Consider the following 72005-nt stretch of genomic DNA (forward strand, 5'->3'; position numbering starts at 1 on the left):
GTTCTAGGGGACTGATGACCACAGCAGTTAAGTCCCATAGTGCTCAGAGCCAATTTGAGAACGTCGTCATCATCGCAAGGGGTAGAAGCAGCGAGCCCAACAGAATTCAGCGGTCAGCCAGCGACTGAACGGGTGTGTCAAGCAGTGCAGATACACCAATAAAGATCTTCTTGCGTTTGCAGTTACCTTCCTCTGGAGCCACCTGAGCTCCCACCTTGCCCCCGGTTGCACCTTCCTGTCTCACAGCCGCTCCAACCTGTAACAGGGAGTGCTATAGTTTGGTGTTAGAATTTATGGCATCGCATTCACACATCACGACATCTGGAGACGACCTGTACTGTCAACATGATGCGATGAGTGATGAATCATTTGCTTTGTTTAGGAGAGTGTAACAGAAGTGAAGTGTGACTGTAATCTAAACTTAGAGGCTACCTAGTTTAGGTCGGTGAAGTGGACTGACTTACAATAGAATTAAGGGTAACTGGCGCCTGTATGCTGTACACAATGTCTCTTACTTGGGCATACTGCGCCATGCACGGAGTCAGTACTCCTAAACTGTTCTACGTATCAGCATGATCGTATTGCAAAGCATGGTACGGCGTAAAGACTAATTTGTAGTGACCTTCTCGAGTTGTAACACAAATATATATTGCTGTGTGTAATAGAGAGTAAAAGTGTCGCAATGGCAGTCAGAGACGCGTGATCTACCGAAGCCAGAAGCAATGTGGTTATTGTAGGGAAAGCCAGCAAACCTGATGGCAGATAATATGGAGCTGGGTAGTTCAGTTGGTAGAGCACCTGCCCGCGAAAGGCAAAGGTCCCGAGCTCGAGTCTCGGTCCGGCACACAGTTTTAATCTGCCAGGAAGTTTCACATCAGCGCACACTCCACTGCAGAGTGAAAATCTCATTCTGGAAACATCCCCCAGGCTGTGGCTAAGCTATGTCTCCGCAATATCCTTTTTTTCTGGAGTGCTAGTTCTGCAAGGTTCGCAGGAGAGCTTCTGTAAAGTTTGGAAGGTAGGAGACGAGGTACTGTCAGAAGTAAAGCTGTGAGGACGGGGCGTCAGTCGTGCTTGGGTAGTTCAGTTCGTAGAGCACTTGCCCCGAAAGGCAAAGGTCCCGAGTTCGAGTCTCGGTCCAGCACACAGTTTAAATCTGCTAGGAAGTTTTATATCAGTTCACACTCCGCTGCAGAGCAAAAATCTCATTCTGGAAATATGGAACTACATAGGTACGAACAGTTACCGTATCTTCAAGTACCACAGCAGGATGTGCATCCATCTGCCGCAGAATTAATCGTTTCATTTTCTGGAACTTCAACTGAGGATGTGCGGTAGTCCTTAGAGGACCCTAAAACGTTGGCGGAGCTAGGAGGTCGGACTGATGTTTAGCTGTTGTGAGTAACGAAACTGTGACTTGTGGAACGACCAAAAGCGTACCTGAGGGGTACACAGGCATTAAAGTACACAGTAAGCTTTGAACAACTGGAGAATGGGCTTTGTAAAGATACAAGAAACAGAACAGTGAGAGATATTTTAAGTAGCATGGGGAAATAGTGGGAAATTTTGCGCAGAGGACAAAAAAATGCAATGAGCATAAACTCAGCTAAATACTTAGGGATTACAATTGCAAATAACCTAAATTGCAACGATCACATAGATAATATTGTGGGTAGAGCAAACCAAAGACTGCGATTCATTAGCAGAACTCTTAGAAGGTGCAACAGGTCTACTAAAGAGACTGCTTACACCACGCTTGTCCGTCCCATTCTGGAGTATCGCTGTGCGGTGTGGGATCCGCATTAGGCGGGACTGACGGATGACATCGAAAAAGTACGAAGGAGGGCAGCTCGTTTTGTATTATCGCGAAATAGGGAAGATAGTGTCACAGGCACGATACGTGAATTGGAGTGGCAATCATTAAAACAAAGGCGTTTTTCGTAGCGACGGGATCTTCTCATTAAATTTCAATCACCAGTTTTCTCCTCCGATTGCGAAAACATACATAGGGAGGAATGATCATCACGATAAAATAAGAGAAATCAGGGATCGCACTTAAAAATTTAGGTGCTCATTTTTCCCGCGTGCCGTTCGAGAGTGGAACGGTAGAGAGACAGCTTTATGGTGGTTCATTGAGCCCTCTCCCAGGCACTTTACTGTGAATAGCACAGTAATCACGTAGATGTAGATGTAACCTTTTAGGGGTAAAGCAGGAGAGCTGTTAATTTACGGTTAAGAGAAAAGGAACCAACGAGACTAGCTGAGGAGGTTTAAATTTCCAGGACTGCGAAATAAGTGTGATAAATAGTCTCATAAGCAAGTTGCAATAAGCAGCATAGTGAGTAACACTGGATGCAATATCCGACTCTAACACATGTGATGAAGTCGCCAATCAGTCTAGTAATAAATTCTCTCCATATTTTGTGCGAATATGTAGTATAAATAGTTATAAGGTTGGAAGAGCGGCAGTTCTGACTGCAGGTGAATGCAGGACTTAGTCACTGCGATAATGCAACAAGACCAACACAATGTTATAACGTTGGTGAACTTGTTGAAACAGAAAACTCAGAGGTACTGCACAAGTGAGCACTGCAAGGAACATGACCCCACACTGTCAGAGGCTGTAGTGTTTGCACATATACGACTGATGGTAGCATGTATGCACAACAAGTGCGCCATTGAGAACTGTGCGTACTGATCATTTGTGAAATACTATTATTCTGAATATTGCACCCCAACATTGCCAGACAAGAACGCCACATGGACCTGAAAGTAGAAGGCAACAGTTCGAGGCCACAGCATGGCAACTGATGTGGCTGTTAAGTACCTCCCTGACTTCCTGCCACGGTGCAACAGGTATGTCCAAAGGAGCAGCCACCAATATTTTATGTAATTAATTCGCCCTGACAGGCAATTAATCCACAACTTTCAGTGTGGATGCACATTTACGTTCGACCTCCAGCGGGAATCTAAAATTATGGAATGTGTAGGACATGGGCAGAGACTGCAGATAGGTGGCTCTAAGTGAGAGTGTAAGTTGGTTGGGGAGCATACCGAGATAGTTCGGGTGTTTCTGATGAAACTTGCATTTAGGTGGCGCAGTGGTTAACCTAACTGCCTAGTAAGCAGAAGATCTCAGGTTCATGTCTTGGTTCACCAAATATTTCCACTCATCTCCACTGATTCTGCAAAAAGTCTCGATGCCGCTGATATTTCCCTTCCCTTTCCTTCCTTTATTCGCCTCCACCTTTAATTACATAATATGTATTACAACTGCAGATTCCATATGGTGTGTGCTCTTTCATACATGCCTGAAAGGACAGACACCATATATTCATATGATTATGGACAAATTTAGCCCAAATGATGAAACCTTAGAATGATAAAACTTGCTGTCAAAGAGGAAAGCTGTATACTTTCTAAGTTTAGCAACAAGCACAATATGATAACAGCCAACTCTTGTATTCATAGTCAATAAATTTTTTGTGCCTTGCAATCCCACTAAAATGCCGTATACTGATAATGGCCGACTCCTCTCTGCTATTACGATTTATTAACATACTGGTACCAAACGTCAGATGTATACTTTCACTTGCTTTCCTTACCACCGCTGTTGGATTATTACGACGACCGTTAACAATTCCATGATTCTCCTTGTCACATTGTCCTAATTCCTTCTTTTTTTCCAAGGTTCCATTCACAATGCTTAATGAAAAATGGTTCATTGTCCTTAACGAACAATTCACACTCAAAATTCTTTACAAATACTGGTTTCTCTGAGAACATAATTTGGTGCCTCAGAAACCTCTATAAATCTTTTTGCTCTTCTTCCTCAACCTGTTCTGATTGCCTTAACTTTCAAGATACATTCTCTGCTACCTTCGTTTAATTATCAGCCATCTAATTAATCTAATAGTCGTCTATTCCCTTATACCCACATTGGTTTCACCTTAGATTTTTCCCATGAAGTAAGCACTGCATCCCCTACCAATTACCTCACCTATGAAAATTCATTCAGTAAACTCCATCACTACTCAGATAGCGATAGCTAGTCCACTCCAAATGTTAGGCGTACAGCCGAGTTCCTCATAATTAGGATATCAAGAATTGTTTCTTATCTGTGTAATCTCATGTCATCTTACATCAGTCCACTAGTCAGTACTACCTCTCCTGTGGCTGCACGTTGAATAGGAATATGAGCCTCCAAGAAAACAGTCAATCACCCTTAGCCTTTAGACACTCAGCGAGAATACCTGATTCCAGTGCTGCATATTCTTCCACTCCATTTATATTCACAAGCTAATAGGTTGCTGTATCCTTTCAGAAAACAGGCTCCTCCAACAATAGATCACTGGCATCACTTAAGTATTTCATCATTTTACAGCCCCTTATAATGGCCTCAAATTGTTTACCATCAAGGTTAGCTGCTTTTCCCTACCACTTTTACTTCTCCCTTTCATAGTGCACTATCTCAGCCTTGTTGTACTAATATCCATTTTTACCAGGAGGATCCCGAATCATCCAACATAGGTTTTTAGTATTAGGTGTCACTACACTACTGTAATGTTCTCCTGCCGTTTGGTTATAAAAATCAGTCTCTATTATGAGTTGAATTTCTTCCACTGGGTTCCAAATAATACCCATTCTGAATCGCCCCTCCTTAATGGTTTCGACCGGCCGTGGTGGCCGAGCGGTTCTAGGCGCTTCAATCCGGAACCGCGCGACTGCTACGGTCGCAGGTTCGAATCCTGCCTCGGACATGGATGTGTGTGATGTCCTTAGGTTAGTTAGGTTTAGGTAGTTCTAAAGTCTAGGGGACTGATGACCTCAGATGTTAAGTCCCATAGTACTCAGAGCCTTAATGGTTTCCATTCATACATGTGCTCTATTTTAACTTATTGAGCTGATCAAGACAATCAAATAAGCCTTGTTTGTACTAAAGACCTGGAGAACGACTTTTTATTTCGTTGAATATGGAAGACTATTCAGCAGAATACATGCAAAGTGCCTGGAACTTACGAGATCATGCAAATGTGAAGCCAAGTTTATCTACCTCTCGAAATACGACTCAAGTACTCCATATTTATTTGTACTCTCCTGCAGGCATTTTCTTCACTCTTAATTAGCCTTGTGCACCTTCTGATCAAAAACGGATCTTGAATATAGTTTTGCAATCATCAAATATTCCATTGTCCTTGGACATAAATCCCTCTAAGTTCCGTGACCTCTCAAGATGCTCACCACTAATCTAATCCTAGGATCATCCATCCATCACTTTCATAATATCGTTTGGAAGGACTTCCAAATATTATGTTATGTAAATTCCCAGCAGGATCATAAGGTGTAAGACTATAAATTTCACTTCTCCACTTCTGGTGCTCTTCACTTGACAATAGTAATTTCAATTAGCCCTTGTCTTGGGATTATTCTTATTGCTGGCCTATCCCCAGTTTAGTTTGACCTACATTTTTCTCTAACAGTCCAGATTTCCATTATGAATTTCCAAGAACATCTGACTACACTTCCTGTGTTTTACTATATTTCAGTGCCTGTGTTATGCCAAACCACAATGCAAAGTTCCATCGGACATGCATGCATGACCAAAGGAACTTTGCATCGTAATGCAGAATAACATAGGCGCTGTAACATGTACCTATCTGCCGACACCAGGCAAGCGACTTTCAAGTAAAATGTCTTCCCTGTACAGGAATATATATAATGAAGGGTGAGCTCTAAGACGAATAGCAGATCCACACTGATATGAGCAGAGCAGCACTGCCAATGTCTCACATAGTTGATTGAAGTCGCCACATAGCCAATGTTTCACTCTTCTATCACAACACAAATTCTTCCAAATGTAGGTGATTGCCTGAACTATCTGAGCAGAAGGATCATCAATGTGGTGCTCTGACTTTTGGAGGAGGGGGAGGGTTAATATTAAATGTTCTTATACTACCTGCATTCATACTCCCAATCCTGAACACTTCTGAAATGATTAAAGTTCTTGGCTCATGTGAGAAATCCCTCAATAGTGTCTAATTCTTAAATCGCCTTTAAAAGTGCTAATTTTCTTTACAGTAATGCCCCTTTTAAATAATCTGACTGCATAGCAGTCAGATAATTTAAAAGGGACTTTGTGCACTTTATACATAGGCATGTCTACTCTAGGGTTAGCAGCTAAATTTTCTCAATTCACAAATAACATTGGTTTGAACAATTTCATTGTTGTTTTACAACTGCACAATGCCACAATGAGGTATTTTTCCACGAGGTAACAAGTACTCAAAATGGTTCTAGTGGGCTAAATAACAGTTGTGTGTGGCAACAAAGTGATATCTGAAAATTATTTTATTGTTTCAATAAACAGAGATTTAGTTCATATAATGTTAGGTAATTTTATGATTATTAAACTAAACTAATATCAAACTATAGGTTCCTTCATACAGGCTTACCATGGTATTGTAAAGAGAGCTGTTTTTTATATGCATACAAAGTGTATCATAAATAAGAGCCAAAGAGTAAATGTTTTGCACTGTTATAATAAGTTTTTCTCATAGATATAAGCTTGTTAAGCAGATTAAACATCAAAGACAGCTGAAAGAGTTCAGATATGCTTCTTCAGCATCTACATCTACCTATCAGTCACAACCAAAAGCTTTGTTGTAAGATATTTTGCACATATTCTGTGAATCAGTTTATACATGTATTAAATGTCATATGTGACATTTAATGCACTGTCTACATCTAATTGAGATTAACGTCAACATAAAATGGCAAACAAGTCTTAGGCTGGTATAATATCAGTAAGTCACATCAATCAATGTGGTGTAGGACTGACTGTACATAATTAGATATTTCCTTTCTTGTTCAACACCAACTGTGCCCCAACACTTGATAACTGTTGGAGTATTGTGACCCTGTCCATACAGTCCTGGCGAGATGCTTTCACCTCCCCTAGTATCTCAGGATACTGCAAGGGGTCGTTATAAGATTTTCTACTACAGCAATTTTCCACACAAATTAGCACAACACAAGTCTGATACCTGTGTTTCTGCCTGGCTGCTCTGAAATATTGTTTAATTCGTTATTGTATTTAAATCTGTATGAGGATTAGAATTCGTGGTCATCATATAAGATCCATTACAAATTTTTGTTGAAACATGAAGTGTTTGTTACAATTTCTAAGTGGCAAGGGGTAATTTGTCACAATTGCAGTGTAACAGTGGCATTGTGTTACAGTTACACTGTGAGAAGGGGTAATTTATTATAGTTTCATTGTAACATAAAATATTTTTCTCAATAGGTATTGCTACATTAAAGATAATTTGTAACAATTTTACTGTAACTGTGGTTCATTTTGTTCTAATTTATCCTCCAAAATTTGGTAGTTTGTTACTGCAAACCTTGTCAGTTTGTTGCAGTTTTACTGCCACACTGATAATATGTGGATCAATATCATTCAATTTCTTTTCGTGTTTATCTATAATCGAATATCAAATTGATGGTTTATGAGAAATTTGCCTAATTTTTTGCAAGCTATCACTGTGTGACAACCTACCAGTGTCACATGCAATTTCTTAATACATATTTTCAATGTGAAGGAAATACATAAACTCAAGACACAAAGAGACATAGTAGTGAATTAAATAAGTGGTGGAGCAGTGAAAGATACAATAGCAGATTCTTCATCTAGAAATGCCACTAATAAATATTGAATAAGTATAATAACAACAATTCTGTAAAAAAAATTATTCTACTGGTAACAGTACTTCAGCTGTGGCTAATGTTTACATAGAATCTCATCAGATTTTGTTGCAATCTATATGAAATATCTGCAAGGAAGAGTCGTTACTGCAGAAAATGCAAGCCGAGAAGGATTACAGGGATGGGTCTAGACCTACAGGTATGGAATGTTTTTAACACTTTCAAAGACAAATGGCGTCTTGTAACCATTCATAAAATGTTCCACTTCCAACCCAGTTGAACATCCTATCAATACCCACTACTTAAATGATTTTCTTATACAAAAAACCTGTACATAAACAGTAAGGTTGAGATAAAGAATTTGAAAGAACTTGAGGTTTGTACCCCATACTGTTAATAGCTTCAAAATATGACAGATATTTACCAAAATATATAAGAAATTGTGGTGAAGTATTATCTATAACTCTTGTATAAAAGGAAGTTAATGAAGAAATAAATAGTCCAAACAATACGAAATACAAGAAGAAATGTATGTCACAATATTCCAAACAAGTAGTTTAATGATTACAACTTTTCACACCATCCCACTGCAAGAAATACAGCCCACTTGAATGAAATGATTTAATTGATTTCACAGCTTCAAGAAAGATATAGTATCGAATAATTATGGCGACAGTAGTTGAAAAGTTTCACAAACCAGCAAGAAAAACATTCATGCATAGATATTTAGTAATATGAGAATCAGATGATTTGAGAATTACATACATTTTAAATACGAAACAGTATTCATGTGATAATACAGGTTCCAATGGACATGGTGACAATACACTTGGTCATAGATTATCACCACCAGTAGAATGCCTCTAAATGGCGTGTAATGGTGTTCGCACATTTAAGTTCTTCTTGCTAACATGCATGATATTTTCAAAGTGAGCCATGCTATCAGTGTCAGCAAAAAAATTGTCCAATTCCTCCAACAATAATCAAAGAACGAAATGTTCATCAGGTGGACTTGTCTTATTCCCAAGAAGTCCACGGACCTTGAGAACTTTAGAACAGATCACGGTAGCACTTTGAATTACCATGATGTTGATGTTTTTCTGTGAGATACATAATCAGAAACTGGTCACATTAGCTGCAAGATGGGACAGCACAAAAAAACTGAAGTATGTGTAGGTGAGCTATACATATTTTTTCAACTATACAATTTTTCTGTGGGAAAAAGTTGGCGATGCTCTTGTAAGTGCCACTCCTATTTACAATATAATAATGCAGTTCAGCATGTGGACTTCATAGTGCAGTGTGGCGGTATCTGTACTGGATAGTACAGTGCAACTGTACCCAGACAGCATAGTACCACACAATGTTATTGAGACAATGTAGTTTGATGCAACAGTACTCGCTGGACATGGTATCCAGAATATGTGGTGCAGTGTGGAATTGGTGGCATTCGTATCGTGGTCAACTCCTTCATCCCACATGCAATTTGTACAGAATGGGGTTTTCCACTAAAGTTATTTAAATAAAAATGCTATTTTCCCCATACTGTCTTACGTTCAGTGTTTAAACGGGACATAGTTATACAGTTAGAATATGTCATATCTTGGGACTGTAAGCTTTGGGCATCAATTATTTTAACAGTTCAAGTGGTTTGCCACCTAGTTTGGGGGGAAATATTTAAATAAGCCATCTGTGCGATGATACATTGATTTAGCTTAGGGTATGGCAGTTTCCGAATTTCATACCACATTAAACTGAGCTGTAAGTACCATCCATCTTGGACTGCCATCACAGATTCTATAGTTAGGATAAGTAATCTGGCAACCAAGCACGCAGTACCAGTATCCTCAGGTCTGCAGCTTGAAATCTGATGTCACAGGGCTGCAGAAAACTCTGTAGGTAAATTGGCCTATGTTCACCATGATGGATGTGATACTTAGGATAACTAGGCCAGGTAAGATATCTTGAATTTTTGAACTTCTTGGTATTGATCAATTACTGCAATTAGTCTATTTCTGTACTTCCCATCATACTTCTTAGGCCTAACTCAATTTCATTGAAAAAACGTATATTTTATAATAAAAATGAATATTTTTTCTTATATCCACTTATTATAAAGGAATTATTTTTTCATACAAAAGATGAATGAAAGAAAATAAATTTAACATTTTTTATAGACACTGCACATAAAAAATAAATTCCAGAAAGAAATGCATTCACAAAAAGCCCAAAATCTTCAGTGTCATCTGAAAGAAATCTGGAGGGCTATTCTTCATGTTACTCTCTTTATTTCATTTCACCATCCAGTTTTTTCGAAGTCCAAATAGAAATCCAGTTAGCTGTCCTTCTTGCATCTGGTCCTGTGTTCTTTAATTGAGGGGGGCAGAGCTCGAACAGCAGCAACCTAATGATTGATGATGGCCATTGCTTGTGTGGCGAGCCCAGTCCTGGCCTGGTGCACTCTGGGCGCAAATGTATTCGATAGCAGTTTGTGCATACAATTGGAATGTGAAAAGGAAGTGCAGTCTTTAAATGCTATTTTCATCAGTTTATTCTGGATGTAAATCAGTTATTTTATTCACATTTTCGTATTTTACTCGAAGAGATGAAATGTAAATAATACATAATGTTCCTCTGCAACACTCAAAATGAGATTTAAAAAGAATGTTATATGATAGAAACAAGGTATATTCCCATACTGTTGTAAATGGGGATTGTTTCAACGTTTTTCTGAATGAAGTTATGAAATGCTTAATGAACGGTGTAGACAGAATGTGTAAGTGAGATGGAGCAGAGTACAGTTAGAAGACAGTGTTATCTCTTCTTTCCTCTGATGCTAGCGCTGAATAAACTGTTCCAGCAGGTCAGTACTATTGTATCTAGAAGCTAGAGGCCACATGCTGCTGACTAAATACAAGCTGCAATTATATGAGAGGGCTTACGCAGACAAGGCCTATGGTGTTTGCATGGATGAGTAGAAAAACACCTTTCTCAAATAAAATATTAACCGATTTTGAACTTTCAGAATGCTAACATATCTATATAATGAGGGCTATCTGAAATATCTTCTTCTAATTGACACATAATTTTTTCAGTTTTTATTTTCTACATAACATTTTTCTAATTTTTTATTCATTTATATAATCAAAAATTTTCAGTAAATATTCTGTGTGTGCATCGTAAGATAAGTTTTTATTACCATACATTGTTACAAACGCTAAAGTATAAGAAGCAATTTTTTCATTAAAAGCTGCCAATGTTACATAGTCATTTTGTTTGAAGTTACAATATTTTCTACAAGTCATGTTAATGATGTAGATAAGATAATTTGAAATGAAATTTTATGGAGTTAAGTCAGTGTCTGATTTGAGTTGTGCAACTTCTTCCAAATCGAGAAATGCACTACATGCGTTGAGAAAACTGTTTGGAGGATTAATATTCCACATCTCCCATGGGAAAATGTCGTTTTTTCCATGAAGAGTCAAGCAACTGATTTTTTTATACGATTTGTCTGAAATGTAACAAATACCAAATATGTCATATCAATTAATCCAGGGTTGTAATTATTTGTGATACCCAGTTTAAAGTTTTGTTACCACCCAATCCTGGAACTTCTACAGTTTTAAATTCATAAAAAGGTATTGAAATATTTGGATTTTTCAGAATATTTTTTCACTGTCTAACTCGTAATTTGGTTCATATTTAACAATTGTTACACGAATTCCCATCGATTCTACTACCATTTTTCCTTCGTTAGGAAGTGTATCATTAATTTCACCTCCAGCTTCTTTATACCCACACCATCTAAGAGTTGCATCTCCAGAACTAGAAGATCTTGAAAAAATTACTGTTAAATCTCCTTCCTACATATATCCACCAAGTACTCCTAGTGGATGGAATACCTCGTATCTCTTAACTCCTTATTTTTCCATTATTAAGAATGTGTTGTACAAAGCTTATTCTATCAGTAACAGATGAAGTCATATATAATATAACTGTTGATGAAATAAAAGGATGTTTGATTCTAGATGAACTGTTGTTTCCTTTCTTTATGGTTACAAACAGTTTTTCCACATGTTTACTGATTTTTTATTGGATTTTCCAAAATATATTGGGCAATATAACTCTGATCCTTCAGGATTAGGATTAGAATTCTAAAGTTCATATTTAATTGTGCCTGATTTTCATCAAGACATCCATCACCAATATTTATTTCAGTCTCTGTATCTTTGTTTGGTGCATGTAAATTATTTTATGTGTTCTCATACACAAGCAATGAGTAAAATCGATAACTCTCAGTTTTATTCATGATTTATTAGGGATAAAATTTATTAAGATCTTTTTAAAACCACTGACACAGAAGTACCATTAAAGTCATTCAGATTGTCATGTTCATTGGTTATAGTAATTTCTAAATCTTGAATAGGATCAAAAAGAGGAGTATCTACACAGTAAATTGGTCATGAATTATTGGTCCACCAAATTCTACATTATATTTGAATGGAGCCATAACATCAGTTTCTCCATAAAAATGAACAGTATGCCTTAGAAACATTCCATCAGCTATATTAAAATTTATATTAATTAATTCGAATGATATAATTTAAGAACATTGTTACCAACAATCTTTCTACTGGCTTCAACATTTCCTCTACTAAATCCCACAATAGTTCCAATACTACTGTTTGTATCTGTATACAGCTTTACATTACTTTCAAAAGTAATTGTGTTCAAAATTTCATCAGTTCTGACGTGAATATTTGGCGTATCCAGATCAATAAATCTTTCTAATAATCTAAAAACGTATTGACCTAGGGGAATTTCTATCATTTCTCCACTACAGTACATTTTATTATTTATTGATATAATATTTGGAGTTAAGAAAATCATATAAAAACAAACTAATGTAACATTTAATAAGTTTCTCTTATTGGAATAGTTAATTTTTTAACAACAGATGACTTTTCACTCAACTCAAATAGACAAACCTTTTATACCAATAAAGATTTATTTAATTAAATGAAAGATTGGGAATCAAAAATTATATTCCAGGAAAGAAAAAAAATTATGTGGTAAAATTTTACCAAATTGTATTCATGCAATAATAGAACTACGCTATTGTGGAAAAACTACATTTATGATTCACAGTTATATTTTTGCTCCAGGATGGTTGAATTGGAATAAACTTACTCAGTTGTATGTTTATTCCATAAGCTTATAGGAATCAAAATTCCCAGAATTTAAAAGAGGATGTAAGAATCTGAAGATAAGTATAAAGAAAAAATTGCTACTTCTAATGAAAATAATGATTAAATTACACCATTAGATCAATGTCTAGATAATTCAGTAGTGGTATTTCATAACTTCATTCTTGTAAATCAAGATATATTTAGAGAATATTTTACTAGACGAAGACATCAAGGAATAGATTGTATTTATTTACCTCAAACCTATTCAAAAATACTAAAAGAATTAGTTACAAATAGTTATATCTTTTTAAATATTTTCAAACAAGATGAGGCAAATTTAAATGATATTTGAGGTAATAAACATAATTATTTGATAAAGAAAACTGCTGATGATCATTTTTTGTAAACTTAAGATCAACTATAGATTCGACAGATTATTCAGATATAAGTTCACCTGAGTAACAAGATAAATGTTTAATAGAGAAATATACAGAAAACCCAGTTGTGTATGTTTGGATGAATTATGTAAGAGATTTAATCGATACAGTAGCAGTAAGTCATGGTAAAGAATCAGCTCGAATTAAAAATTATGAAAATGAAAAAGTTTGAGTAAGACAAATGTTAACAAATAAATTTATTGAATTCATTCCTAATAATTAAAAAGTTATATTGTATTTAATGAGATTTATAAATAATTTACCACAAACATTTCCGAAAAGGGAAAATTATGGGATAGTTTAGTAAATTGGGCATTAAATAATTAGCCATTGCCAAACATTCATCTACCAGGGTATATGTGTTGCAGGACTTTTACTAAGCTAGAAGAAAGACTATGACATAGTGATTCTGGAATAAATCAATGAGACAAAGCATTCTAACAACTTGACATCACCTATTGTGGTCATAACGATATAGAATCGAGATGTCAATCAGACAAAGAACTTCAGTTAGCTTAAGAAGAAAGGACGTATACTTGTCAAACTTCATAGGAGAAAAAACACCTGCAACTGTAGTTAGAACAATAATGCATGGAAAAAGAAAATTAGGTATGGGCCTAGAATTAGATGATACTGGATGTGGACTATAAGTAGTAAAAATATTAATTACTACAAATATTGAATCTAGAAAAATCAATAACTCTAGTATTGATCTAGGAGAACAAAACAGACTAATTTTGCAATGGAAATGAAAGAAACTAAAGTAAAAGACTTCAAAAATAATACATATATATCCTAATCCATTAAGTAATTTTGAACTATATACCTTGCTAAACAATTAAAACTAAATATTTTACACATGTTTTTATGATTGATGAATTAAATAATGAACGTAGAAAAACTGAATCAGGAAAAGTGACTTGAGATATATCTGGTCATCCTGGTACTCATTGAATTTGTTATTATAAGAATAAAGGTACAGAATCTGTTTTTGACTCATCTGGAGATAGTCTACCAAAACAATTAATGAACTATATGGGAAAAAATAAGATACACTATAACATGAAGGAATAATAAACTTCAATGCAGTTATTTGTGGGCCTTTGCATCTGCTTGTTTTAAAACAGTGTAAAATAATTACAAGTTTAATCATATTTTGAGTAAAAAAATGGACGTTTTTGGAAATAAGCTCCAGTCTTAAGGTCACATGATTAGTACTCTAATACATCAAGAAAAAATGCAAAATGAATTCAAAGTAAAAATTCATCTAAAAGTAGAAAGTTTAAGTAAATGATTACACAACGTTTTTAAAGCAACAAAAGGATATGTTAATTTTAAAGGTAGAAGAATAGTAGATACAGAAGATCCAGTAAATGGTTATGATATCATTACAAAACAGCAAAACAGAGCGTAATTTGATATTCAAATAAAGGTTAATAAAATAAATTCATATCAGAATCACTTGAGAATTTTAAATTTGAGTTCATGAAATCTGATGGTTTTTATTCATTTTATATCATTATGAAACCTATATAAAATTGAATTATGAAAAAATAAATTGGAAATTTACTTCAACTGAGAAATGGTTAATACATAATTGTAATTATAATCTAATTACATTACTATTCCCACTGATTTTGTTCATTAAAACAAATCTGTACATTTGTATTACTAACACGATCAGTTACTACTCTATCTAATAATAGCTTCCTAGTTAAACTTAAAGTATTTCCAGTTATACAATCATGCAAAACTTTATTTATTTTCTCTTGTAATTTGTTTGTAACATTACCATCATGTAGTTTTTTGGGTTTAATTGGATCCATTGTATATATTTCTGTTAAGTGATTTCTAGTCAGATTGCTGGTACAAATGAGTGGTTCATTTATATTTTTAATCGTTAATTTAACAATTTCAAGTAATGGCATGTAATGTAAAACAAAAACTGCTTTGTCTTTCTTAACTCTAAAGTCATGAAGTAAATCATAAATTAAATTCTCTGCCTTATTTAATTTGTATACTTTATCATTGTAACATATATAAAATTTATCATGTTCATTGTGTGAATATTTAAAATAAGAATATCTAATTGACAAATTATGTTTCCTTACTTTAAAATTATTGATTGAGGGATATCTTTTTAGGTAGCTAAGTAAATATGACCAATTTTTTGTTTTTTTGATTAAACTTGGGTATGAATAGTTTCCTATTCATGTTGCTAGAGCTTTTATTTCTATTTTCTAATTTTTCTTTTTCTTCTTTTGATTTTTAACTGATTTTGAAAATCTATCATAAGTTGTTGAGATCGAATGACTTTATATATCTTTACGTACTCAGCATAGGAGACAACGATTTTTTTATGCTTAAGAAAATATTTTTAATGTTTCAATAACGCAACTGCTGATATAAAATCTATAGCATTAAGTAACCATAATTATAAATCATTAGGAGACGTGTTTTGGTATCATTTTGTATATGTGGATAGAAACCAGCTTTTTCATTTTGATATTGTATTTGTTCTTAATCTATGTCATTTTCCTTTAAAAATTTCATACTATGATTTTTTTCTGTTTAAAATATCAATGATCAATTTCTCCAATTTTCCAAAAAAAACAAATCCCATAATATTGAGTATATTAGGTGTAATGAGTATATTTGTTCTTTACATTTTAAAGACAGCCATAATTCTAAAAATATTCAATCCTCACATAATGCTAAATTATTTACCTCATATACTAACTTATAAATATTATGGGTGTTTCTGAACTAGCAACTACTGTATTAGTTGTACTTGAAATAGATGTCAATTACTGAAAATAATTTTATTACATTTTTATATTGTTTTAATGTTTCAGGGGTTGAATTATTAACTTGTGGAAAAGTCTTGTACGTTCTATTGTATTTTCATATATTTCCCGGTATGAAATATTTAGCACATGAAACCCATACATAATAGAGAATCTAATATTAGTGTTTAAATCATTTCATTCTACAGTGAATAGATTATTTCTTTGCAAAGGATTAATAATGTCTTGGATTTTTTACAAATGTAATGAAAGTAATTTCTTAATGCATGGCAGATAAAATTATAGTGTAAGAGCCACGAATTAAAACGTATAGCCAAAGAATTAGAATTTAAAAGAAATTATAAACTCAGTAAAACGTCAAGATTTCATTAATAATCTTAATATTAATGACGTAATAAATAAAAACAATGTAGTGATAGCTATACTGTACAAGAATTAAAACTCAAAGCAAAGAGTTAGGAATGAAAGAATGTTATAAACTGGAAAAGGAAAAACTTGTACAATGAAAAAATTATAATTTTTAAAATATATAAATTGTACTCAGCAAGAATGGAAATAAATTAAAATTACTGAGTATATTCCAAATAATGACCTATATATATATATATATATATATATATATACAGGCTATCATAGAGCAAACTTTAACCAACACAACCTCCAAAGTAAAGTTCTGTGGGGAACTATCAGAGCCCTTTGAAATTCGCACAGGTGTCCGACAAGGCGATGGCCTCTCACCTCTCCTTTTCAATCTGGTGTTAGATAAGGTCATAAGAGAATGGGAAACATCACAACAGGGGATAACCTTAGGAAACCTACAGATTAAATGCCTGGCTTTTGCAGACGATTTGGCGATTGTCACGAAAGGTATAAAGGAAACAAAAGACGCTATTGAAAAACTGCACGAAATCGCTTCCAAAACTGGACTACAGATCTCTTACGAAAAGACACAGTTTATGAGCACAAAGAAACTCTCATCTCTGAACACAAAGTATGGCACGATTTACAAAACAGCAAACTTCAAATACCTCGGTGAAACACTACAAATGAGTGGACATAACAGAGACTCAAATGAAGAAAGAAAGACTAAACTGGACAAGGCATACAAAGTAGTGTGGAATCATTACAACAAGAAGTCTATCTCACAAAAAGCCAAATTACGCCATTACGACACGGTGGTGCTCCCCGAGGCACTATATGCAGCAGAGACCACACTAATCCGAGGGCATACACGTATCAGACAATTAGAAAAAGTAGAACGGAAAATACTTAGGAAAATATTTGGCGCAACTAACATCAATGGAATATGGATCAAGAAACCTACAGAGGAACTGTACAAACATACGGAGACAATCACAGAAAAGATTAGAAAACGCAGACTACAATTCTATGGACACCTATACAGAATGCCATCACACAGGCTGACCAAACAGATCTTTGACTGGGTAACCACTAGAAACAACAAATGGGTGGCAGAGGTAGAAAACGACCTGAACCAGCTCAACATAACAGCAGACACAATAAACGACAGAATAAAGTTCAGAAACATCATTAAGAAAAGTAAACTACATGAGATACAATGCGACAAACGAACAGGCATAAAATGGACCGAAGAACGCAAGCAAAATCACAGCCAGAAGATGAAAGAAATATGGGCAACCAAAAAGGCAATCAAGATGAAGCCGAAGACACGAAGCCGACAAGAAGTATGGACAGAGGACCGGAAACAGAAACACAGCGAGCGAATGAGGGAAGTTTGGGCAGCAAGGAAGGCAGCAAAAGGAACTGGCCATGTAGTTTAGTCCAAATGCGCTCTTTAAGGGCAAAACACCAATAATAATAATATATATATATATGGAGATTAGGAATTATTTGTGGATTACATGAGAGAATTTTAGGGCAAACGAGTATGGAAAACTATATAATATGAGAATGAAATTTTCTGGTCGATTTTATTAGAGGTCAGTTTAAATTAGATTGGAATCTCCTGTCAAGGTATAAAAGATTATCTAAGAATTTCAAACAGAATTTGATGATAGTTTAAATGGGATTGTAATATCATATCGTAAGTTATATATATTAATTTCATGATACAATTTCAAGACAAATTATATTGGACTGTTATACCAGGACATAAACATACCAAAATATTTCATCAGAAAATTTGAAGACAAATTAAATTGAAGTATAATATCAAGTTAACACAATTTAATTGAATATTCTATAATAGTTTATCAGAATAATGTAAATTAGGATAAAATATCCTGCTTATTAAACTTTTTATAAAACAAGTCAAATTTCTTTGAAAATTTTATGTGATAACTTGGAGATAAATTGATATTGAATCGGGATTAAATATTAGAAATATCTATCAGCATGAAAAAAATTATCTGAAAATTTTATGATCAATATCAAGACAGATTACATACGGAACATATATCACACAGTAAAAAATTGGCTGAAAATTTTAGTACAGAATCTTAAGATAAATTAAATTGGGATGAAATAACAAGTGAACAAATATAATCTGAATATTTTATAATAGGATTTCAAAGTAATGAATGTGGGAATATCAAAATCTGCCTGAGCCATTTAAACAATAAATATTTAAAGCATTAGAATAATAGAACAATCTGAATATAATGATTATTCTCTGTCTTAAAGTAATAAAAACAAAGTTTGTAACCATATTTTTATTATAGGGTGTCTGAGTGAATACTTAAAAGAAAAAGTAATTTGTCAATTGTGAAGAAATCTTATAAAAAATATATAATCTCAATTTGCAACCCCTAGATTTATTATACCATTAATCCATTATTCATGTATGTAATCATTTTAAATAATTCCAAGAAATGGTTCTTAAAGTTTCTTTCATTGATCTGTATAAATTTACTTGTCAGCTTGGGCGAAATGAGAGATAAACATGTAAATCTCCTTTATTCAAAGATGGAATTAATTCACATTATTGTTATATTAAAAATTTATCAAGAGTGGTTTTGAGTCAAATTAGCATAAAAAAGTAAAATTAATTTATTATTTATGTTTACTCTATTTCACTAGTAAAGAAAGATTAGTTCTCATTTCATAATTTTTAGTGGATACATTTGGTATTTGTCATCAAATGAATAGAAATTAATAAATATATCAATTCTACTCTCGATTTTTGGAATATCATTAACCTCTACCAGAAATTCAAAATTTTCAAGATTCTGATCAAGATCAGGACGACCATTTTTATATTTTGTAGCTGTTTCCCATTTATTATCTACAGGTCTTTAGTTTTTACATTCAAACATGCTTTTTGTTTCTTCTTCATCAGCATTATTAATCGATAATAATATTTTCGAATGTACTTCATTTGGAATCACACTGTTTAGTTAACAAACCACTAAACATTGAAATGCCGAAGAAGGATCCATACGTTCGTTTTAAAAATTACCAACATACACTGAAAGTTCCGTTTGTCATTTATGCTGATTTTGAAATGCTCTTTGTTGTTTAAGATGAACAATTATCAGGACAATTTAGGAAAGTCATACACAATGAAATATCAAAAATTTGAAACTAACTGCAGATTATTATATAAAATATATAAATGGAAATTGTAAGAATCCTATAATTTATATATGACACAAGTAATTGAATGAATATATAAAACAAGAAGTAGAAGAAATTTGAAGAATTTATTCTGAAACTGATGAAATGAGACCATTCACTCCTGAAGAACAATCAAGATATGGAAGATTCAGAAAACGTGTATTGTGTGACCGTCATTACTCAAGGAAAAATAAAAGGGTTTGTTATGATGATCATGTAACTGGAAAATTTATAAGTCTATTATGTAATAATTGTAATTTAAAGGTAAAAGAACCTAGTTTTGTCCCAGTTTATTTCCATAATTTGTCTGGATATCGTTCACATCTGTTTATAAAAGTACTTGCTTATGATAAAAAAAAGATTTAATACTTCATAATGAAGACAGGTATTTTAGATTTGGTAATAGGACAGGAAATTTGAAAATAAGGTTTCTTGATACATTTAAATTAATGGCCTTATCACTTCTGTTTCACAAACTGTAATCTAATTTCAAACAGGATCGAAAGAAAAATATGAAAAAGTTTTTCTCAGAAGAGTTATTCAATCTAGTGGTCAGAAAAGCTGCATACCCATATGATTACATGGATTCTCCGAAAAATTTGAAAGGACAGCAAGGTAGAATTTTGCAATATGGCTATGAAATAAGTGATGACGATAGTAAACATGCAGAAAGAATTGGAAAAAGCTTAATATCAAAATTTTTGATGAGTATCATGATCTGTATTTTGAAACTGATGTTTCATTATGAGCTAACGTGTTTCAAAATTTTAGAAAAACACATATAAAATCATTTGGTCTTGATTGACTAAACAGTCACTTGATTTATTATATGGTTATAATATAATTTTAATGGTTAGGAAGGGAATAAGGGAAGAATTATCACAATGTTGTGAAAGGTATGTTAAAGCCAATAATAAAAATATGAAAGATTACAACATTAAAAATGTATCAAATTTTTTAGCATATTTAGATGGAGATAATTTATATGTTTGTGCAATGTGTCAATATTTAGCATATGGTGGATTTGAAAGGGATCAACCAAATAACTTTGACTGTACAAAAATAAGTGAAATATAACATACAGATAAAACCGGATTTTTTAAAATTAGATTTAAAATATCCAAAAGAAATGCATGATTTACACAAAGATTTACCATTACCTCATGAAAATAAAAATGTACCAGGATCTAAATAAAGCAAGTTGTTGAGTACCTTGATTCACAAACATAGTTTTAGTTCACTAAATCATAAACAGTATCTGTGTCATGGAATGAAATAACAAAAATACATAGTGTTAAAATTCCATCAGTCAGTTTGGTTGAACAAATATATAGATTTAAATATGGATATTAGAACTAAAACTATAAATGATTTTGGGAATGATTTCCAGAAATGAAGAATGTAAAATCTGTGTGTGGAAAAATGAAGGAAAGCATAAGAAACATAGTGACAGATGTAGATAAATGTAGTAACCTTATAGCTAAACCAAACTTTCAAGGAAGAACTACATTTAATGAAAATCTTGTGGCTATTTGTATGAATAAAACCAAAATTGTGTTTAATAAACTCATCTATTTTGGTACCAGTATACTTGATGTATCTAAAGAATTGATGTATGATTTTCACTATAGGGTAATGGAACTGAAAAATGGAGAAAATACTGAGTTGTAATTTCAAGATATGGACAGCTACATTTACAATACAAAAACTGAAGACTTTTATGAAATGATGATTGATAAATTAGATACTATTAATTATGCTGCAAATAATATTTATGGCATTCCAGAAGTAAACAAGAAAGTTTCAGGGAAACTGAAAGATAAATGCAATGGAAAAATAACAGAAAAATTTTGTGGTTTGACAGCAAAAATTTATGTTTATGAGGGTGGTGATAAATAAAGAGAAAATCTAAAGGAGTGAAGCAACGTATTGTTAAAAGTAGAATTAGCTTAGAAGATTATGAAGTCTGTTTGTTTAACAACAGAGAACAGTAAAGGAAAACACATACAATTCAAAGTGGAAAACATGACATCTATGAAGTTGGGATAAATAAGAAAGCATTGAGTCCATATGATGATAAATGATATGTTTAGGAAAATAAAATAGATACATTACCATATGGACATTACAAATTATACAAAAAGTTAATGTATTCTGTAAATATGGAAAGCCTAATCAAGAATTTTCTGCAATGCAAGTCTCTCAAAAAAGATTAAAAAGGTAAGTGAGTTAGTCATAAATATTTTGTGTAGTATTACTGGATGTGTATAAATAAATACCAGGTATGGGAAAAATTGTATGTAGTTTAATAATGAGTTTAAGATTTTGTTACCAGATAGATATTCTAAGTTAATTACTAATTGGGATTTTCGAATATTTGGTACAGAAATGAAGAAACATAAAAATAGAAATACTGATTTTCATGATCTGAAATCCACTTTGTGATTTTTTAAATTTATTTTTTTCCTATTAAGTTTTATAATCTTTAAATGGACAACCCCAAACAGCTAGAGCAGTGAGGTAACTGTCTGAATAAAAAGAATATTAACGACTTTGATAAATGTAAGTATGAAGCAGGTGGGTATCGTTGGATTTGTGAAGAAAGTAAAAAATATTGCCAAAATAATAAAGTTACTTGTGAATGTTGTAAAACTTTTTGGTAAGGAAAAGATATCTTACATTCACATAATTAATTTTTTTCTTATATGCACCTTTTATAAAAAAAAATATTAAATTTACTTCCTGATGTTTTATAATAATTGAACATGTTAAGAAGAAATATTCATAATTACTCATTTTCTAAATAATTTACTACAAAATATTTATTTCTTTAATGAAATTAAATGAGTTAGACCTAAAAAGAGGGACTGCAATTAGAACCATTCTGTAGGTTCTACGTAACTTGGGTCAGTCCTGGTGTGAGGCAGGACTGAGGTAAATGGGACAGAACTTATGGAATGGATCTACTGTTGGGCAAGATTCAGTATCAAGGGTCAGCATAAACTTATACTGAGATCCATCTGTCACCTACTGGACTCATCTCTGAATGTAACAGAAATCTTTCTCATCACTGTTCACTAATTCATAAGTTACCCGATTATTCTGTCATTGCTGGAGGAGACATTGCGTCCTCTATAAGGTCATAGACTTGATGACGTCCATGGGGTGATGGAACTTGATAGGTGCATGCCTGGTTGTTATGCCAAATAACTCTAGCATACAAAGCCACCCTCATTCTGCCAATGGCCTTGTCAAAGAGAACAGAGGAGCAGACAAAGCTTCCCTTATGGTGGGAAGGAATTATCAACAGCATGAGAACGTAGAAGCCAGTGGAATCCACTGCATTAAAGGCTCATGACATGTGTCCATAGGACATGTGGCTTGTAAATGAAAAAGTCTCATCACAATCTCGCCATTGGCAAAAGATTCCGGAATAGACCCCTATTCGGATCTCTGGGAGGGGATTACCAAAAGGGAGGAAACTGCAAGAAATAGACTGAATAATCAATGACTCTAGGAGTCGAGGCATGGAATGCCATAAGCTGTAATGGGGTAGGGAAGCAAGAAAATCTGAAAAGGGAAGTGCAAGGGCTCAACCTACATAGAATCGGTCTCAGAGAAGTAAAATGGAAAGAAGACAAGGATTTTTGGTCAGATGAGTAACTGCTAATATCAACAGTAGCAGAAAATGGTATAATGGGAGTAGGATTCGTTATGAATAGGAAAGTAGGACATGGAGTGTGTCACTGTGAACAGTGCAGTGATATGGTTGTTCTCATCTCATCAGAATCGACAGCAAACCAGCACTGTGAAATATAGTTCAAGTGTATGTACCGCTGCTGTGAACTGAAGAGGAAGGCAGAGAGAAAGCGTGTGAGGATACTGAAAGGCTAATGCAGCATGTAATGGGAGATGAAACTACAGTAGTCGTTGGGGACTGGAATGCAGTTGTAGGGAAAGTAGTAAAAGAAAGAGTTACAGGAAACTATGGGCTTTGATTTCTCCAGCACTATAGATACAGCTACAAGAAATAGCTCGATTGATAGTACAGTTCAAGAGGAATGGAAATCTCTAAAAAGAATAATAATGGAAGTTGGGAAAAACATGAAGATACAAAGAAAGTAACTGCGAAGAAATCATGTGTAATGGAGGAAGTACTTCAGTTGGTCGGTGAAAGAGGGAAGTATTAAAATGATCAGAGAAATTCAAGAAAAAAGAAATACAAGTCACAGAGAAATGAAATAAACAGGAAATGTAGGGAAGCTAAGACGATATGATTGAACAAAAAATGTAAAGAAATCGAAAAAGAAATGATTGTCAGAAGGAAAACCAAAACAACCTTTGGTGAAATTAAAAGGGACGGTGGTGATATTAAGAGTACAATGGGCAGAGAAGAAAGCAGAGACGTGGAAAGAGTACATTGAAGATCTCTGTGAGAGGGAAGATTTGTTTGAAGTGACACAAGAAGGAATAGGAGTCAATTTGGAAAGAAAGGGGATTTTGTATTTCCGTCAGAATTTAAAAGAGCTTTGTAAGACTTACTATCAAATAAGGCAGAAGGGATTTATAACATTCTATCAGAATTTCTAAAATCATTGGGGGAAGTGAGAACAAAACGACTATTTACGTTGGTGTGTAGATTGTATCAATCTGGCAACATATCATCTCACTTTCGGAAAAATAAGATCAACTCAATTCTAAAGACTGCGAGAGCCGACAAGTGCAAGAATTATGGCACGTTCAGCTTAACACCTCATGCATCCAAGTCGTCGACAAGTATAATATGCAGAAGAATAGAAAAGAAATTTAGGATGTGTTGGATGGCGATAAGTTTGGTTTTAGGAAAGGTAAAGACACCAGAGAGGCAATTCGGACATTGAGGTTGATAATGAAAACAGGACAAAAAAATATCAAGACACGTTTATAGGATTAGTTGACCTGGAGAGCGTGTCCGACAATAACAAATGGTGCAAGAAATTCGAAATTCTGAGGAAAATGAGGGCAAAAAGTAGGGAGAGATGCATAATGTGCAACATGTACAAGAGGCAAGAGGGAGTAGTACGAATGGAAGACCATGAACAAAGTGTTCAGATTAAAATGGGTGTAAGACAGGAATGTAGTCTTCCACCCCTACTGTTCAGTCTACACATTGAAGGAGCAATCATGAAAATAAAAGGAAGTTTCAGCTATTTAATTCAAATTCAAGTTGAAAAGATACTAATGACATTGCTTTCATCAGTGATAAATCAGGAAAATTTACACGATATACTGAACAGATTGAGTAGTTTCATGAGTACACGTTACAGAGTGCGAGTAAATAGGAGAAATGAAAAGCAGCGAGATACTTAAAATTAGGACTGGTGATCACGAAATAGGTGAAATTATGAATTCCGCAATCTAGGCAGCAAAGTAACCCGTGACAGATGGAGCATAGACATTAATAAGTCTACCATTGACAAGAAGGAGGTTCTCGTCAGGAGCAGTCTATCTAACATATGTCTTAATGGAGGAAGAAATTCCTGAGAATTTACGTCTGGAGCACAGCCAAAATCCACCATCTTGAATGATGTCTTAGCCCCCATCTTGGATGACGTCATCGCCACCATCTTGGATACGTCTGTCAACAATTCAGAATGGCTCAGAACTGCCTTGCCCCAATACTCTCTGCATTGAGGTACAAGGTCGAGGATATATTGGTAGGGAGGACACAGCATGTTATCTTGGTTTCTGAGTAAACAACGGATAAAGAGGTAGCTTTAAGTGTGTCCCAGGGACATGTGTTGGGATCCTTGCTGTTCATGTTCCATCTGCGCTTCCTTTTGAACAATTTCAACAATAAAAAGAAACTTCCACAGACAATGCTGCTATATAGGCTGAAGTACTGCAGAGATATTCAGTGGGATCTCTATAAGATTTGAAAGTCGCGCAAAGATGGCAACTTGCTTGAAAATTCTGAAATGTAAAATTGTGCACATCAATGACTACAACATTAGCGATTCACTCTTTTGATCAGTCAAATGAAGCAAATACCTTGGGGTAATGTTTTTGTAAAGACAGGAAACGGAAAGACCACATGGACTCAGTTGTAGGTAAAGGAGTTTGGCAGGCTTCGGTTTATTGGAAGAATACTAGGGAAATGCATTCAGTCTACAAAGAAATTGTTTACAAAACACTCGAGCAATCCCTCCTTGAATATTTCTCATCTGAATAGGAGATGTACCAAGAGGAGTAACAGGGCATATAGTGACACTGAAGGTCCTAAATCCAATCTTAGGCAAGTTTTTGAAGATAGTTGGCGGTTGGAGTGGTCGGTTTTTGTAAGGGGAGAGAGGAAGAGGTAGTACAGTAATCTGGAGGAAGAAGGCAGATTGTGTGTCTGGGAATCTCACCAATTTGTCGCACGTTTTCGAGAAGCTTTTAAAGTGATTAAGCAGAAAGCGTTTTTCAATCGGTAATCGGACCTGAGCTTTTCTTATTGCATAATGGCTGCATGAATTTGAGCACTTTTCCAATGTGCCAGTCGCCAACAGTTTACAACACAAAGCACAATGCGGAATAAACTATTGTTTTAATCCTGAAACGTGTGCTCCCTAGAACTGTTTTTTTTCCTATTTATCTGTACAATATCGTTGACAGTAAAAGATTACCGATTAGGTTGTCTAACTTTATGTGAGAAGCTTTGGTAACATCTAGATTACAGGCTCCTAGCACCAACCAGCGAATTCCTTGTCCACCCACACGTTGAGCCCCTTTAACATCTCTGTCCAGATTTACTGTAGCTGTACTCCTTTCTTCATTAATAAAGTGTGGCCAAAGCGCTTGAGTCTAGATATCCTGAAAAGTGTGGCCAAAGCACTCGAGTCTACGTATTCTTACTTGCTCAAGTGCTTTCTCTCATCTCCTCAGATCACAATTTGTCAAGTTTCGTTTTCTGTATAGTGGACCTTAAGACCATCATTGATGCTTGTAGATGCTATGAGACTCCTTGTGATGGGAACACGGTTCAACAGTATATGTTAGGGAAGGTTGGAAGCAGCTTCTTTGAACCGCTGATTTTGATTTTCGTGGCATGTCTGGACACCATGCAAACGGTATCGTCTCTTGGTAGAAGCTAAGGCTATTCTCAGTACCTATTTGCAACCTCTTTTGTGACAATATTAAATCGAAAAACTGTGTTTCCCACTCTACCATATTCCAGTTGTTTACAGCCTTGACCTTCGCTGGCCACCTGTCGTTACTAACTCACGTTCACATTCCTTGCAAAGCATTTGTTTTGATATTGTATTTGTGGTATTCCTCCATCCATTTGCTAAGTCTCATTTAAATCTCTACAATGCGTTTCTCAGACGTACAGGGTGATTACATGTTGATGTTATAAACTGTCATCGATGATGAAGAAGAGTGAATGTATCAATATGAGGGCCCATGGTCTGGAAAAGACATTTTCTGGAGGAGATATGGATTAAAACTATAAAAAATGTCTAATAAACATGCATATATTAAGTGATATGAGCTTTTATTCCTCTTTGCTACTGTGAAACACATCTTTTCTACCGAAGTGTTCGCAAAGTTCATGATTACAAGACCAGTCTAAGTCCACCACCTCCTTGTCCACAGTACCCCACTAAGAGATAACCATGGTATACCACTCCTACACATAAATACGACAAACTCGATAACCTTATGCGGAATGCAGTGTAGAAGTATCTATGGTAGCAGAATAGATATGCGAAAAACACAAGACGAAACAATTTATTGGGCTCACCAAAATGAACCAATAATACAATATCGAAAAGAACAACCGACTCGATCCCAACTGCGGATCGAAACAAAATACAAAAGAACAAATTATTTAAAAAAATAAAAAAGACCAAATTCTTCACCGGTAGCGAACACAAACAGTTCTACCAAGCCAGAGGTTCGTCAACTATACCAAGAGATCGGCCAGCCAGAAGAAGCGTCCTGTGGCTACCAGGACGACAGCTCTGTATCCCCAAGTGGTGCATAGAACTGCCTTTCCCAGGCAGTGCGCTGCCTTATAAAGCCCTTTGGTGGTTGTATCTACCGGAACTATTTGCAACACGTGCCAGGCGTAGCAAAGTGATTCCTAGGCTACCTGCGACCTCTGGTGAAGCTGCTTTGCAGACTCCGCAAACGGGTAGCAGTTCCTGTCGGCCGTTTGTGGAGACCTGTTGCTGTGTTGTGTTGTGGCTGCCAGTACGTCTTCGTTTTGACAACACAAATGACGTAGATTATCCTGGTGAATATGCACCCTGTGATGCAGGCACCCCATGATGGTTGGTCGTAAAGTGGGATGCCGATGCAGTAGGCGCTACGATGTCCGAAGTGTGCGGCCACAGAAGTAGTTCCAATTTACAATGTTGGTCTAGTATGGTGTTGTGTTGGCACTGCAGCCACAGCTTACATGACCTGAGATAAAATGGCTGGAAACCCGAAAAATGCATGGACCAAACTTGTACCGTAACTTTAACGACAGGGAGTCAAAATATACACACACCAAAAATAATCTGCATGGAAACTCAGTAATGTATGAGTGCTCATTCCTACTCCTGGCGGTGGAGGATCCTGCAGTGGTTCAGAAACAAGAAAAAATGTTATTATACTACGAAATTCTCCAAAGACATTTGTGTATGGAATTACCAATAGCTCTTTTATCTACAGTTACATAATCAACCATCACAGAGTAATTTTTATATTTATTGTTATACCATCCCCAACGCCCCATTTTGGGGGCTATGTCGCATAGTTAACAAACATGCAAAGTTATATGTACCAGGCATGTAGCAGCCACATTTCGGAATGGAACACCTAGCCATCAAAAACGAGATTAATACATATGATGGGATAGTATGGTTTCTCTGTGATGATAATCTTCAATATCATGCTTAAACAGCACATTCCAAGACGAAAAACTGAACTGCCACAATCAGCACAGTCCATCGCCATCTGTCGGACGTAATATGCAGCCTACAGTTCCCCTCCCGTAAATAAATTACACTCAAACATGGGTCAAGCGGCTGACGGCTGCTGATGATGCTACACTTTACACAAGCCTGTCATCTAGGCAGCCACAGTCGGTCGAATTTTCCGTCATGTAGCGGAAATATCTAACCAAATTGGTCCCACCTCACCCTGCGTTTTATTTTGCAGCCACCTGCAGGTGTAACCTTGCGTTTTTAACATCCATACGGTTGGAATCCCTCCTTCCACACGAAAGAATTTGTCGTCTGGGCTACATTCAGTACCAATTCGCCAGTTGGAAGCTCTCAGAGGCCCTTCTCTGCACCGTCTTGCTGCCCTCCGTCTCCGAAACCGCCGCCGTCGTTCGCCGCTTTGGGGTCTACTGCCAGCTGGCCGCCACTGCTCGCCGCTTCAGAGTCTGTTGTCATGTCGCCATCGCAGTCACAGTCGCCATGCTATTGCGTGGTCTTCGTGTTTGTCTTCGTCTGATGTCTCGTCTCCCAACTCAGAGTTTTCGTTCCCTACCTAGGCAACACCTGTCGGCAGTAAATTCTTCTGTATTTAAACTTAGACACCCAGTCATCACCATTATCCACATTTCCCCTTCCCCTACCCCCACCATCACTTCATGAAGTTCCTCCTCTGGCCCCCTCCTTATACCCAGCCTCCCCTCATTACCGTTTTCTACCCTCCCATCTTCCCCAAATTGTACCTCAGATATATCAGTCCACTCCCACTTCTGCCCATGCCACCTGCCCTCAAAAATTTCCCCTCGTCCCCAGTCACCCTGCAATATCAGTACCTCCTTCACCCAACCAGGTCCTAGCCCACCAGGCCACAGAAGCCACCCCTGATGATTCACTGACACCACCTCATTTTGGCACCTCCACATCTCAAGAAGGGGTGGCCTTCTGTCACCTCCCACTCCAACTTATCCCTCACCCTTCTTCCCAGGTCAGTCTCACCAAAAAAACTCTAAACGATCTAGTGTCGACCCCACTCCTGCCCCCCCCCACCAAAAAACCACCATCTACCAACAACCCTTCTGACCTCCCATGGGATATCACTATGATCCCACATCCCAACCCCCTCACATGCCTACCTCTGTCCTCTCCTGCACCAGCCCCAAGTAACACCTGATCCACCACCTTAGAAGTCCACAAATACTTCCCCAATGCCCCCATTTACTAACTCATTCCCTGTAAGTTCTCATCAAATCCCCCAATCCCTCCCTTCGCGCCAACCTCCTCAAAAAGATCTTGCATGTCACCTTTGGCCGCCATGCAACTCTTACACCATTCCTTACCTCCTCCTGTCCCTACCAGACCCAACCCCTCACCACTGTTGCCGCCTCCAACCCTCAGTGTTCACAAGGCTCAGCCTTGTGGTCATGGAGATGGAGGTGTTGGCAGAACTGAATCCACCCTGCCTCCAGAATCTGGTCTTCCCACCACATGCACAGTGTCCCTGGACCCACCTTCCTCATACATGTCTTCATAGAATTTCCCTCCTCCATCAACCACCTCCTCAGCATGGGAGGGTCCCGTATTTATAACTGCCATCCTCCTTCCACTTCCATTCCCAGTCCTACCAATGCCAAAAGTGCCTGGTCTACAATGATCACCTTACATCTATCTGCCTGTAAAAATCCTCCCACCTGCCCCCACTTATTTCCTCAAACAGTGTCTGAACCTCACCTCCCTCCTTCAGGTAATACATGTCATGAAGCCCATCCCAACTATTCCTCTAAATGTAAGGCAAAACCCACTCCCATCAAATCATAGCTTACCATTACCACCATTCATCCCACTGATCAAACCCTCCACACCCCCAATTCCCTCTGCCTACCCCCGCAGCCAAAGACATCGTCCACTTCCTTACAATCATCCTTCAATTCATGCATCCCTTACAACACTGACACATTCTCCAGCATATCTCCCTCACTGCCCATTCAGTTTTTCACCTCAGCATAGCTGTCCTGAATGTAACACCACCCCTGATATCGTCCTCCCTTCACCCAACCTCCTTGAGCATAACACCACAGAAGTCTTAGATCCCATTCGCAGTGACCACCTTTCAGTCCTGTTCTCCATCTACTTTGTCCCTCACCCTGTCACAGCTCCCCACCCTGTCGCCCCTCTCCCCTCCCATGGTCGTTCACAACGACCATCATGCTGACCAGAATGCCTACTGGGAATCTATCAACATGTAAGTCAGAAGCCAGCCCATTCCCTTCAACTATCCTGATGACGTCGGTCACACCTCATCCTTCCTCCAGCATACCATTTCTGGCAGTGTGGCAACCCACGTTCCCACCAAACGTATCCACTCCCACCATCCTACCATTCCTCCAAAAGGAATTCTTCTTCTGCATGAATACCTTCGGGTCTACGATCCCTTCCTCCACATTATTGACTGGAACACACTCCTCCACCACTGGCAATTACAAAGGCGCGTTTGAAACAGTCTGACAGCACAGAAAACCCGGATTGCGCCATACATGAACCAAACACAGTGCCAGACTTCCTGTCCTCTACGTACAGGTCTGCCTTCCATCACCTTACTGGTAGACATCCCACTCCGCATTACCCACTCCTCCATGACAACTGTCCTTTTCCTGACACCCCCAGTAACACGCCTCCATACTTGATGATCCTCACTTTGATTACTCCCTCTCCCCCAATCGCCTTGACCACACCGGTACCACTGTCCCATTGCTTGCTCCTCCCCATTTCCAGTACTTGGACCAGTTACCGTCCTCAAAAATGAACACCCCTATTACAGCACACAACATTAAAATAATCCTCTGATCCAAACGCCACACTGCCCCTAGTCATAAATGCATCACCTACTTCTGCCTCAAGCAATCCCCTCTCTCGTTTCTTGGTGCCCTTGCCACCCTGAACAACACCATGCTCTCCATTGGTTTTTACCCTGACCTGTGGAAACCTCCCACATCCTGTTGCTCCTTAAACCAAAGAAGCCACCTTTTGACACTTCCTCCTATTGTCCCATATGCCTCACCTCCATGATCAGTAAGATATTGAAGTCCCTCCTCTCTTGCCGGCATCATCACCAACCAACTCACCACTATTTCCTCTCTCTTACCCAGTGTCGTTTCTGGCCTTCCTTCTCCACCGGCAACCAGCATCGCAAACTTATCCATCTCCTCTCTCTCTCTTTACAGGCTCCTAGCTTCGCTCTTGCCCCTCTGCTACTTTTGTTTCCCTCGATGTGCAGAATGCCTATGACTATTTATGCCATTCCAAGTTCCATCTTCATATAGTTAAGGTAACCAGCCATTGACCTTCTTCTTCTATGTGGATGCACACGCATTGCCCAACCTGTTACGGTACTCAGTAAAATTGTCTGCCACAAGTAATGAGTGTAATGGGCAGGGGCACTGTGAATGTAGTGTGTGGACGTTAAGCTGGGACTGTGGGTCTCACAGGGAGTGTGCAAAGGATAAGTCCCTGCAGTTGCTATATGATTTGTGCCCTCAGTGGCTCAGATGGATAGAGCATCTGCGTTGTAAGCAGGTGATCCTGGGTTCAAGGCCCAGTCATGGCATACATTTTCAACTTTCCCCCTTGATGTATATCAAAGCGTGTTGACAGCTCAAGGTCTTGATTTAATTATAATTTCATTCTAGAGAGATGCACAGTCACCAATGGTATCTGTTCTTTTGGACATGGACGAAAGAACAGATACCATCTTCATATTGAAATACCTTGTTCTCACCCCTCACTGTCACCTCATCTGGACTCCCCATCACCTTAGCATCCAATTCCAATTCCACACAGGCTTCTGCCTCCTGAAACCCCTATCTGGCCAGACTTGGGGATTGCATCCTTCCACCATCCTCATAGCTATAAATTCTTGATCCATCTGGTCCTTTGTTATGGTAGTGTCGCCTGGATCTCCATATTTCATAAATTTTACAAAGGCTTCCAAATTCTTGAATGGCGGATCTAGCCATAAAAAGCTCGAGAATTTTGTTAGAATTGACACAGCTTGAAAACCGAGATTTTATCCACATGCCGATATGCCTGAATTTCGTCTCGATTCCTATTCAGCTGTTCTTATATTCCATCTTGAGCTCACTTTGACTTTGTTTCGTTTTATGGCATCCGACTGTATCGAAAATCTGAATATCTGATACTACTGAAGCTGCTGAAGATAAATAAAAAATAATTCTATCTGAAGGCCCAGTAACAGAATGCCAAAAATAAGTACAAGGAGGTTGTTTGTGTTGTTAACCCCGGAGGATAATAGGATAATTACACTTATTATTTGTGAGGATTCGTAAGCAGTGAGTCCCTGAGGTATGGGATACATGAACACTGAGATGTAGGTTTAAACAGTTTATTAATAAAAGGCTGATTATAAAACATGCACGCTATGCACACCCATCATCACTGTGACATCCTAACACCAGATAATTACGGTCGTATCGAAAGGCTCCATGGTGAGCTAAGAAAAGTGACATATTTGTCTCCTAGTCCACGCTAGTTCTATGGCTCACTGCAGACGGCGGCCAGTGGCTTACTCTCTTGTGGCACATTGTGGCCTGGCACATGACTACTGATCAAGCAAATTGTCAGCATTCCAAGATAGGTCGGCTGGCGAGCACGTGTTACATACTGTAAGGCTACTTGCAAACCCATAAATCCTTACATCACTCCCCTCAGAGAAAAAGAGCAACTATAGGTGGCTCAAAACTACTTCCTAGGCGTTATGAATTTACTTCACCACTCGTGGCATCAGAAAGCATTGCAATGTCTATTTCATTTGCAGACACAGTAACGTTCGGTACAGAGAGGCGAGCTTTCAGGATGACAATTTCACACATGACAAATGTTGTTGACAAAAGACAAATCAATAAAAGCAATAAAAACACAATATTGACCATCAAATATACGTTAACATTACTGGATGAATCGAAGGACATAATTCTATTTGCTGCTTCAATGAAGTTTAACTGATCATTGGAAGAAATTACATTTTCATAGATATCCTTAATTAAATCACTGTCTTCAGAAAATCTTGATAAGGAATGCTTTTCATATGATAATATGTATGAATCAATGTAATAAACACATAATGTTCTCATTAGTAGCAAATATCCAGTTGAATGAAATGTAGTTGGCAATCCACTAGGCTTGTCAAATAGTTAATGTGGCAAATCACAATGTGTGGCATTCACAATGAATCCACTGTTATTAAATTTGAGTGTGAGGGGTAGCTCAGGTGTATTGTAATTTTTACATGTAAATGTGACATCAAGGGGGAGAAAATGATACCTTCAGAACATAGTTTAAGAAATGGATGATAAAGATATGTTAAAATTCTAGGGCAATCATCTCTTGGGGGATGATTCATACACAATTCTTTCTCACAGCTGTACACTCTACTACCTAAGAATACTGCCAATTCAGGGCAAATTAACTTATGACTACATTTACACATATGCAAATCGTTTTCATTTAGGGACAGAAAATATCTTCGATCCTTGTTGATCAGTAGATAATCATTTAGTACAGTACTTTAAATGAAAACCTGCCTGTCTTCATTTCACAAGGTAAGTATAAATCTTATATATTTCAAAATTATGCTTTGATCTAGAAATGAGTATAGAAACAATAACAGTTAATTCATCTTCAATTAATAAAGAGTGTGTGGTGGTTAACTTGTAGTAAGCATACAAATTGTAAGAGTTAACAGGGTAGATCATAGTATATGTTACATCTAGCTTTCGTTCAGCTGAAAATAGGATATGTAAAAATTGTTCTGGATTTAGTAGTACACTGCTCAAAAAATCATTTTAACTACTTTCTAACGCTGTTCTTAAGTTAAGGCATCAAATCTAGCATTTGATAAACTATCAGTAATCCTTAACAAAAGAGTGTTTAAGTGTTCACTCACAGCATTTAATCGTTGGAATAATTTTTGGATATTTGCGTTCATTTCATTACGAATTACATGGAAATGCGAGAAAAATTGCTTTACAATCTGTTCAATGAAAACTGTGTGGTTAGTAATGGTTCTTTGCATATTGTTTAATACGATAATTTCATTAGAGAGGTTTGTTGAATTTGTACCGGACTGTTGTTCAAGAGCTAATATTTTACCTTTCACTTCCTGTAGATATCGACTAGTTAAAGTACCAAATACAGTATGAAGGATACTCCCTCCAAAATCAAACCAGGCATGTTTACACCTAATTAAAGTTTTGGATGGCAAATGCTTTAAAAAATAGCAAATCTCATATCATAATTAGCAAATGTAGACTCTACCTGCATTTTGGTTGTGATCCAGTTATTATACCAAGATGTAGCCATTTCCAAAATTGTATCATTACCCCTAACAGAACGAATTGGATCAATTTGCTTCTTTACAGAATTGAACTGTTGCTGGATTTCATTCGGATTGTATTTGAGTACAAGTTTTTCATTACTTGTTGAAATTACCATGTCTGATGGTGGTTCAAACAAAACACCTGTACTCTATGGTACTATTACTACAGCATTAGTAGAATATGGTATCATAGCAAACATTAGAATAAAAATGGGCATGGTTAATTAGTTCTAAATACTAGAGTTAACAATGAACATAAAATAAATGAATTTCTTGTGGTAACTTGTGGAATAAAAGGTTTAGCTGCATTTGTGCACTTGTGCAATAGTTTCAATACTAAATTTTCACATCACATTCACATAAGCACATGGTTAAAATAAACACACGCATTGCACTCTCACACACTACACACGTTTGCGCAGATTTTAGGGGTGTCTTGAACAGGATCGCTCGGAACGTGGCGATGCCTCAGCCTCAAAGTCTAGACTGCGACCTCGCGATTCTCGCTTCCTGGGTTTGAGAACAGCAGGTCTACCTTTCGGTCGGTCCTTGTCGTCTTGCGATGCTACAGGAAATCTACTCAGAAATGGCTTTACATGACTGACATGAACGACAAAGGAACGAAAGGACAGTTGGAACTTAAGAGTGACTGGCGACAACACCTCCAAGATTGGATGTGGACCTTTCCGAAACTTCTTAAACTTTTTTACTTGACTCTTAACACCACGTTGCTCAGACACACATCTCCACCTCAGTACTGTGGCACTGCTGCTTGGCGGTCGTGTTGTCTTGCATGCTGAAGAAAGGATAGATGATTTCGCTGTTTCACTCCCCTCCATGCTTCCTTTAGTTTGCATGCTAGATCCCTTACGTGTTCACTGCTGATTCCAGTAGTTGATCGTACAAAGTCCGAAGGTGAATGCAATCTTCTTCCATAGACGATCTCATATGTACCTAGGCCAGTTGATCTGTGCATTTTGGCGTTGTGACAACTTACTAAGTACGGTAAACATACATCCCAATTGTTGTGTTCCTTGCCCACATAATGCCTAGCCATTTTAATAATTGTTCTGTGGACTCACTCAACTCTTCCATTTCCTTCAGAGTGTGCTGGTGTAGTCCTTAACTGAGTTATTTGCATGAGCTTTCAAGTCTCTTTTAGCAATTTACTTATAAAATTCGTTCCTTATCACTAGTTACATTCAATGGTGATCCAGAAGCCATTCTTTCACAAAAACTTTAGCTATAGTCTCAGCCCTCTAATCAGGTATTGATATAATGAGAAGGTATCTAGAGAAATGATCTAACATTGTCAATATGTATTTGTTTCCATCTTTAGCCTTAGGCAACGGTCTTACAACATCTAGTCCTACTCTTTCAAATGGTTTACTTGTCTCTGGCAGTTCTTGCAATGGTGCTTTACTTTTTCCTACATTATTCCATGTGTTACAGGAATCATATTGTGAAACAAACTCGAAAATGTCAGCTTTGTGGCACAGCCACCAAAACATTTGAGCTATTTTAATGTTTGAGGCTTTTTTACTGCAACGCCCTCATTATAAAGAATCGTGTTGTTCTCTCATGATTTGTTCTTTCAAGCTTTCTGGAATAACTAGGTGGTTTCCTTTACTAGTGATTTTGTACAATAATCCATCTATTTCGACAAAATGTTTATCATTTTTCTGTGATTTGCATTGTGGATTTTCTTCTTGAGCGGCCTTTAACTCTTCTTCTCGACTTATTGTAACACAAACATTGACTTTTCGAGTCATTGAATCAGCATTCCCATGTTGTTTACCAGGTCGGTGAATAACCTTAAATTGGTACTCACTCAGTCTTAATGCCCATCTTGTTAATCTGGAACTTGGATGCTTTAAGCTCAGTAACCATTTAAGTGTGACATGATCTGTAATAACTGTAAAATATCTTCCTGTTAAGAAACATCTATTATGTTTTATACCAAAAACCAAAGCACAAAGCCCCTTCTCAGTAGTAGTATAATTACATTCTGTTTTGTTTAATTGTCTAGAAGCAAATCAGACTGGATGTTCATGTATATCAACTTTTTGATACAAGATTGCACCGATGGCAAAAGTGGATGCATCTGTTGAAATAATAAAAGGTTAACTGAAATCTGGATAGGCTAACACTGGGGCTGTGGTTAGAGCAGTTTTAAGTTCTTCCATTGCCTTTTTGCATTCTGTTGACCAATTAACTGTGGCTCCTTTCTTCAGTATTTGTGTCACTGGATGTGCTATATTCGCACAATTGGCCATAAATTGTCTGTAGAAATTTGACAATCCCAAGAGTGATTGTAGTTCTTTCAAATTCTGTGGCTCAGGAAACATCTTTACATCTTCAATTAATTTTGGATCAGGTCGAACACCTTCACAGGTTATAACATGACCAAGATAGTTAACCTTACTTTGTGCAAAATGACATTTATCTATTGACAAAGACAGGTTTGCACTTCTTATACGCTCCAAAAGAGCTTGTAATCTCTCAGTATGCTGCTTAATGTTTTCACCAAAAAATTATTACATTATCGAGGTAAACAAGTGCTTATGTTGGGGTGAGCCCTCGTAAAACTGAATCCATTAGTCGTTAAAATGTAGCTGGAGCATTACGAAGCCCAAATGGCATACAAAGATACTTGTATACTCCTGTTGCAGTTAAAAATGAAGTTTTTGCTTGATCATCTGGATGCACTGTTAACTGGTGATAACCACTTGTTAAATCACATACTGAAAAATTCGAGATCTGCCGAAGTAATCCAAGATTACCACTAAATTTGGTAAGGGGTAAATGTAGGGTGTGGTCACAGCAATCAAAGATCGGTAATCAACACCAAAACGGAACTGTGGTTGTCCAGTAATTTATTTCTTCTTTACAATTACAACAGGCGAATACCACGGTGGGTGTGAAGGATCTCTTGGTTTTATAATTGCGGCTTCTAATTGTTCTTTAACCATGTCTTTTACCAACTCTCTTCGACTAAATGGTATTCGGTAAAGTTTCTGTGTGATTGGGGCTGCATTCCCTGTATGAATACGATGCTGAACTAAATTAGTGACAGGTAAATTCGCACGTTCTCGGAATAAATTTGCATACTCCAACAAAACAGGCTCTAAAATCTTCTGTTCATCATCTGTCAAATGTTCTACTTCTTCCTAATCTTGCGCTTCAGTTCGTTATTAACTTCGTCTCCTCCTTGTAATTTTGCGGTACTGTTACAAAAATCTGTGTTTATAACTGCAGCGTTTATTACCTCATCTGGAATCTGTATTGCATCACTTTTACTTATGCTCGACACTTCAGCTATTTCTGTTCCTCGTGGCAAAACAACATCCTCATTGCTCATATTCGTTATTGTAACCGGGACTTTTGCGACATTCTGTCTCACCATTGTAGCGACACCTACATTCTAGCAACATAACAAAACATTGTATCCAGTAACTCACTTTCCTCGGATCGCTCAGTTAATAACAAAGTTCCTTCCTTGCATTGGGCTGACTTAACGTCAGTGTAGATTGTCTTTCCTGCTCTCTTGGGAATTTGCTGAGGCTGATCAATTTGAACATCGACTAGCATGATTTGAACTGATACATCGTTTGGCCTGTCCATTTACATGACGTCAGTATCGCTGCTCCCTTGAGTACCATCTGAAGAACGATTTTGTAGATTGTAGTTGCTACGGCCTAGTCTGATCTTCCTTTCTGCGACAAATATCTCTGCCTCGTTAGATATCAAATCCAAGTACACCGTCATAACGCGTTTCGTTATTTGAAACTACTTGCTCCCTTGCTGTGTATTTATCTTTATTTTCACCTTCATCTTGGCCTTGGCCAAGAATTAATTCTAACAACTCCATAGTTACATAGTTTTCCTCCGTTTAACCCTCGCACTTTCAGTAGCGGCGGTTTCAGTTTATCCCATCTATCTGTGCAACACGACATTAATGAGGTCTGTGCTCCTGAGTCAATAAGTAGTTTGATGTTTGTCCCACGATATACAGCACCTATCACAAAGTCATTTTCAGACTGATTTTCGCTGGAACTAACGGTAATCACTGTCTCTGGGAGGGGGCGGACAGAGTGGTGGCCCGTACGTACCTGTACTCGTTTAAAGATCTGTCAGATTGACTGTTGCTCACATTACCCTTCTTCTTGTTGCGACAATCTCTCGAAACACGACCCTGCATCCCTCAATGATAACAGATTAGATTCTCTTCACAATTCTTACGCTTGTGACCCAGCTTATCGCATCTGTAGCATTGCACTGTTGTGTTGGAAACTCTGCGTTCTTGTTTCTGCATCCCATTCGCACGTCTTAGTGCTTCAACCAAACCAAAAGTTGATTCTACTGCGTCCTGAAACGTTTTACATCGTGCCAATATAACAGCGTTACTTACTTCCTCTCTGTACAACTCATGAATAAATGTGTTCAGGGCTCTCTGGTCGGCTACGAACAACTAAATGCAATTTTCATTTTCGTCTTCTACTAACTTCTACATTTGAGCCTTGATGTTTCGAATTCGGTCGACAAACTGCTCCATAGATTCGTCTCGTCGCATTCGCAAAATGTAAATCTGCTGTCTGTAAAATCTGATCCCGTTTTTACGTTTAAATCTCTCAACAACAAGCGTTCCAAACTCATTGTAAACTTATGATTTCACGCAAGTAGGCTCCGCTGCTCCCTGAATTCTTAATTTGGCAACCACTAGCTCATCGGGATCTGTCCATGATCCTAACAGGGCGGCACCTTCAAGTTTACGAAAAAACACTTTCACTTCATCTTCGGGTTTCCCGCTAACCACTGGTACTGATGGCAATAATGAAAAATTCTGTATTGTAGTTGTACTTGTACAGCATAAACTATCATTTGACAGGTCTTTCGGAATGTTACGCTTACTTCTTTCTCCTTTTAACTGCCGAAGCTCTTCCTGAAGTTCATTAATAACAGTTTGCAGATCGACAACGTTACTCTGACTCGATTGCGGAATTTCGTCTAATTAAACGCCAATGAGTCACTCAAGTATAAAATAAAAATCCATCATTGCTTTTCGTATTCTAGCCAAACTGGAGTAGACCGACTTGAATTCCAGCGTTGGATGTCCCCCCGTAGTCGGAAGATGTTCAGGCTGCTGCTACTCGAAGTTCACATTGTGCTGCTCCTCTTCACGACTGTAGGTTTTCCATAATTACCCCCATGCTTATCCCACTTCTATACTAGTAGTAGCAGTAGTAGCTTTATTCATCCATAGATCTCTTTTAACGAAGGTATAGGACATGTCAGAGTATTTACAAATTTAGATCAATTTAAAATGAGCTTATTCGTATACAAATATATTTACAGACTTCTAGTTACAGTCGGTCATTAGAGCTACTCCTGGTATACAATACTTTTTTTTTACAAACAACTTATTAAATAACATAATGTCACACTTTTCACTCATATCTCAGTATCAGTCACTGCACACTCTATACACACATGGTTTCGTAAAACACTTCACTCACTACACATACACACACGCAGACACACACACACACACACACACACACACACACACACACACACACACACACACACACACATACACACTGGTGATCTCTGGGTCATTTTCTGTACCGCAACTTCCCATTTGCTATCCCGAAAACTGAGTCAACATCCCTCCATAACGAGTGAGACGTTGAGCTCAGAAAGAGGAAGAGCTTGGGGGTAAATATTTCTAGAAAGGAAAAAAGAAGAAAAGAAACATAAAGTGAAGGTGTTATGTGTAATGTTGGATATCTTATAATCGTTTTTATTATTATTATTATTTATTTGTATAACACTTTTTTATCAAATCCCTATTCTGTTTAGGGACCGATGACCGTAGCAGTCTGGTCCCTTTAATCCCCCCAAACCAACCAACCAACCCTATTCTGTTTTAGCTAAGCAATCCTTCAATGTATAAAATGTATTGCATAACAGGTACTTTTTAGCTGCCTTTTTAAATAAGTATATTTTTGAAATTTCTTTAATCTCTTTTGGTAATTTATTGTATAGTTTTATTCCTTGGCAGAAATTGCTGTTTTGAGTTTTATGTTTATTTCTTCTTGGTAAATTAAGTTCAGTCTCTTGTTGTATTGTCATGGACAGAGCTGTTTGTGCAGTAATTACCAATGTTATTTTTGACGTGTGCAACTGACTGGTAAATGTTTTCACACAGAGCAGTTAAAATCCCTAGTGTTATGAGCAGATCTTTACAATGAACTCGACTAGTATTTTTGGTTATTATTCATATGGCTCTTTTCTGGAGTTTGAAAATTGCATTCATGTTTTGTGCATTTGTTCCCCAAAAAAGCATGCCATAGCTAAGAATTCAGTTTACATATGAATACTATGCAACTAAAAGACACTGCATGTTACACAGTGATGATAGGATTCTAAGGTCATAACATGCTGATGACATTCTGTTTGCAAGTACCTTTGTGTGTTCACACCACTTCAACTGAGAATCAATATTAATTCCTAGAAATTTTGCATTTGTTACAGTTATGGAGGTGTCATCTACATTTAATTTAACATTGTCATTTTTCCTCTTCAAACTGAAATTCATGGCATTAGTTTTCTTTATGCCCAAAGTCACTTTATTGCTTATTGACCAATCATAAACTTCCTTGAGAGTTTCATTTGCTTTCTCAACAAGGATTCCTTTGTTTTCTCAATGACTATAATATTGCAGTCATCAGTGAAGAGAATTTTTTCACTATGAGTAACACTAATGGGAAAGTCATTGATGTATATCAGGAACAGTATTGGTCCTAATATGTTACCTTGTGGAACCCCTATATTAATGTATTTTGGTTCTGATAAGTGTTTTACTAAATGTTTAGAGCTATTTGAAGTATGTGTTATCTCTACTCTTTGTACCCTATCTGTTAGGTATGATCGATACAAATCATTAGTTACCCCTCTTATTCCCAATGCTTCTAATTTATTTAATATAATCTTATGGTCGACTGTATCAAACGCCTTAGAAAGACCCAAAAATATGCCTGTGGCACACATCTTTATCAAGAGCATCAAGTACAACTTTTGTGAATTCTACTATGGCTGACTCTGTATTTTTGCCACTTTGGAAACCGAACTGTGATTCGCTTAAAATGTTCTATGTATTCAAGTAATTAATTAACCCTCAAGTTTTGGACGTTAGTGTACATCCTTTCTAGTTTATAATGCATTGATCATTCAGTGACACAATAGCTTCCTGTAGCTGAACGGGAAGTCTCTCAATTGGACACCATTCAGAGACATGCGTATCCATTACCCACCCCACGTATACTACTAGATAAAGGGGACATACAGGTTAACGTAGAATTCGCACCATGTGTCGTTCGTGGTGGATCATCACACTGAAAAGTGAAGACTAGGTTGAAAGTATACCGAGAAATTCCGTGGACCGTTCTTGATCCTATCCACGACCACTCGGTTTCCAGGCTTTAACGCTAGCTTTCCTGCAATACCATCATGCCTGACTGTAAATAATCAGTCTCGCTTAGTGTTTAACTCCTCCGACTGTCATTTGCATCTTTTAACATGTGACTAACAACCTGTGCTATGTGGTGTTCTCACTGCAGTAGGTCCAGTGTTTGTGCTGCTGTTCATGTAAGACTTCCCATGTACAGCAGCATGGTGAAGGCTCCGAGGGACCGACAGTGTGCGAGAGCGAGCAGGACCGCACCAGCTTTCTCGTCAAGAGGCTGATGGACATAGGATCTCCAGACGGGATGGTATGCCCAGAAACCAACAACAACAGCAGCAATACAAACGACATCGGCCAGGCCTGTAAGTCGAAGGCCACAATGTCAGCACAACAGCTGCAGCAGCACCAGTGGATTCCCACTGTTCAGCACCAGGCACTTCCCCCACCACCAGCTCCACCTCAACCATCTCTCAGTGATCTCCAACAGCAGGTCCACTGTGCCACTCCTGTGACGCCGCCTCTCCTGCCATCCCCCCAACCACTCACAGCAACAGTGCCACCATACCCAGTATCACCATCAAAGCTCCCAGCCCACTTTCAGGAACTCCAGCAGCCACAGCCACCGTTGTTGCAGCTTCCAAGCCCTCACCTACAGCAGGCTCCAGACGAGCCAGAATCATCACAGAAACCTGAAGAACTGCCAGAAACTCCAGTATTAGCCTCTGATGAAGCAATAGATCGGCGTACAAAACACAAGTGTGAAGATTGCGGCAAGTTCTTCAGCACCAAGTCGTCTCTCAAGGTGTGCAGACTTATTTGCTAATCTTTGACCATTTACAGATATTTGTCATAAGAGCGTGTACCTACATGTGTTTTCTCCCTTTACTTAAATTAACTTACATGCTAACAGGCTCCCACTACTTCATTTTGCTGGGTTGGAAAAAATTGCATTCATCACACGCATATAAAATGTGATACATATTCTTACCACTGGAAACCCGTAAAATTTTCATAACTTTGAAGATTTACTGCAAGTAGATCTGGTACGCTGCACATAGTAAAAGACACATTAATCACGAAATTAACTGTTCTAGAGACACATCAAGTCTCAAGCCCATGATAATGAATTAAAATCTGTAAAAATTCCAGGATTCGAACCCAGATCTCTTTCTCACTAGCGATATACACTACCCACCGCGCCATCCTGGTTCTCTGGCTCATAATTGCACATATAACCATAGTACAAATTCGGAGCAGTATAGGAAAGAACAGCCAGGCCAGACTTGTCGTGTTCGTGTGTGAACGAGGTGCCACAGACACATCAATATTTAATAAATGATTAAAAATTGAGCAAATTTATTTACATTATTTACAATATTGATAACATTGGTATTTTTCTGTGTAAAGGTTTCAAACTGTCATAGTTTTGTTATAATGTGAATCACTGACTGGATTCAAATGTTGTATCACTTTCATACTATTATCAGGTTACTAGCGTCGAGCTAGGTTCATCTATTCCAGCTGCAAGTATCTGAGGTCTGGGCCAGAGCTCAGTGTGTGGCGACTAGAAAGGACAAATACAGAGTGTATCAAAAAGAGTCATCTGATTTTTTTTAAATTAAATATTATGTTATTTGAGATACGTGCGTGAACAAAGTAGTGTTGGAAAGATCAAACTCTCAGTTTGGTTTTACATCGTTCCCACTAGGTAGCAGCAGTGTGCACCCTCTTCAGTCCTGGTAAAAACGTGTCGAGACAACAGAAAGCGTCTTGTGTTCAGATTGACGTTCGTACAAGGTATGGTGTGGGTTTTGCTACTGCACAGAGCGTTAGACGGTGGCATCGACAATTCCAAGAAACAGATTGTTTGTATAAAATCAAATCGCCGAGCCGTCCCCGAGTGCCTGGTAAAGACGTCGAACGCATCCGCCATAGTTTCACCAAGGAGTTCGCAGAAATCCGTTCGCCGTGTAGCTCGACAGGTCAACATGCCACCGATATCCGTCTGGCGTATGTGTTGCGTTGACGTTTACACATGAAGCCATACAAAATTCAGCTACTGCAAGCTCTTCATGAAGGTGACAAACAACGACGTGTGAAGTTCTGTAATATCGTTCTTGGCAAGATGGAGGATGACAGTTTTCTTCCACACTTAGTGTTTAGTGACGAGACAACATTCCATTTGAATGGAAGGGTGAGAATATGGGGCATGGAACAAACACATGATATTGTAAGTCATGAAAGGGACTGCCCAAAATTTAATGTGTTTTGTGCAGTTTCACAGGAAAAAGTATGGTCCATTTTACTCTACCGAGAACACTGTTACAGGAAGCACATATCTCGATATGCTTGAGAACTTCCTTTTCCCACAGTTGTAGACTGATTCAAACGACTTCATGTAGCGCCGGCCGGAGTGACCGAGCGGTTCTAGGCGCTACAGACTGGAACCGTGAGACCGCTACGGTCGCACGTTCGAATCCTGCCTCGGGCATGGATGTGTGTGATGTCTTTGGTTAGTTAGGTTTATGTAGATCTAAGTTCTAGGGGACTGATGACCTCAGAAGTCAAGTACCATAGTGCTCTGAACCATTTGAACCATTTGAACTTTATTTAGCAACAGGATGGGGCACTGTCGCACTGTCATCTGGGAGTTTTTAAATCGAAGGTCTACTGAACGATGGATTGGTCGCATTGGACCAAATCATTCAGCCTTATATTACTGGCCTCCAAGGTCGCCGGATCTGACTTTATGTGATTTCTCTTGTGAGGGTTATAAAAGACTATGTTCATGTGCCTCCGTTAGCTATAACAGTGAATGAAATGAAATTCCGTGTGGCGAGGTCCTCCCGGCGGGTAGACCTGATCGCCTGGCTCAAGTCTTTTGAGGTGACGCCACTTCGGCGAATTGCGCGTCGATGAGGATGAAATGATGATGATGACGACGACACAAACACCCTGTCGCTGAGAGGAGAAAATCTCCAACTCAGCCGAGAATCGAACCTGGGACCCAGAATGACAAGACGGAGCGCTGTCCACACAGCTACCGTAGCGGACACAACAGTGAATGAACTGAAACATAACATAACAGCAACTGTTTCAAGCTGTAACTTAAGACATGCTCACTGCAGTGTGGAACCAATTTCAATACAGCACTGATATACGCTGTTCATCTCAAGGTGGGCGTATTTAACACCTCTGAAGGACTGTGAGAAAAACTTTGAGTTTTCCGTTCATCAAAATACTAAATTTATTGTCTATGTTTCTTAGTTTCAGATATACAGATGGGCCAAATCGATTCTTTTTGATACAGCCTGTATTTTAAACTCTCAATTTCCCTATAGCTCGGGTGACCATAGCTAGAATGGTTGTACGTAATGTTCAGAACAATCATACAATTTAAAATCAGAAAAGGTAATGTAGCCTGTACTAAAACTGAATGAAAGTCCAAATCCGCGAAAGCTGTTTTTAAGTGGCCGGCCGCTGTGGCCGAGCGGTTCTAGGCGCTTCAGTCTGCAACCGTGCCACCGCTACGGTCGCAGGTTCGAATCCTGCCTCGGGCATGGATGTGTGTGATGTCCTTAGACGTTAGTTAGATTTAAGTAGGTCTAGGGGACTGATGACCTCAAATGTTGAGTCCCATAGTGCTCAGAGCCATTTGAATCTTTTTCTTTGTTTTTAAGTTCTCACTGTATGATGGGCGGTTTAATGCCCTGGAGGTATATCTTCAAGTCATAGAAAACTAATACCTCATGTGCCACGAATTTCAAGGTACAAGAGCTTGTAAAACATGTCACTCCCTTGGTAAAATCCTGGATGAAACGGCAGATGAGCATCCGATCAGAACCTATATGATCAGTAATACTTCTCCCAATTACAGTCAAAACACAAGCCCGGACAGCTCCCGACAACCTACGTATAATGTATAAACCCATCGTCAATATCCGCAGGAGAAACAGAATTAAGAGACACACGATCCTTGGGAGTCGTCATCGTACTGAAATATTGGCATGCGTCTAACAGAACTACACATCTGCGTCTGCACACATCACGGGCACATCAAATCCATCCTGCTACTAGTAGCTTCAGTATTAGACTATGAAAGTACACAGAAACAAAAGTAAATATGTGACTCGCTAGTTTCCTGATGCTTCGGCAACCGACGCTGCAGGTGTCTGACATGTGGCTAACGCTTACTGGCTAACAAAAAATTAAAAAAGACGACTGCTCGACTAAACGTGTTATTGTTACCAAAGCATCTTTCTATACCCTCAAATACAAAAACACACAATGATTTTAACAGTTAAACTTTGCAAGTTCACAAAAACACGGAAAAATTTTTCGAATTATACTGAGAACACAAACAGATAAGCTCAGTATGATTCTTGACATTCTCCTGAAGAATCACCCACGAAGAATGATGGCTGACTTTGCTGCGCTGTGTTATACTATTAATTTCTTGCATACCATAAACGATCTTTAAGGTCACTGCTATAGGATGCAATGGATGCGTATGAACGTTATACACTTTACACGCCTCACACTTTTCAGTATTTCAGATGGTAGTCGAAGAGCATAACAGGCTAACCAGCTGTTCAAGGGTCTGCCCGAAGGCCACTGGTTCAGGATATGCATCACGTTGGGGAGGCCCCACAAGTAAGTCATAGACGGTTTAAACTGAATGACGAGAGGCAGGCATAATGGTTTCTCGTCTCTTCTATCTCTTGGCAAAGATATTGTTGAGATGTTGATGAAAAATAATCCGGGAATGGGATGGTGTTCCATCGTGCATCAACCACGTTACTCGCAGTTTTGTTTCATGCTCAGATATCGAATGTGTAAGTCTGTGATTGCATCACACGTCATTAATGAAAATTACTGACCGATCGAATACCACAGTGATGGTCGCCTTGTGCAACAACCAGCTACCAAACTTCTCTCGTGGAGGAATATCTACTGGTGGTAATCCCTACATATGTTATCAAATATGCATTAATTAACTTTACCATGTAATGTACAATGTGATTTACAAGCACTGTTTACTTTACTGCAGACTCGCCGTCCATTTCCAGACAAGGCAATCTACCTTTTTGTTCTTCCCCTATCAATAATCGGCTCCTGAACTTAGAGGGCTTTCATTATATTCCTCCACCGTCGCCTTGGCTTGGTCCACCACTAAAGTGAGAACTAGTCGATAGAGTATAATGGCTACAGACCGGGTTATATGCATTTGCATGTTGCATATGCATTTGCATATTGGGCTCATTCTCACCGCTTATTCCATATTTCAACTAAAAGCTAGTGATGATGCATGGTTTCGCTCTATGTCTACAATATTTTACAAATTTAGACGGGCTGTCTATATCTCGATGGGTCTGATGAATCACAGATTGACCGCGACCTAGAACTGCGTGCAAACGTTAACCAAGAGGCCACTGCCCAGTGAAATCATTACAGAAGAGGAACAGGCAGAAAGGCCGGCCGGAGTGGACGAGCGGTTGTAGGCGCTTCAGTCTGGAACCGCGCGACCGCTACAGTCGCAGGTTCGAATCCTACCTCGGGCATGGATGTGTGTTGTGTCCTTAGGTTAGTTATGTTTAAGTAGTTCTAAGTTCTAGGGGACTGATGACCTCAGAAGTTGAGTCCCATAGTGCTCAGAGCCATTTGAACCAGGCAGAAAGAGTCAATGCTCCTGCGCCCGTTACACCGGTTAATCCCCTCCGCTGTCATACAGTACGCGTCGGCAATTATTAAATTACACGAGCTTTAAATCGCACGTCCATTGTTTCAGTTTAGCTTTCTGTTTACTTGTACACATTTGAACGTGTTTACGACGTGTAGTGTGTAACGTGTTGTGCGCCATGCCGCCCGAAAAAGGAAACGTCGCGTCGTTTCATGGATAGCTGACTATCCTGGAACATTTACATTTGCGAGAAAAATGTTTCGTGCAAAAATAGTTTCAAACAGATCAGCATGTCGAGATAAGTCTTCATATAGCAGGAACGCAGAAGAAAAGACCACAACAACTTCTGACAACAGTAAGTTCAGTAGCAGGTATTTGTCCAATGGTAACCAAAAAAGGCGGTTTAACACGGATCTACGTGAGGCATTCACTGCAAGTAATATTCCCCTTCACAAACATACAAACCCTATCCTCAAAGGCTTCCTGCTCAAATATTGCTTAAATCAAAGTATACCAGATGAATGTACATTGTGTAAAAATTACATATCGACAATTTACGTAAATGTTCAGGATAAAATACGCAATGACCTCAAAGACAGCATTATCTGGATTTCATATGACGAAACTACAGACACTTGTGGCTGTTACATTGAAAATTTAATTGTTGGTGCTTTAAAAGAAGAGCCGTCTTTTTCCTTTTTAGCGACCTGCAAAGAACTTGAAAAAGTAAATCATTCTACGATCGCCAGATTTGTGAATGAGGGTATTAGGAACAATTTCCAGAATCTTCTGCAGATGAAAGGGTGTTCGTGTTTATTTCAGAAGCTGCTCCCTATATGATCAAAGCAGGAAAAGCCCTCCGAGTATTTTATTCCCATTTGATTCATGTGATGTGCTTTGCTCCTAGAGTACATCGGCTTGCTGAAGAAGTACGTTCCACGTTTGTAAATGTAAATAAACTGATTTCATCCACAAAGAAAGTGTTTCTAAAGGCTCCTGCTCGCATCAAGACCAACAAAGGAAAACTACCAAATGTGCCTTTACCTCCCGAACCTGTGGTAACTCTTGGGGTACATGGGTCGAAGCTGTATTGTTTTACAATGAACATTTGAGGCCATGTAGCAAACGTCTTGGATAGTGCAGAGGCTTTGGCAGTTTGCCTGTGCAAGGAAGCTTTTAATGATTCCGTTATTAAAAAAGACATTGCTGTAATTAGCGTCATTTTTCTCATATATCTGCAAGTATTAAAAAGCTTGAAACTCAAGGTTTGGTGTTGAACGAATCTATTCAGTTAATGGATAAAATTCTTCTAGTGAACTCCTCATTGCCGGAGGTATTCCCAAGAAAACTTATAGAAAAGTTTGGAAACATTTTAAACAATAACTAAGATTTGAACGCTTGGGCCAAGTTGATAGTTTTATTATGGGGCGGGTGAACTTTTACCAGAAACAATAAGTCCAACGTAGTACCCAAATTCAAATACTGCCCAGTTACCTCTGTTGATGTAGAACGGTCTTTTTCTGCTTATAAAAATGTTTTTGGTGATCCAAGACACAGTCTTACCACCGAACATTTGGAGCAGCACTTGGTCGTTTATGTTTACAACAGTAGAAAAATGTAAAATAAACCGTAAATCATGATTTGGTTTTTTTAACAGCTTTAACTTGTAATGAATACTTATGCTTTGGGCCAACAGTATTAATTACAAGCTAATGCTGTTCAATCAAATTTATGATCGTATGTTGTTTTTTAATAAAATATTACGGAGTTTTTGAGCCTGGCCCGCTGCGTGCAATATGTCTCAAAGTTGTTTCTGTACATATCGGTTGTTTCGTTGCAACTCACTCGCATTGCATCCGCTTGTTAACGACAAGAATAGCAAAGAAGGAACAATTCTTCAAACACTGTTTGCGTCCCCATTTTGCAAAATTGTAGAAAGTAATCCCAGAAAGGCCCTTTTCTAACCTCTACTATAAAGTATTCAGAAAATGATATCAGCGTTCTAAATGTACCGACTTTTCCCATGGCTGGCGCTGTTCCTCGTAACTGACAAGCGCAGGTTCGACTTTGAGATATAATGCACGCAGTAACTACCATGTTTTTTTTTTTTTATTATTCGATCCTGCTTATATCGACACTTTTCAGGAATTTTAAGCATTTTTCATTTATTCTTGAATGTATATTTCAAGGTTTTTACGATGCATATAATCTGGTCCACCACGATGCATGTATGTCGCCTGTTATAGTCACAGAGGAGAGCCGCATTTGCTACCGCTTATACGAGACAGTACTTCTTGTGGAATATGAAATAACCATTACAGAAATAGCTTCCATAACAGCCACAGTCGATGAATAGGAAAAGGCAGTGGTAATACGGTGTTTCTAGATAAGGAATCGGAAAAATTGACATATCAAGGTATAACTTTGTTCATTTCATTTCTTAAGATGAAAGACCGATGTCGTAGACCTTCAAACTTATCGAATAGCACAAGGGAATAAGACTACAGCTAGTGAGTTTTCGCAGATGAGTGTAGGTTCTCTGCATCTTAGCCCATAATTTTTCTAACGTAAAGTGAACATCTCAGCGAGCCTTCAACAAAGAATTTCGTAAACCACAAATTTGAGATGCACGTAAATATTTTGAGACAGTTGTCTCTCTTATAGCTATGAAGCCTCCAATATGCTTCATAGATAACGCGTATTTTAATATTTAAAGCGATATTTTTCCACGTTAATTACGTCAAAAAATTTCTTCAGCTTCAGCTTTCATTTACAAAGATTGAGATGGGTGTACTAACTGGTTATCTGGACGAAATTAAGCTATCTTTTTGGGTTAAGCGGACTGAAACGCTAGACGTTATTAAGTGAAATATTTGCACAACATAATTGTCAAGAGAAAATGTCCTTGAGACATAAGTATGGCTGACGGCCCAGGCTAATCGATAATCAAGCAGTGACCAAAGGTAACTATCATCCAATGAGCAACAAATGGAACTGAATTATTGCACTTTTATTTCAGTGGTATCTAGAAACAAGGAGAAAAACGAAATATAGCGAACATTTACATTAAAAAATAACAATGTATAGTTAAAGCGTTAATTGTCTAAATTATACATATTACACACATGACTAACTCGAAAGTTACTGGTAAATACTGAACAAAGTGGGTGTTACTCCAGTGATCGTATGACTCTAAATGACTTGGCAGAAATAATAACGTTATCCATGATTCAAGAATAGGTGCTGTTTAAACGTACAAATGCTAATACTTGCACTTGCCAAGGTAACGAGAAACACATGGTAACACAGTATTCACTGTAATATGAATCCATTCCAGAATCGTGGAAGAAAGGAAATTACATAATTAAGAAAGTCAACAATCATGAATATTGGTTTAAGAAACATGTTATTGTGAAGTTCCTAGTATCCACATGATGCCAGTTTCAGATAAACTCAGACATCGAAATAAGAACACTTACCACTCTTAACAGGGCCAGAATCGAACCCTTACTGCCTGAAGAACTGTGCTTCTCTCCGTAGCCAGCAAACACCGCATACACGGATGTGCCAAAACTTATGGCATATACCTAATATCGTGCCGGACCTTCTTTTTTCCGGGGTAGTACAGCAACTCGACATGGCATGGATTCAACAAGCCGTTGGAAGTCCCCTGCAGTAATACTGAGCCACGCTGCCTCTACAGCCATCCATAATTGCGAAAGTGTTGCCGGTGCAGGATATTGTGCATGAACTGAGCTCTGAATTATGTACCGTACGTTTCGATGGGATTCGTATCGGGAGAACTTCATGGCCAAATCATTCACTCCAGCTGCCCATAATGTTCTCCAAACAATCGCGAAAAATTGAGGGCCAATGATATGTCCCATCGTCAAACGTAAGAATTCCGCCGTAGTTTGGGATCATGAAGTCAATGAGTGGCTGCAAATGGTCTCCAAGTAGCTGAGCATAACCATTTTCAGCCAATGATCAGTTCAGTCGAACCAGAGGATTCAGTCCATTCCATATAAAACCAATCCATATCACTGTGGGGCCACCACAGCGCCTTATTGACAACTAGGGCCATGGCATCGTGAGCTCTATGCCAGCTCGAAACCTACCGCCAGTTCGTATGAACTGAATTCGATGCTCATCTGACGACGCCATGGTTTCCAGTCATCTAGGGTTCGAGAGATAGTCACGAGTCCAGGAGAGACGCAGCAGGCTATGTGCTGCTGTTAGCAAAGGCACTGCCATGGCTCATTAACGCCAAATTTCGCCAAAGTATCCTAAAGGATGCCTTCAGCGTACGTCGAACATTGTTATCTGCAGTTATTTCACGCAGTGTTGCTTGTCTGTTGGCACTGCTAAAACTACGCACACACTGCTGCTCTTGGTCACGGCGGCCACGGCGAAGATCGTAGACATAGATGATGCCTGAAATTTGGTATTCTAGACACATTCTTGATGCTGTGGATCTCGGAATGTTGAATTCCTTAACGCTTTCCGAAATGGAATGTCCCTTGCTCTTTCAGTGCCTTCAAAAATCCCGTCGTGCGGCCATAATCACATCGAAAACATTTTCACGTGTACCAGCTGAAGACAAATGACAGGTAGGCTAATGCACTGCCCTTCTATAGTTTGTGTACGCGGCACTACCACATCTATATACGTGCACAGGGCTATACCATGACTTTTCTTACCTCAGTGTACAGCGAGGAAGGCGGAAGACAACCTGGGAAGCGGTACTCAAACGCTCATGTAGCGAGTAGAATATGACAGCTTGCACACTGTCGGTTAGGCCCTTCACCAGAAGATGTCCCAGTAGGTCTGTATTTTCTACCAATCATGTCTGAGAGGTATCAGAGGCGACGGCGTGGAGCGACCATTTTCACTCGCAGCCGGCAAGTGGCGGTCTTGTAGATGAAGTCCTCAGACAGGTGGTAAGCAGTACATCATGCTTCGACAGCAGTGCTGACCTGTAACTACCTTTACTGTCCTTTCGTTGGGATCGGTGATGCGGACGGAATGAGCTGACATACAGAGGACGAGCTTTCGGAAAGAGATATGTAAAGCCACATAACGCATCATCGCTGCAGGTTAGGCGGCCATGTGCTCGCGTTAAAGCAGAGCTGTCAGTGATCCTGTCCACACAGTGGTGTCCCAACTAGGGAGGGTTTGTACAGCCTCTGCATGGCTTATCATTACTGCCACGCACTGGAGCGCCTTGGAGCAGGTGTGTTATATGTTATTACTGTGTATTGTAATGAACTGAAAGTCTTTGTGATATGGCATATAGCATGCATATTACCAACGAGATTGCCCCACGCCGGGTGCCAAAATGTAGTAGAGAAATTGTTTGTGACATCACATACCATCAAATTAGCAGTGATAGCGTCCCCGCTGAGAGCCAGTAATTAAGTGAATCAGCAATTAAATGAAATCAAACACAAAAGGTTATGAGATTAAGAGATTGGTGTAAGAATGGGGCAGATTGCGTGAGGGATTAAAACGAGAAGAAATGTGTTTCGGGGCCGTTTACACAAACTAGAACAAAGTTACGAAGCCCAGGTCCTATTTTCACACAAGACACCTAGAATTCAGACGTGTGACACATGAGTTAACTTCACGCTTTCATAATGTTTATGAAAGTGTTATCCGTCAGAAATGCCAACAAAAAACCACGCAAGACACCAAGAATTAAAACATCTGACTCAGAATTTGAACTTACGACTAGTAATGTTACTCAGCAAGTTCTAAAGAATGGGTACAAAATGGGTGCCTGTTCAAACATTTGGTCACGACAAATAATAAAACTTTAGATGACATACATTACTGGATCGGCATGGGCCAAATCAAATAGGATGCCATGGGTAGCACCTTAATTTTTTTACTAACAATGCCCTTTGTTCCTTCTCAGTGACTCAGGTTCCCATCAAACAGCACATACGAGAAATAAGATTGGAACCACATTTACTGCCACACTGATCTTTGAGAGCTCTCCTTTTTATTTAGGAAATCAAGTAGTGTTAGCTGTGCTCGCCACGTGAACAGTCTCGAATTAAACGAATCGTGCTTGGACCTGGCTTTGTATACACGAGCGATTTCTCTTCTAACATCCAAAATAATCTTATATTCCAAATGTAATCATCAGCCCCGCGAACAGTCTCGAATGTCAACAATAACAGAAAGATATCGTGCTTGTATCTAACTTTGTACACTCGAGTGATTTCAACTCACCCTTAAATTCTAGCATGCAAAATAGTACTAACATGATTCGATACACGTTTTATATACTACTCTGGAGAGGTAAAATTCACTGCCGGCTGCCGAGGTCCTTCTCATATCTCACTATGTGCTGAAACGGAAATCTCACCAAATGTTGGAGTTTGTGTGGTTTTCAAGATTCACGCTAGCATCACTCCACTGAACATCTTACATGGTAATACGATAAAGTATGGATCCATCACACTCTATTACAATTGGATATACACGACAAACAAACAAAAATAATATTTTGCGTGGAAGTAGCAGTCCACTTGCGTGAGCGGCACTTCTTAGCCTCGCGTTGCACGGAACTCCTTGCTCACACAAATGCGATCGTCTTATTACCTCTCCACATTCACACCAAATGTCCACAGTCCAGTCATACACAAAAAAGACTAAGCACAATAAACACGTACTAATAACTGCAACATAAAGTTTATTCGCAAAGCACAACGTGTTTCTGAAGAAGAGAAATTTGTTAACATCGAGTATAGATTTAAGTGTGAGGAAGTCGTTTCTGAAAGTAATTGTATGGAGTGGAGCCATGTATGGAAGTGAAACATGGACAATAAGTAGTTTGGACAGGAAGAGAATAGAAGCTTTCGAAATGTGGTGCTATAGAAGAGTGCTTAAAATTAGATGGGTAGATCACGTAACTAATGAGGAAGTACTGAATAGGATTGGGGAGAAGTTTGTGGAACAACTTGACTAGAAGAAGGGATCGGTTGGTAGGACATGTTCTGAGGCATCAAGAGATCACCAATTTAGTATTGGAGCGCAGCGTGGAGGGTAAAAATCGTAGAGGGAGACCAAGAGATGAATACACTAAGCAGATTCGGAAGGAAGTAGGTTGCAGTAGGCACTGGGAGATGAAGAAGCTTGCACAGGATAGAGTAGCATGGAGGGCTGCATCAAACCAGTCTCAGGACTGAAGACCACAACAAGAACAACGTGTTGTTAACAATTTACAACTTTTGATACCGCCGCTGCTGTGCGCTACTCTATTGACCCAACCTCGCGATTATCATCATAAATTGCGTAGCTGATCGGTGCTACTTCCTGTCGTGCCGAGTATGCGCCCAATTACTACATTACTATATTGTTCTTTTCGGCATCAGACGGCCTATGCTTCTTCACGAGGACTCGGTCCCCGACCTCGTAAGACTTTGTCCTTCTTCCCTGTTCTCTGTCGATTCTTTTCATCGCCTTCTCCATCGCGAACTCTCGGGCCTGATTCCCTCGTTGCTGGTGTGCCTCTGAGTCAGCTCCAGACGGACATTTGACAGTATTGTCAGCCACAGACTTCTCCGGCTTCTGGAACTGTAGGTCTATTGCTTTGTATCTCGTATTGCAATGCGCGGCTACATTGAAGTATCTCTCTATCTGTGATAGGTGCCGTACCCGTGCATTGTGTGTGTTAGAAACCAATACCCTAAAGAACATTCCCAGCTGGCGCATGTACCGTTCGGCGCGGTTGGACTGAGGGTTTATGATTGAGGAGAATGTGATTTGGATCCCTTCCTTTTCTAATCCTGCCTTACATCTCAGGCATGTGATAATTGAAGCATGGTCTCTGAGGACTCTCTTGGGCCTACCACATGTGCGCACATAACCTTCCGTCGAAATTTTTGCACAGCTTTTCGTTGTGGTGCGGCTTGTGACGTAACGTCTGACGTGCTTAGTATATGTGTCCATGACAAGTACAGGTAAAATGCCACCTAACTGTCCATTCGGCAGGGGGTCGTAATGATCAACACACACCATGTCATTTGGTGCTTCTGACATGATGGCATGCAGTACATCTCGTACGTTTGGATGTTTTACACGCTGGCACATGCCGCATTTACTAACCACCAGAGCAACCTTCTCTGGTCACCCTATGAGTACAGCATGTTCCCACTAATTGGCGATGGTCGCACACTACAGTCCGTAGTGCCCAAGGTGTTGTTGATAGCTCTCCAGTAATGTCACCAAAAATGCATCAGGCAGCCAAATTTCCAATTTCTTTCACATGCCACAAAAAAAGATACCCTCCGCTCGGCCGCGCCCACATAGACCAGATTTCACATTCGCTCATCCTCTCCACCAACGCCGTGCAGCATAAAGTCCTTTTCTCTTTGGGTCTCTGGCTATTGCTCCCGGGCTGCGGCTAACTCCCTGCTGTGTTGTGAGATAGACGCCTTGTACCTTTGGTCTAACATTGCAATTATGACGTCATTACTTTCCCGCGTGACGTCTTCGTTGTCGACCTCCCTCGAAGGATTTCCGCTTCACAAGTCCGAAAATCTGTTATGTTAACGCCAACAATAAGCGACTTTCCCATCATTTTCCTGAATCGCCAGAGCCCACCTCATCACTCTCTTACTCGTGTACCTGATGGTTCAAATGGCTCTGAGCACTATGGGACTTAACTTCTGAGGTCATCAGTCCCCTAGAACTTAGAACTACTTAAACCTAACTAACCTAAGGACATCACACACACCCATGCGCGGGGCAGGATTCGAACCTGCGACCGTAGCGGTCTCGCGGTTCCAGACTGAAGCGCCTAGAACCGCTCGGTCACACCGACCGGCCGTGTAACCTGACGGTTCTTAGAAACGTTAGAGCTTGATGGTCTGTATATAAACGAGTTTTGCGGCCGTGTAGGTACCTCCAGACAGATGGAGTTGCGATGGGTAGTCCGTTGTCTCCTGTGATCGCAAATTTGTTTATGGAAGACTTCGAGAAACGTGCATTCGATTCGGCGCCTTTGAAAGCCGCCTGTTTCTTTAGATATGTTGACGATACCTTGGTAGAGAGAATTTGAATGCCTTTATAGAACATCTGAACTAGATCCGCCGGAACATTCGTTTTACGATGGAGATGGAAGAGGATGGTTGCCTTCCCTTTCTTGACGTGTTGGTTAGGAGGAAGGATGATGGATCATTGGGACATGCAGTCTACAGGAAACGTACTCACACCGACTTGTACTTACAGGCTAATAGTTGTCACCATCCGGCTTGGCGTGAAGGAGTACTGCGTACCTTGGTACACAGAGCACATGTCGTTTCCGACGCTGAGATTTTGCCAGCTGAGCTGTCCCGCCTTGAAGTTATGTTCCGTCAAAATGGTTATAGTGATAGACAGATTGAACGTGCGTTGCTCTATCGACCAACTGTACATCGGGTGACTGATGATAATTCTGAATCGACACCTAAGCCTACTGCCTTTTTGCCTTACATAGGAAACACTTCCAACAAGATCGGTCGTATTTTACGGAAAAACGATGTGAAATGTGTTTTCCGACCTCCATCTAAAATCAGAGCGCTTTTGAGTTCTGTTAAGGATGATACCAGTCTGCGTAAGGCTGGTGTATGTCGTATTCCTTGTAGCTGCGGCATGGTATATATTGGTCAAACTATCAGGACCGTGGAGGACCGATGTACTGAGCATAAACGGCACACACGATTACAGCAGCCAAGTAGATCTGCTATTGCCGAACATTGCTTGGATACTGGTCACCCCATGTTATATAATAACACTGAGATATTTGCATGCACGTCCAGCTAGTATTGGGACGGTGTTATTAAGGAGGCAGTTGAGATTAAATTAGCGAGCAACCTCGTTAACAGGGATGGAGGTTTTTGGTTAACCTCTGTTTGGAATCCGCCTCTCTCCTTTGTCAAAAAACAGAGGGACAGAGTCAATGCTACCTCACCTGCGAGTTCGTAGTCTCACTATCGATATCTCTGACTTCTGTCATCTTTGGTGGCACTAGTGTTCAGTGTGTGTGTTATCTTTTCTGCATCAGCCTGAGAACCCAGGTTTTAAATTTGCATGTACGTTGCCTGTCCGTTGCAGTTTGCCTTTGGAAATGGCGGGCTGTTCTCCCGCCGAAATATCGGCTGTCGCTGAAAGTGTTACCTGGCTGCATTCCCCGAAGTTATTCGAAACCCCTAAACTGTTTTGTCTCACAGACAATGGCCAGCATTTCTAGTTCAATAGTGAAATACCGTGTCTCTGCGTCCAGTAGCTTCCGGCTACATGTGGCCACAATATTCACATTCCCATCCTAGACTTGCTGTAGACAGCCTCCAATGCCATGCGCACTTGCGTCTGTGAAGAGTTCGAAAGGTACTGCGATGTCAGGTTGCGCCAAACAAACACTATCATGAAACACAAGCTTAACCTTCTCACACCCGTTTTCCTTCTCTCTTCCACAGCTGCACTTCTTGCCCTTCTTTAACAGCTCCTATAGAGGACTGAACTTCAGCGCGAAGTAGGCAATGCCCTCTCTATAAAATGAAATCAACCCCAAGAACTGTCTCAATTTTCGTGATTTCCATCAATTCACACGTTTCCGAACGGATACCTTCCGACGAGATCTCTAACACCAGATTAACTTTGTCACGCCTGAGCGTCGTGCTCTATCTCTGCAGTACCGTCAGCAGCTTGTTTATGTGTTCTTGTTGCAGACGCGTCAATTATGTCATCGATGTAGGCGACACAAATCCCCTCATCTCTGGTGTAAATATGCCGTTAAGCGCACTCACAAGTGCCGAACTTGAGTTCTTAAGCCGGAATGGTGATGGGTTGCTAACATACTGTTCCATTTCGAGTAGGAAGACAGTATATGTTCGGCAGGATGGATCCAGCTCATCTTGACTGAAATCAGGTGTAATGTCAAAGACTGATAGCCAAATTTTTTGCGAGAATTGGAGTACTATGTCCGGTATATTTTATGGCCTTGTTCTGTCTATCTTAATGTGATCATCTAAATCCTCGCATCGACGCAACAACGGAATGATCCGTTTTTCTTAGGTACAACTGCGAGCGGATTCACGTAATCCGACGCAACCCGCGATATGACTCCTGCTGCCTCCATCGCCTGTATCACTTCTCTGGTAGCTTTTCTGTGCTTCTAGGCCACTGAGAACGCTTTATTGGTCGGCGGCCGATCACACATTACTCAAACTTTTGGACCGCATCCAAAAATCTTTCCTCGAATTTCATAATTGCTTTCTCAACCTTGTATCTCTGCTCCCTGCCCAACCGCGGATAATTTTGAATACTCTTTCTAAGTTTTCCAATCGGATTCACCTCTGCGTTTTTCACACCCACTTCAGACTGATCTTCTGTAAACGGGGTGCCATTTACGGTGTCCATTGTTTATGAGAAAGACGTGATCAATTTATCTCGCCACTTCGCCGCATGGAAACACCTGCGGTCCTCCGAAAACCGCCTGACTTTCACAAATTCTTCAATTGTGGACGAAATAACATTGTTTTATACTTCTGGAAAGTGTTCGTACACTATGCTTTTACTTCCTTGACACACCTCACAGTGCTTCTCAGCCACTCTGCAACCCCTTCCAATTCTCCGCTCCACATGATCTGTACCTTTTCTTTGCGGGCTTCACCTTCAATCTTTGTCGCTGGTTGTCAGGGATTTGACTGTGGTCTCTCTCTAAATTTTGTTATGTTCCTTTTAGTCTTCTGTACTCTCATGGGCGGCTTTGGGTGTCGTGGAATCGCACTGGCCTCTGGCTCTCTAAATACTAATGTGCTGGGGTCTCTAACGCACGATCAGTTGCATCACGTCCGTCAGGTTCTCTTTCATCGGCTGTGTGACTGGAATTATCATCACCACCTGCGGACGGCAAACTGACTTCCTCTGGAACCCACTTTTCCTCTAATAAACCACTTTTTAGCTCCCGTGGCCAACCTATGAAAATTTCCTCCTCCTCCTGGCATTTTACTAATTGTGCTCTTATTGCCCTCTGCACCCCAAGCGAACTGGCCACAGCTTTAATGCTCCGATCCACGATCAGCGCTCTGCTTGAGGGTATGTCATTACGGGCTATAAAACCGAGCGATAGCCCACAGACAACAACTGCATTCAGCTGGAAGCCACTTCTTCCGTCGCTTAGTGGTACCAACACTTGTTTTCCTGCACTCTACCTTTTCGCCTCAAAAGCGGGAATTAGTGAGACCCTTTTACTGCTATCAAAGCTAATTTGCCCGCAGTTTTTATCGGTTTTGCGTAAAAACACGTCAAAAGACCAGTCACTTCCAACCCAGAAACAAGAAATGCTCTCGTCTCAGTTCCCTTCCACAGTTATCTTAGTAAGGGGAAACCGATTGCCTGCTTTTTCCGGCAACTCTAGGTCATCACAGTACTGGTGAGTGTCGTGTAGCGCTTGCGATTGCCAGTACCGCACACTGGGTATGTGATGTCCCTTCTCTGCTCTAGCGGCACCTGCGATATCTCATCGCCTTTGGTCATTCACTTGTGTGACGTCACCCTCCTCCGCCTTAGGTAGGGCCAGAGATAGCGAACCTCCATTACTCTCAACGCCTCTTTCATCATAAAACGCTCTCACGCAAATCACGTGGCGTCGGTGGTCTGGCACTTCTTTCCTGGCATGCTCTCCCTGGTGTGAACCTTGACGTCTGTCTCGCTCCCGCCTATTTCCTTCTTCTCTCCTTCGTCAATTATGGTGCTAATTCTGCCGTTCATTGTGCTGCGGACACCCTTGTGGTACGCTTTTTTCTGTGTTAATTGAGTTAGCATGCTCCGTCCTTTGTGTCTCCTGCTCTTGGGTGTCGTCCAAGGACCTTAAATTATCAAGTAACTGCGCTCGCGAGAGTGCGTCGACGAGTGCACGTTGTGCGTGAGCAAGAAAATCTGACTGCACTGCGCTGCTGCTTTCCTCATTTGTCGTTTTGTATTCCAAGTACCCCGTCGGAACGAGAAGGTGGGCAGCATCTGTTGGGTGCGGCCGGGTTCCAGTATGTTGCCGGAAACTTGATGCAGAATTTCGTGTAAGATCTGTTCTCGAAAACTGTTACTTCAAACCAGCCAGCCTCTTCCCGGTCGAGCGTCTGGCGTGCAACGAGTACAGCATTACATTCCGTCACTATTTTCGCACAGAGACACAGATTCCTCAGATATGGCTGCGGGTGGATACTGCGCGTTCGAACGAACCCATGCTGTAGTATGTCCACCCCGTGCAACGAGTATGCGGGAAGCATATTCCTCGGCATGAGCTAGGTTACAAGGACATTAACTTGTCGCATTGGAGTCACTTCTTTCTCGAGGGCTGACACACGTATTTGTGTTTGCTTAGATGATTTACTTTCCTCACCTATGTGCGCAGAGATGTCAGTCATCTTCACGTTTAACCCAGCTCCTGTCATCCTTTGTTTCATGCACTTTCTCACCTCCACCTCCGTTTGTATCACTTTGGCTTCGGTCTCCAATTCGTCTAATTTCAGCGATCTACCCTTCAAGCTTTGATTTCAAAGTCTTTCAAATCATATTTTATTTTCCTCTTTCGTAACTGTTAACTGCGATATGTGGTTTTCTAATATTGCGAGAATTCGATCTAGTCGACTCTGACTTTCCGTTTGGCTCAAAGACGTGCCCTGCGTTACCCTGTACGCCCCCGAACTTTCCTCAATTTTCATTTCGCTTTCTAATGCACTCTGAATTTGTGTACCTCGCAGACATTCCTGTCGTTTCCTCACTCACACCCGAACTGTCCTCCATTGGCCATACGGCATCCATATCAATCAACTGACCAGACCTCAGGCTCAAAGAAAAACGAAACCACAAACTAAAAAATCGTGGCGCCCTCTGCGGACAGATGTCACTCTCTGTACTGGTGTACAAAGTCTGGTCTGGTTCCTTTAGCACAAAGGCGTCCTCTAGCGGTACTGTTTCCGGACGGGTGTGGTTGGATCGGCAGTTTCTGAAACGAGTTACGACTATCTGACTCTGGGATTACAAGAATATTTACTTTCTGAGCTCTGTCGATGAAAAATCTTTCGTCAATCGCGAATTAATTTACCGATCTCGAAACCGAGATCAGCTAAAATATCCGATTTTTCACCCCAAAATGACTATATTTGTGAAAGTTTTATGCTGAGATCATCGAGTAGCATATGAAAAGTTCCAGAAATTCTTGTATGTTCACACGGAATATCACTCCATTCACGTCGCTGTTCTCACTGTGAGCCACATAGCTTTATGCTACTGATCGCTTGCACAATATAATTCCGAAGATAGATCCCGTGTAATTTCTGGGAAGGAAAGTAAATGATAAAGGAGAAAAAGGGTTCATCGTTGTGCATAGCATGCTGTTTGTTGCAGTTGAAAGAAATATGTTACTACGGAGACAGTTGTAAGTCTGTCAAACATTACATTTGTGGTATCTAATTTATGTATGTACTAATGAAGAAATCTTACCTAAGAAGAAATTGCTTAATGTAGTCCATACATACGTCAGGTAGAGAGTAAAGAGTTGGTATGCAACAATTACTGATAGACATCGTGGAATGAACAGAAATCATAGGAAACAAAGTGGCATTGACCTGCTGAGAAAAACAACTCCAAAATTAGGAACTCGAACACAGAGGGAATTTCTCATAACCACAGTCAACAAACAGTTATCTACAGGGAAAGAAACATCGTCAGGAACATCATGACAAATCAAATGTAGCGTTCTCTCGACAACCTTATCAACAACTTCCTTTCTCAAGGCATAAGAAACCCCTTTCTCAGGCAAAAAAATACGAAATTTGAAAAATTACAAACTGTTTGTAGTAAGCAAATCACAAGTTCCCTAACCTTATTCGCAGTTTCCTCTATATCACCAATACATTGCTTAAAAATGTACCATATAAAGCCACTTTAAGTGTATCAAAATAAAATCTCCATAACATTATCTCAAATCCACTACTAAAAATCCTCCAATATGTCATACCGAAAACGTTTAGTGATTTTTCTGAGAAACGTTTCTTTTGCCAGAATTCGGAATTCGACTCAGTAGTCCTTGATGAAAACAGCGAATTCTTCCAACATTTTAATAACTTTTTCAAATATATGTTACCTGACTGCACAAGCGTCCGACTTGAGTAATATTTACCTGTAAATTCACTGTACATCACTGTCTATCTGTAATAAAATTACTAGCTTGTTATCCTCCTGGTTATATTTTTAAAAATAAATTGCATTATGTATAAAGTGTGAAATATAATTTGTAACAGGAAGTCAGCTGTATCAAGACATGCATGTGAGGCAGAAATACAAGAAATTGTTCACTTTGCATCATCATAAGAAAAAGGGAGACTTGCACTAGGCGACCAGTCTACCCGACGGGAGTCCCTAGCCACACATTTCATTTCATCAAAAAAGTAAATATCTACTCTCTAAGGCTTCCACTTGCATCTAGCAAGATAAATGATAAGATGCATATATACAGGTTGAAATAAAAATTTATCTTAATTCTACACATGTACAAGTGTTCCCAAATGCGATAGAAAAATATTCTTGCTGGCTGCATTCTCTCTCCATCAATATGTGCGGACAGCATAAAAAGTGTAAAAGCAGGCATTATCCGTGAAACTGTTTGACAATGGAAATGTGGTGTACGCTAAGGCCGCGTTTAGTCCGTAATGATTAAACTTCAAAAGCATAGCGATAACAAATTCGATGAATGCGGTAAGGATCGTTGTAAGTTAAAAATAATTTGCTAAAGGGTGTTTACCATGGTGTGTTATATTCGGTGTGAACGAATCCAAGACTTTTTCACCTACCTGGAAATTTCTGTCTCTGCTTTTTGTCTTTTGAAGTCGTTTTCTCTTCTCTGCTACTTACTTGATGTTCGCTAGAGCAATTTCTACTATCTGGTGACGTATGCATCGTAGCTTAGGAATTCTGTCTGGTGGTTGTTTTTGAGCACGAAACAAGGAAAAAGTAATTCAGAATAGTTTGGGAAAGAATTTATGAAAAACTGAAAAATTGTCATGTATTTGTCCCATTTTCTGTGTTTCTTGTGAAAGTAAAGCCTGCGTATTATCCTACATTCCTTCATGATTAAATCAGCTGGATTGGATGAGGCATGGTAGCGGGACATAAATACACTCCTGGAAATGGAAAAAAGAACACATTGACACCGGTGTGTCAGACCCACCATACTTGCTCCGGACACTGCGAGAGGGCTGTACAAGCAATGATCACACGCACGGCACAGCGGACACACCAGGAACCGCGGTGTTGGCCGTCGAATGGCGCTAGCTGCGCAGCATTTGTGCACCGCCGCCGTCAGTGTCAGCCAGTTTGCCGTGGCATACGGAGCTCCATCGCAGTCTTTAACACTGGTAGCATGCCGCGACAGCGTGGACGTGAACCGTATGTGCAGTTGACGGACTTTGAGCGAGGGCGTATAGTGGGCATGCGGGAGGCCGGGTGGACGTACCGCCGAATTGCTCAACACGTGGGGCGTGAGGTCTCCACAGTACATCGATGTTGTCGCCAGTGGTCGGCGGAACGTGCACGTGCCCGTCGACCTGGGACCGTATCGCAGCGACGCACGGATGCACGCCAAGACCGTAGGATCCTACGCAGTGCCGTAGGGGACCGCACCGCCACTTTCCAGCAAATTAGGGACACTGTTGCTCCTGGGGTATCGGCGAGGACCATTCGCAACCGTCTCCATGAAGCTGGGCTACGGTCCCGCACACCGTTAGGCCGTCTTCCGCTCACGCCCCAACATCGTGCAGCCCGCCTCCAGTGGTGTCGCGACAGGCGTGAATGGAGGGACGAATGGAGACGTGTCGTCTTCAGCGATGAGAGTCGCTTCTGCCTTGGTGCCAATGATGGTCGTATGCGTGTTTGGCGCCGTGCAGGTGAGCGCCACAATTAGGACTGCATACGACCGAGGCACACAGGGCCAACACCCGGCATCATGGTGTGGGGAGCGATCTCCTACACTGGCCGTACACCACTGGTGATCGTCGAGGGGACACTGAATAGTGCACGGTACATCCAAACCGTCATCGAACCCATCGTTCTACCATTCCTAGACCGGCAAGGGAACTTACTGTTCCAACAGGACAATGCGCGTCCGCATGTATCCCGTGCCACCCAACGTGCTCTAGAAGGTGTAAGTCAACTACCCTGGCCAGCAAGATCTCCGGATCTGTCCCCCATTGAGCATGTTTGGGACTGGATGAAGCGTCGTCTCACGCGGTCTGCACGTCCAGCACGAACGCTGGTCCAACTGAGGCGCCAGGTGGAAATGGCATGGCAAGCCGTTCCACAGGACTACATCCAGCATCTCTACGATCGTCTCCATGGGAGAATAGCAGCCTGCATTGCTGCGAAAGGTGGATATACACTGTACTAGTGCCGACATTGTGCATGCTCTGTTGCCTGTGTCTATGTGCCTGTGGTTCTGTCAGTGTGATCATGTGATGTATCTGACCCCAGGAATGTGTCAATAAAGTTTCCCCTTCCTGGGACAATGAATTCACGGTGTTCTTATTTCAATTTCCAGGAGTGTATTTTCTTAATCATCCTATTGCTATGAGAAATCAAAAACTGTGTCTAAATTGATGTCCATTCTCAGAGATAACTTTGTCAACATGTCCCACTCTTCCTAAGAAGTTCTTAACAAATGCCGCTGAGACATTTTCGGCAGTTGCGTTCCTCAATGGTGTGAATGAAACGAATTTAGAAGTAAGTTCTACAGCTACAAAATGTTCTGATAACCTTTTCTACTAGTCGTAACACGTCCATACAGGTCAACGGTTGCTAAATGGCGAAGTTTAACACGAATGGTAGCGTATAGCTGGGAAAACTATGAAGTAGTTAATGTTTCAATCTATTGACACAATTCACATTTCGCTAGAAGTCGTCGAATCCATTTTTCCAAGTTGAAAAAGTAAGAAGATTGTCAAAGTGTGTAAAAACATTCTCGTTTTTCATAGTGTCCCTAACTTACATGAATGTACCATAGAAGTTTACTAACTAGATCTACAGGGATACGAACAAGCCATATAGTACTTTTAGGTTTCAGTCGTTTCGTACAAGATAAAAGGGTCTGACTGAAGAGTTGGTTTTGTCACGCTATTTTTGTTTAATGTTTCTCCGTATCAGATCTTGGTCTTGATCCCTTGCAATGACACTTAAAGCTGATGAAATGTAATTTTAGAATGCTGCTTGATGTAGGTACAGCACGCTGACATTGGATTGACAAAACTCTGTAAATGAGCCAGTTTGTGTTTCTCCAAGAGATCGTGATAAAGCGTCTGCTACAACATTTGTTAAACCAGAAATGTACACAATGGTGCAGCTAAATTCTTGTAAATATGTTGCCGTTTTTATTAATCGATCATGAGAATGTTTGGGTGCCATGAGAAATTCTAAGGCTCGGTGGTCTTCAAGAACTTTAGAGTGTCTTCCAAATAAGAAATGTCGAAATTTACCAAAAGGTCAAATTACTGCTAACCCCTCGAGTTCGGTGATGGAATAATAGCGTTCAGAATGGGATAGTACTCAACTTGAAAAGGCGATACTTTTTTGAACAGCAGCCTCATCTTCTTCAATCACTTGAAACAGATAAACGCCAATTGCCGTCTTTCACCTTCCAGTAGGAAACAAAGCTCGCAAGAAAGGTCGGGATGTGAAAGTAATGCTGCATCTAGCAAAGCCAGTTTTAGGTGTCAAATTCTTTCTGAACCTGTTCGTCCCAGCAGCAATTTGTATTTTTTACCACTAAGCGGACATAACCGTGGATTGTGAAGAGCCTTGTAATCAATGAAACGGCGAAAGAAATTTATGAGGCCAAGAAAACTTCTCATTTGGCGTTTATTTGTTGGAGTAACAATATCTTGAATGGCCTGAAGTTTGTCTGGATCAGGTTTAATTCCAGAAGCTGAAATCTTATGTACTAAAAAATTAATTGAAATCTTTCCAAGCTGCGATTTATTGACATTGACAGTAATACCTTATTTTAAAAAAGAAATCTAACAATGACTTTAAAGTGTTATTGTGTTGGTGCCACGTTTCCTCTGCAGTGATTGTCATTGACATATGTAGTGATTCTGTTCCTTAATTCTTTCCATAGACTGGAGTTTAATCCTCTGGTAAATGCTGCTGAAGAAATATTCAAGCCGAAACGGAGTATGCAATACTGGTAACCGATTCCAAAGCAAAGAAACGCTGCGTATTGGCAACAGTTTGGATGCAGTTCAATTTCCCAAAAACCGGACTTGAAATCGAGAGTGGAAAATACGGTGAGACTGTGATATTTCTGTAACGCCTTGGCCAAGATTTTTGGTCTGTCTGTTTCCGGTACAATGGTCTCATTTATTTGCCTTGAATCCTGAACAAATATGAGAAAACCGTCTTTCTTCGGTAAGATGTTTGATGGACTATTATGCTAGCTGTTATTTCAGTGGTGCTTTCCTGAAGTATGGATTCAAGCTCCTGTTTCACTGTATCTCTACAAATTTATGGAATATGTTAATGTCTTCCTACAAAATTACTGTGCAGTTTCGCTGGAAATTTATTAAGAAGTCCCCTAATGGTTCCTCGGAAATTGACAAAAACATGAGCATGCGTTTGAAGAATCTGCTGTAACTGTTGTTTGTCGTGGTCAGATGTAGCTTTGTAACTGTCTACTGTAGCCTGTATTACCTCTAAAATGTTTTTTGGCTGTTCGTGATCTTTATTTGCGTAATAAAAGTCTGTATTATTTAACTGTGACTTGTACCAATCAACGTTTTCGTTTGAAGTTAAGAAACTGTTGATGTACTGTATTTCTCTATAAAAGCTTTGTTCAAACTTTAATGAAATCTGAGCATCGTTCTTGTACAGCAATATGCAAGAATTGTTCAAATCCAATACCGCTTCCTGTTCGTTCAGAAAATGGACACTCTGCATTGCTCTGTTGTGAGTAGTGGTACGATCAGAAAGTTTGCGAAAAGAGTATGACCTTGTACCACGAATTCCAGATGTGTTTGTGATGATGGTTTTGTCTGTCTTCATTACTCGTAAATGACGCAGATTGCCCTTTGTTGTTTACGTCCTGATAGTTGCGGTTTTAGTGGGAAAAATACTTATTTCTGTACTGGCTGTATTATTTCTCTATCTCTAGTAATTGTATAAAGTATCGGAACCCGTGAATATTGTCATTTTAGTGTCCTGTCAGTAGCGAAATGTGTAATGATCTTGGATGTTTTGAAACGCAAAGCTGGATTAACGCTGGTGGGCTGTAAGGTTCTAACAAATGTTGGTTTTCATGTACCATGTGTTGAAAAAATTGTTTTAGCGTTTCAAATATTGTAAGTTTTCAAAGTTTGGTAAAGTTTATGTCCTTGACACCACGTTGTGTTGTATGTGACCAGTACGCTGCAAGAAAGGCGCTCAGAAATTCTTCAACTGAAAAGCATTGTGAAGCTGGTATCTGTACAGATATCATTGATGATCTTGTAGCTCTCGAAGAACGAAGTTATAATGAAGTCTAGACCTTCCACTGCTTACAGGCGTTGATAAAAACGTTGTTGTGCAATCGGTCTCATTCTCATTGCTGGTTCTTCTTGTGAAATTGCACAAATAAGCTTTGCAATAGGTATTGCGACAAAATCTGGAAACAGAGTGTCTTATTAAACAAGCAATAGGCGGCCACGGTTGTCAATAACTTACGAAAAACACATTGTGTACTGTGTGGCTTTACTATAATAGAGGAAAAGAATTTCACCTTTTTTCCATACCAGCAAATTCTCTTTTCAATAGCATTTTGTTTAACAACTTAACATAATGTACCCAACTCCCACACCTCAATCCTGGGCGCAAAATGCAAAATAAAAATAATAATAATAATAATTCCAAACCCAAAGAAAGCAGGTGTTGAGAGATGTGAAAATTACCGAACGATCAGTTTAATATGTCACGGCTGCAAAATACTAACGCGAATTCCTTACAGACGAATGGAAAAGCTGGTAGAAGACGACCTCGGGGAAAATCAGTCTGGATTCCGTAGAAATGTTGGAACACGTGAGGCTATACTGAGCCTACGACTTATCTTAGAAAATAGATCAAGGAAAGGAAAACCTACGTTTCTACCATTTGTAGACTTAGAGAAAGCTTTTGACAATGTTGACTGGAATACTCTCTTTCAAATTCTGAAGGTGGCAGGGGTAAAATACCGGGAGTGAAAGGCTATTTACAATTTGTACAGAGACCAGATAGCAGTTATAAGAGTCGAGGGAGATGAAAGGGAAGCAGTGGTTGGGAAGGGAATGAGACAGGGCTGTAGCCTATCCCCGATGTTGTTCAATCTGTATATTGAGCAAGCAGTGAAGGAAACAAAAGAAAAATTCAGAGTAGGTATTAAAATCCATGGAGAAGAAATAAAAACTTTGAGGTTTGCCGACGAAATTGTAATTCTGTCAGAGACAGCAAAGGACTTGGAAGAGCAGCTGAACGGAATGGACAGTGTCTTGAAAGGAGGATATAAGACGAACATCAACAAAAGCAACACGACTATAACGGAATGTTGTCGAATTAAGTCGGGTGATGCTGAGGGAATTAGATCAAGAAATGAGACACTTAAGGTAGTAGATAAGTTTTGCTATTTGGGGCCCAAAATAACTGATGATGGCCGAAGTAGAGAGGATATAAAATGTAGACTGGCAATGGCAAGGAAAGCGTTTCTGAAGAAGAGGAATTTGTTAACATCGATATAGATTTAAGCGTAAGGAAGTCGTTTCCGAAAGTATTTGTGTGGAGTGTAGCCACGTATGGAAGTGAAACATGGACGATAAATAGTTTGCACAAGACGAGAATAGAAGCTTTCGAAATGTGGTGCTACAGAAGAACGCTGAAGATTAGGTGGGTAGATCACATAACTAACGAGGAGACATTGAACAGAATTGGGGAGAAGAGAAATTTGTGGCACAACTTGACAAGAAGAAGGGACCGGTTGGTAGTATATGTTCTGAGGCATCAGGGGATCACAAATTTAGCGCTGAAGGGCATCGTGGAGGGTAAAAATCGTAGAGGAAGACCAAGAGATGAATACACTAAGCAGATTCAGAAGGATGTAGGTTGCAGTAAGTACTGGGAAATGAAGAAGCTTGCACAGGCTAGAGTAGCCCGGAGAGCTGCGTGAAACCAGTCTCTGGACTGAAGACAACAACAACAACAACAACATCTATAAGTAATTAAAAATTATATTTTGCCTCTACAACACAAATTAAGAATTAGAAAACATGCGTTTTACCTTCAATACTATCCCACAAACCCAGATAATGTGCAATAAAAACAAACCCTGTGTCACATTCCACTTTCTACTGTCACCAGTGGATGGCTCCACTGAAAAATCTTCCGTAATTCGAAAGTGCGAGTCAATTTCGACATATACATGTATTCACGAAATTAGTGCCTAAGCTTCTAATGTATGCACTCACATTGCTAGATATCAGTGCCTAATGACGGTTGACATTTGAAAATGTAGGCCTGATATTTCGATATCGTAAAACTAACCTGATAGGCTTATAACTGCAGATAAAATTGTACAAGCCTTCAAAATACATACGCTGTGTAAAAGCTACAGTGTTCAAATCGCTTCTTGAGGTTAGTGGATTAAAAAAGACACTGTTAGACTCAAATTAATTGATGTGACATCACATGTATCTCCAATGTAAAGAAAGTGTAAGTTAATTTACACATAAGTAAATATTTGTCAAATCTGTACCTGAAATATTCTAAACTATGTCTATGTCTAGTAACTGTTAACATATTAGAAGCTAGGTGTAGTGATTCCATGTCGTAAAACTAACCTGACCAGGCTCATAACTGCAAAAAAATACAGCGCTAAGCAGGCAAATGCACAGACCGACAGTATCTAATTAGGCCAAATGTTAATATAAATCATAATACACCTAAAGTATATGTTCTAGCATTTAAATTATTCTCAAGCATCATTTTAGGAGGGGTGGAGATACTGAAAGGCGTTATTCACTAGAAAAAATATGAATGATGCTGTTCATTTTCAGTTACTGGTATTATATAAAATGACTTGGGTCTAATGAAGGCTGTGTAATAAAGAGTAGTTTATAGTTAGAAGGCTGTCTAAAAGCTTCATAGACTATATTTGTTTGATATCATCGCTCACAATATATTAAAAATATGTGTCAGAAACGTGAAAAGCGCGATGTTCATGGAACAGCATTATCTGAACATGTAAAATGCATATACAATCTGCGCAGTTGCATTTCTGGAAACCATGGCTTATCAAAAGAAAACCGTATAACCAACTGCACCACCACAAACACACTTACAACACAATTGTCGTACTCGGGACGGAAGGAAGGAATAAGGTGTTATTATTACCTAATATTACTTAGACTGCAGAAGACTACGTACTGCTTGTAAACAAGTCACCAAAGATAGTAATAGTGAGAGATGCGACATTTTGAAAGACAACATCAGAGTCGATATCTTAGAGAAATAAGTAAATCTACTATCGTATGTTGTGAGACACCACACGTTTGGCAACCGCAAATTAAATAACGTCACTTCTAGATTTCCTATTTAATTCATTCAATTAGATGTTTATCGCAAAGTACACTAAATCACACATGAACATTCAATTTTCTACGCCTTTTAGGCACAAAGGGCCATCAAATACACCTAACCCAAGACATTTTATGACCACGCTAAATTGCTATAAATGTAAATGAAATGCCA

At 39.3% G+C, this 72005-nt stretch overlaps 1 protein-coding gene across 1 annotated transcript; it reads left to right on the forward strand.

The window, feature by feature from the left end:
- Positions 1-7885: 7885 nt before the first annotated feature.
- On the forward strand, positions 7886-43364 carry LOC124805480 (bromodomain-containing protein 4-like). The gene is made up of 2 exons (XM_047266044.1): positions 7886-7903; positions 42744-43364. The coding sequence occupies exons 1-2, from the start codon at positions 7886-7888 to the stop codon at positions 43362-43364; spliced, it is 639 nt and encodes a 212-aa protein (XP_047122000.1).
- Positions 43365-72005: the final 28641 nt, after the last annotated feature.

The sequence above is a fragment of the Schistocerca piceifrons genome, chromosome 7, assembly GCF_021461385.2.
Source record: "Schistocerca piceifrons isolate TAMUIC-IGC-003096 chromosome 7, iqSchPice1.1, whole genome shotgun sequence".
NCBI lineage: Eukaryota > Metazoa > Arthropoda > Insecta > Orthoptera > Acrididae > Schistocerca > Schistocerca piceifrons.